General features: G+C 48.7%; 6 protein-coding genes and 1 non-coding gene across 8 annotated transcripts; 5 read left to right on the top strand and 2 right to left on the bottom strand.

The window, feature by feature from the left end:
* Positions 1–19,953: 19,953 nt before the first annotated feature.
* On the top strand, positions 19,954–24,707 carry LOC123403845 (serine/threonine-protein kinase STY46-like). Its single transcript, XM_045097767.1, has 16 exons — positions 19,954–20,567; positions 20,676–20,790; positions 20,965–21,047; positions 21,136–21,258; positions 21,645–21,699; positions 22,095–22,205; positions 22,311–22,361; positions 22,565–22,743; positions 22,824–22,931; positions 23,073–23,146; positions 23,242–23,417; positions 23,525–23,620; positions 23,704–23,784; positions 23,903–23,956; positions 24,062–24,196; positions 24,397–24,707. Exons 1-16 carry the CDS (start codon positions 20,350–20,352, stop codon positions 24,466–24,468), a joined length of 1,731 nt encoding a protein of 576 aa, XP_044953702.1. The 5' UTR covers positions 19,954–20,349; the 3' UTR covers positions 24,469–24,707.
* A 567-nt stretch (positions 24,708–25,274) lies between these two features.
* LOC123403846 (serine carboxypeptidase-like 51) lies at positions 25,275–28,516 on the top strand. The gene is made up of 11 exons (XM_045097768.1): positions 25,275–25,422; positions 25,503–25,603; positions 25,722–25,829; positions 25,935–26,222; positions 26,313–26,380; positions 26,457–26,562; positions 26,670–26,945; positions 27,064–27,114; positions 27,716–27,768; positions 27,854–27,986; positions 28,078–28,516. Exons 1-11 carry the CDS (start codon positions 25,275–25,277, stop codon positions 28,144–28,146), a joined length of 1,401 nt encoding a protein of 466 aa, XP_044953703.1. The 3' UTR covers positions 28,147–28,516.
* A 517-nt stretch (positions 28,517–29,033) lies between these two features.
* LOC123404970 (phospholipase D delta-like) lies at positions 29,034–31,352 on the top strand. Its single transcript, XM_045098861.1, has 2 exons — positions 29,034–30,020; positions 31,227–31,352. The coding sequence occupies exons 1-2, from the start codon at positions 29,034–29,036 to the stop codon at positions 31,350–31,352; spliced, it is 1,113 nt and encodes a 370-aa protein (XP_044954796.1).
* Positions 31,353–31,953: 601 nt separating this feature from the next.
* Positions 31,954–33,758, top strand: LOC123404969 (phospholipase D delta-like). Its single transcript, XM_045098860.1, has 2 exons — positions 31,954–31,999; positions 32,108–33,758. The coding sequence occupies exons 1-2, from the start codon at positions 31,954–31,956 to the stop codon at positions 33,658–33,660; spliced, it is 1,599 nt and encodes a 532-aa protein (XP_044954795.1). The 3' UTR covers positions 33,661–33,758.
* Positions 33,759–34,685: 927 nt separating this feature from the next.
* TRNAA-AGC lies at positions 34,686–34,758 on the bottom strand. Its single transcript has one exon. It is a non-coding gene; the product is annotated as a tRNA-Ala (tRNA).
* A 108-nt stretch (positions 34,759–34,866) lies between these two features.
* On the top strand, positions 34,867–36,916 carry LOC123401121 (methyltransferase-like protein 23). 2 transcript variants are annotated; one of them, XM_045094847.1, is made up of 8 exons: positions 34,867–35,019; positions 35,362–35,466; positions 35,741–35,827; positions 35,929–35,979; positions 36,054–36,147; positions 36,238–36,322; positions 36,409–36,572; positions 36,675–36,916. In XM_045094847.1, the coding sequence occupies exons 1-7, from the start codon at positions 34,867–34,869 to the stop codon at positions 36,563–36,565; spliced, it is 732 nt and encodes a 243-aa protein (XP_044950782.1). In that variant the 3' UTR covers positions 36,566–36,572; positions 36,675–36,916. The 2 variants fall into 2 exon arrangements, with proteins under 2 accessions (XP_044950782.1, XP_044950781.1); XM_045094846.1 differs by having other exon boundaries at positions 36,666–36,916.
* Positions 36,917–37,418: 502 nt separating this feature from the next.
* On the bottom strand, positions 37,419–44,395 carry LOC123401122 (probable glucuronokinase 2). The gene is made up of 12 exons (XM_045094848.1): positions 43,855–44,395; positions 43,493–43,642; positions 43,189–43,377; positions 42,954–43,070; positions 42,701–42,861; positions 42,344–42,582; positions 39,625–39,673; positions 39,120–39,254; positions 38,979–39,077; positions 38,822–38,894; positions 37,977–38,099; positions 37,419–37,781 (listed from the first exon to the last, which is right to left on the bottom strand). The coding sequence occupies exons 1-11, from the start codon at positions 44,062–44,064 to the stop codon at positions 37,986–37,988; spliced, it is 1,536 nt and encodes a 511-aa protein (XP_044950783.1). The 5' UTR covers positions 44,065–44,395; the 3' UTR covers positions 37,419–37,781; positions 37,977–37,985.
* Between the last annotated feature and the right edge of the window lie 25,539 nt (positions 44,396–69,934).

Below are 69,934 nucleotides of genomic sequence, written 5' to 3'. Positions count from 1 at the left end.
CCATGCTAGCTAGACAAGTAGACTAGAATGAGCTTCCAAAGCAGACCTTGAGTTCGCACCAACTGCCAAAAAAAAAAAAAAAGCTAAGAAACTACACTAACTTAAAAGAAAAAGGATCAGGAGCATCTTTGCATTGAGGCAACCAAGTGCACGTAATCCCATGAAGATAACTGCGCTCAATTCTTCTGCAAGCGGAACTACCGCGGATATCTTCCAGATAACATATACTCTTCTTCCATGCTATATTGTCTGCTAGTTAACCCCTCTTTGATTCTTTCATCTCTAGGTAACGAGGAATCTACTACAATATTAACATTCGCCTCAAATCCTTTAGATGATTGAGCGACTTGCAATCTCAATTCTACCTGTCTCATGGTTGGCCGTTCTTCCCTTCTTAATTTTATGCATGCTACTGCAATTCCAGCTATTTCTTCAATTATGTTACCACCCTCATTCATAATTTGTGGATCTAATATTTGTGACAAATTGCCTTCTGCAAATAAGGTAGCAAAATGTTCCACAAGGATAATGTCTTCAATAGCCATATAGTCAAATGGCTTCTTTCTAGTCATCAGTTCTATAAGCATAACACCAAAGCTATAAACGTCACTTTTTTCCGTGAGACGCCCTGTGTGCAAATACACTGGGTCTAGATACCCTAGTGTGCCTTGCACCGTTGTTGTTAACCCTGATTGGTCCAATGGAATGTATCTTGAAGTTCCAAAGTCTGCTATCTTTGTTGTTAGAGTATCATCCATAAGTATGTTCGCAGGCTTGATATCTCCATGGATGATTGGTATTAAAGTTGCTGAGTGAAGATAGGCTAGAGACCTGGCTGTTTCTGTTGCTATTCGTAGCCTGTCATCCCATGATAATGATATCGGTCCTTGAACGTGAAGATGATCACGAAGAGTTCCATTAGATATGAACTCATAGACTAACAATGGGACTTTCGTTTCAAGGCAACAACCATATAGTTTTACCACATTCTTGTGGTTAATTTGTGATAGGATAGCAACCTCGTTAAGAAACTCATCAATATCCCTTTGAGTTGCCATCTTTGGTTTTTTAATAGCTACAGCATGGAGGTCTGGCAAAATCCCTTTGTACACGGTACCATGCCCACCACTACCAATTTCATGACGTTGATCAAAATTGTTTGTCGCCTTCTCCAGCTCTTCTAAGGTCATGATCACTTTCTCTGAAATATCTGCTCTTTGAGATGCCAATTGTCGCACCAATTGCCCACGGTTTCGCTGAAAATACTCCCCTTCCAATGGTTGGGCTCGTTGACGCTTAAATTTGTTGAAAACAAGGAATGCAATGAGAGCCAAAATTACAAGGCCAGTGCCAGTCCCACAAGCAACTCTAATAATGATGCTTCCTGGAAAAGAGAAGCATTGTCAATCATTTTCTACCGTATGTGTATAAAAACTATGAGTAAATTATCTCAGGAGGGGCTTTCATAATGATGGTTTGATATTAGCTAGGTGGATAAACAAAACAATGTAGGAGTATTGTATGTATATAGATAGACCAATTAATACATTTTTTGTGATAAATCTAACAATAAAAATTGAAATGACAAAATGAATAGGTACCGGGCGACTTGTCGCGGCTGCATGGCATCCCGACGGGCGCCGGGCTCGTCTCATGACCTGCTGCTGCTGTTCGTCCACCGAAACTGAGCACCGGCATCAGTAGTAGCGCCGCTGCCGCTATAGGTACCGCCGAGATGGTTATTTGCCCCATTGTCTTATGGAGTATGGAGTATGGAGTATGGACTATGGATGGATGGATGGATGCGATGAATGGTGAATCGAGCCCTTTTGCATGCTTTTATAGCTACCGGTAGATTCATGCCGGTGCCAGCTGTTCCGAGCACGTACGTACACGGAGTCACGGATCCACCAGTTTCACGTGGAGAAGATGCGGCCCAGCAGCTCGATGCGTGCCGAGTCGACCGAACCAACAGTGATGCGCAGAGTTCCCATGGCGCCGGAGCTCTGAGACGTACGCGTCTGCTGCAAATCCTGGGCGATTTTTCAGAGAGAAGGCGAGAGCTCGATTCCGTCTTCCCCGCGGAGAATAATGTTAGTATCTCTCCATTCTCCAGTCTGGCCAGCGCTCCAGATGCCCTCGCCTGGAAAGTAGCTGTTCCCGTGGAGGCTCTGCAAGTCAACCACCGTCACGTACGACGCCGTCCGGTCCGTACGTCCGTCTCCCGCGTCGTCCGTTTTCTCTCAAAGCCTGCGATCGGCGACCTTCCTCGGTTCCTTCAACCCTTTTGGGCCATTTCTAACTGATCCCTAAAACTTGTGAAGTATCCGGTCGAGTAAATCTTAGTGAAGTATTTATCCTTGTTTAAGAATTCATCCGATTAATCAGTTAACTTGTCGATTAGTCTCTACTCATATGGTCATTAAATAGCCGATAAACCAATAAATCGGTTGATTAGCTGTTTCAATGGCTGATTAACTTGCCGATTAGCCTATTAATCCCCTACTCACAATCCAACCGAGCAGCTCCTCAACAATGGTATTTATACTCCACTAAAAAGTTTGGTCGATTCTGCCCGATTTTTGAAAGTTAGCGAATTAAAACATAAATTTGCATACATTCAATTTATTTTGAACCAAATTTGCATGCATTTAACCATAAATTCAACATAGATAGAGCGTAAATAATATGCTTCCGGGGCAACTATTCATAGACCCAACCGTGTGTGATAGAGCGTAAATATCACTACAGAATAATGTGCTTTGGAAGCAACGATTTACTAGACACAACCATATGTGATAAATCGTAAATATCATTCTAAAAAAATAACACTCCGGTGTGATGGAGATACGCATAACCGTTCAATTTGTGTACATCCTGCTGTTCAAACGTGCGACCCATGGGAATGTGTTCTGCTCAATCAGAAAACAAATGACATGGCACAATAAAAGTCATTGCACATGTACAATTACAAGCTGGAAAAAAATTACCAACGCAAAGCATTCACCCTAATATTCACCGTACGTGTTCAAATTTTTGCCAACTTCAAACCGAAGTTGTGTATGTTGTAGAAAAATGGTTTCTATTATAAAAATATGTGGAAAGACTAAAAGTAACACAGATGAGTCACGCTAGATAATAAGCTGTATGTTGTGGGCAACCATAGGTTTGTCTAATTAAGAGAATCATCAAATCGAATAAACCAAAATGAATGCAGCTCAAGACATCAATAGTTCATTACACATGGTCTCATCAACATGTAGTTTAATTGATAAACACATATACTCAAGCATGAATATATACTAGTATGAATACACGTGCAATGCACGACTTAAAATTAGTGAGTGATATTGGCACAAAGCTTAAGCTAGTAGATAGATTAGGGTTTTAACCTTCGTAAGGGGCGGCACTTCATCTTCGTGTTTATTTTCCGGGCTTCGGTCGTCCTCAAGTTCGTTTGTAGAGATGAATTAGATGGAGCTCCGACGTACAATTGTACTAACTCCTTGGGACGGTGAGGTTAGAATTTTTTATCGTGCGTTAGTCGTGCATGAAGACATCCCGGTTATCATCAACAAGGTTAAGTTAGATGTGATACGAAAACGATGATAAACAGCGTGACAACGGCTCATTCTGGCTCATGTAAATTTTATTTTGTTTGTTGTATTTCCGATAGACCTGCATGATGATCGATCCGAGTCATTTAAAATAAATACTAATTAATTGATGACAAAAGAGCGGAACCAAAAAAATATATAGAAAGATGTAGCCACGTACCCCACTATTTTCCTGTCTCCTTGCACTTTTCTTCTCAGGCTATATCAAGAGGCTGGTACGTACCCTGTCACGAGCACACGATGCATGGGGCCCTCCTTTCAGGAAAGGAGAGCGTGATGGTTCTAGAGGACCGTGGAGTAAACTGATGCCACTGTTCACTGCGAATCCTGAGCATATCACCCGTTAGATTTAGGAAATCAACGGTTCCGATGAAAGCTTTGAGTTCGATTCAAAACTGGTATACTATATAGGAGTATAAATATAGATAATACACAGAAACTAGACAGATTCAATCCAACATCTCATCTTCATGCTTGATCGTTAAGATTCTCCAGGAACTTGGCGCGCGCGGGATGCGCCATCCTAAGAGAATACTTCTGCTTAAAGGAGCCAATGGATCGTCCTCTTGCATGCAACAGAACATTAGAATACGTGTTGTTAATCTTATGGTTGCGAAACGGGCATCCATAGACCCATTCTTCGAGACACACATGTTATGCTTTCCAGTCTTAAGCTCCTCAAGCGTTTGCCTTTTGAACCTCTAGACATCTTCATCCTCACTACCGACATCATCAGATAGCACCTATACATATTATAAAAAACGTGACTACAATATATTTAATAATGTGAATTCAGCAAGGCAAAGTTTACGAAACATAATATATCATGTGACAACGTGAACCCTAAATCCTCAAGTCATATTGATGAATGAAATGCATAAATTGAGAGCACACAACTTAGTGCAACATATTTAATTCATGTACGTCTTCAATGCATGAACTAAATGTTCTGTCACATGTTTTTGGTTTTTCGGGTTTACAGTACCAAATGGAGTCCAAATAAAACAAAACTTTTTAACAGATTTTTTTTAGACCAAAAGAAGATCTGGAAGCTTCGGGAGAAGGCAGGGGGCCAAACGAGGGTCTAAAGTAAGCATTAGCATGCATAGAGTTGTATCGGTGGTCGAGAAAACTTGAGAGAATATTAATTCTACCTTTAGCACCTCGTTAGGTTTTACGCCCTTACTTATCAAAAAAAGCTACAAATGATTCCCTACACTTATGGGTTATTAATTATCATAGTTGTCCTAATTATCAAAGGTTCCAATTAAGGAACATGGGTGGATGCCATACATGAGTCAGCGCATTGCAATGGTGGTTTGGCACTTGAACAAGACATGCTCTTACTACTTTTCAGTTCAATATACAATTCTTCTAAGGACGGCTCCATCCTATCATGTCATTCCGAAGGTTAGAATCTAGAAACTAATCAATTGTTGTGAGAGAACAGTGTATGGTATGCGTAAAGTATCATGTATGCTAATGATATTACTACATGGATTAAGAATCACGTAAAGTTGCATATAAAAAATGTATCTCCGTAAGAAGTTTCATCTCAAGCATACTATATATTAACCTAAAGGAATCAACAAATGAAGCTTCAAAATCATAAGAAAACAGTAGGAATTCAACAACATTCATTATTCCATAGAGGTTCTGGAATGGAGACCATGCAAAACCAAAAAAGGACAAGCAAACCATGGTAGCTTGTATGAAAATGATTACCATCAAGAAAGAACACTTTTATTGAAAATTTTCCTTTTGAAGGTACTGACATGCAATTTTTATTATTAATATAAAGAATATGCACTACTGAGTTATGGGAATTATGATACTGCAATAAAACTCTATAATTGAGTTGAAAATGACCAAAAGGAGAGCTCCTTGTTCCTACATGAGCTTACCTTTTAGAAATATCACAAGTTGCTTTATAAAAAGTTGAAGACAACTTTCCTTCTAAGAGTACAAAATAGCATATACTATCTTTTCGGTGTTTGGATTACAGGGTTTACCAACATATGCATTCGACATTACGGCTAGCACCAATGGTAGGAAGTTGGGGGCATTAGCTATGGCGTACAAGATTGCTTCGACACACACCTTTCGGCGATCCCATCGGCAACTACGAACCGGGCGGCAACGTGTTCAAGTATTGCGGCGTGCCGATGTTGTTGCCCAGCTCAAAGTACATGTCCTTATTTCCCCTTTTCTTTATTTTTCTTTGGTTTTCTTCTATTCCTTCGCTTTTTTTCTTCAACACATGTCTACATTTGTCATGCACACTAGTAAATTTTACATGTTTCATACATGTTTACAGTTTTCAAATACATGATTAAAATTTAAAAATATTGTTTTTATAAAAAACAAATGCTTGATGACTACTTTTTCTCATACACATTCTACATTTTGGTTATATATAAGAAATTTTTTTAATACATGTTTAACATTTTTTAATATATGATTAAAAAAATTATACACCATTAACATTTTAAAAATATTAGGTTGTTATATTTAGAAGTTTTAATACACGTTAAACATTTTTCGCATACATCAGGAACACTTTTTGTACACGGTTAACATTTTCTAAATAGATAATTCATATTTGTGTTTGAAGAATCCTTATTTGCATAGATCTTACATTTGTTGTATACATTTACAATATATTTTATGCATGTTTAACACTTTTGAAATATATGATTAACATTTTTTTATATATGATCAATATTACTAAAACATACGTTTTACTTTTCACCGTTCTTAATGTATATTCGAGAAGCAATACATAGCAGGAACAATCTTCTACATGTTTAACATTTTTAAACAGATGATTAACATTTTCTGAAAATTTGTACTTTTGGATGTCTGCTCTTTTTTCCATACACATTATAGATTTTCTGTATATATCAGGAACTGTTTTTACATATATGTTTAATATCTTACAAATAAGTAATTAACATTTTTATGAACTGATTTTGTTGTTGTTTATCTTTGTTCATACTCTTTGTACATTTATATACATCTTAAACATGTTTTCTATACACATTTAGTATTTTTTAAATGCATGATTAGCATTCTTTTAAAAAAGGTAGGTAAAGCATATTTTTGTGCTATATATGTTTACCATATTTGGAAGTATGAACAAAAGCTAAAAAAGAAAACAAACTCGCAGTGAGCGAGGTATAGCCGCGCCCTCAAGTATATGGTCCCAAATAAGGAAACCCATAAACACAAACCCACCAAGACCAGTAAGCAACGGGGCAACGAAATCATTAATTGAATAGTGCTCCTTTTAAAGATCACTCTCACCTTTTTAGATTGTAATAAATGGCGCATTGCATGTGCGGCACTTGTCATAACGTGGAAGTTTTCTTTTTTTTTTCGTAGATCTGTACTTTTAAAATGGTTTATCTCTTAAGTTGTGCATTCAGATCTCGAACCGTTTTGATCTTGAGTTTCTCACGTCGAGATCTTCAAAACTAGATTCCATGTTGATAGATTTTGACGAGCTTTTTTTCATGAAAAAACCGTGTCTCTCGTGATAGAAAAAAAAAACAGAAAACACGTTTTTTTCGTTTTAGACAGACGCGGTTGTGCCTCCCATGAAGGTAAAACCATACCTCTCACGGAAGCAATACCGTGCATCTCCTAAAAAAAAAACAGAAAACACGTTTTTTTGTTTCCGAGGGGCACGGTCGTGTCTCTCGCAAAAACAAAACCGTGCCTCTCGCAAAAACAAAATTGTGCCTCTTACGAAAGCAGAACCGTGCCTCTCACAAAATAAACCATTTCCAAGAGATACGGTCGTGCGTATCACGAAAACAATATCGTGTCTCTCATGAAAACAAAATTGTGCCTCTCATAAAAAACACGTTTTTCCGTTTTTTGAAAAGCACGGCTTTGCCGCTCAAAAAACAAAAAACATCCTTTTTCCGTTTTTGAAAGACACGGCGATGCCTCTCACAAAAGCAAAAAAAGTACCTCCAAACAAAAAACACGTTTTTTCATGAAAAAATTAAACTTTGTTTATCCACAAGATAAGAAAGACCGGTGAAAAATAAAAACACCAAAATAAAATAAAATAAACAATTAAAAAACCTAAAACACGTGTGGAAAAAAATCCAATGATGTTTTCACTCAGTCTTTCAAAGATCAAGGTTCTTATAATGATAGGATGTGTGTGCTCTCCCAAAAAAAAGCATCCTTTTTCCGTTTCCGAAAGGCACGGCGGTTCCTCTCGCAAAAGAAAAAAAAACCTAAAAACGTGTTTTCTTGAAAAAAATTAAACTGTTTTTCGTCCACAAGATAAGAAAGACCGATGAAAAATCAAAACATCAAAATAAATTAAAATAAACAATCTAAAAAACCGAAAACACGTGTAAAAAATAAAAAAATGAAATCGAATGATGTTCTGACTCAGTCTTTCAAAGATCAAGATTCTTATAGTGATAGAATGCGGTTGTATGCGCTCAACGGTACAAGAGGTATATGAGCAGGGGCCGAGACAGGAGCCCGGGTCGTGAGGCCCAACTTACTTATTGATCGTAGCAATTATTAAGGATATGAGGCCCAAATTCGCATAACTTTTGAAGGTGGTCCGGGGCTTGCTGTCGGTCTGCATCCGTCCCCTATGTATGAGGGACTTTAATGGTGCTATGTTAGAAAAAATCTGCCTCTGAAAGGAAAGTAATTCTTGTAGGGTACGCATCTGCGTCACCGATGACGTTCCCTCAACCGGCAGTACTAGCTCTGCATGCATATGCCCCGCGTATATGCCCCGCGTTACCCAGGTCAGGTGTGAGCAGCACGGGTTCCAACGTTGAAGGAGGAGGAGCGACGACCTCCCCCAGAAGACGGACCCGCGCAGAGCGGCCGGCGAGGCAGCCAGAGCCGCCACCAGATATGCATGCACCCGATCCAAACTCTCCCGATCGGCGTAGTACGTACCAGTCTCTCACTCGTGGCACGTGCCGAAGACGATCGAACGAAGCATGCATGCACGTCGGCAAGCAATCCGTCGATCACCCACTCACCATGGCTTTGTCAAGCTTACTAGTCAAGACTCAAATGCCACGCACTTCCGCAACGACAAAGCAGAAGCAAAGCTTGATTAGCTGGCTTTAGTGTTGAGGATCGTTTAGCGTATGCGTTCTACTTCTTCGCGTGTCAGGTCTGCACGATGAAGACTGCCTAGAAAAACAGCTACGATAAAAGTAGAGAACATCTAATCTATTACCTCTGTCTTAAAATATTAAACGTTTTTATACGTACATTTTAAGACAGAGAGAGTTCTGTGTGTAAGCTTTTAGTTACGGGGAAATACTCTATATCACAAGTCTCATCTCACGCTATCCATTATATGCTTTCAGTTTCTCTCTTTTGACAAACAATATGCTTTAAATCCCTGGCATAAACCCTGATTGTTGGTCAGCGGGCTAGTCTATCGTTCCGGCAGGTCGGTAAGTACATACTCAGGCCCAGCTTAGATTCTTGGTTTTCTTTAAAATACCTTCATAATAAATACAGACATACAACCATCGTTTTAATCCAGATAAAAATAACACAACGATCAATAATATACACCTGTAAAATAAATCCGGGTGTATAAAATTACACCAAATCTAATCTCAATGGTGCAGTGTTTCCTGGTGCCGGAACCCATCTCTTCGGTCCGACACATCTTATTGGTTGGATTCACTAAATAATGCATGGATGAAAGGCATACCCCATATTACCATGCATGGAGTAGAGCTAAAATCTCGTCGATGAAATACATAATACTAATATATGACATTTTTCATTACAACCAGCCTAAGTCACGCACGCATCCGCGACCCTAGTCCTCATGATGCCCTTCAAGTCAAACCGGCACACTAACTGTTGAGCTGTATGTAACGGTTTCGGTTGTGCATGCCTAGATTGTAGGATCCATGACGCCCACAAGGCCTGCGTGCCTCCTCTCTCGGGCCGTCTCTCCTCCTCTTGTATATAAGGGCATGCTATGTGTAATTGGTTCATCAGTGAATATTACACAATTCTACTTGGTATCAGTTACCAGGCGACGCCATGACCTCCCCTTCCTCCGACTCTGGCGCCCCCAGCTCGGCCGCATCCCCGAGCTCCCTCTCCTCCAACACGGCGCCGCCTCTGAGCACCACTCTGGTCGCCTCCGCCGCGACTTCGCCGCCCTCTCTCTCTCTCTCTGGTAAAAACCCCTTCACCTTCCAGGCCACCACCGGCACACCGATCTCCCAATTTGCCCCCCTTTTTACCACCTCCGCCCCGGCACCCTCTCCTCCTCCTCCTCGCCACCCGATCTTCAATGATCATATCACCAACCACATAAATTTCCTCCTCAACCTCGTCGACCACAACTATCACAAGTGGAAATCATTTTTTCTCATGGTGCTTGTTCGCTATGGCGTCTCTTTTCTGATCGAACACCCCCCACCGCCCAACGCCGACACCCAATACCGTGAGCTCGACGCCCATGATGCCCTCTAGATCTACGCCACTCTCGCAGATCCCCTCATCGATCATGTCGTCGGCGCCACCACCACCTATGTCGTCTGGACCAAGATCAAGGATTACTTCCTTGCCAATCGTGCCGCTCGCTTCATGCTCCTCAACCGCCAGTACCGCAATCTAAAGCAGGGCGACCTCTCCGTCACTGAGTACGCGCGCCGTCTCAAGCTCCTCACCAACGGCCTCGTCGACATCGACTACGCCGTCATCAAGGTGGACCTGACAACTCAGTTCCTCCACGGCCTGGACAAGCGCGTGGACACCATCCGCGTCGTCCTTGGAGATCAAGGCCTGCCATTCGACACGGTGCTCTCCCGCATCGTCCTGGTCGAAGAGTCCATGACGCACCGCACCGCCGAAGAAAGTGCTTCTTCCTTCTCCCTCCATGGTGCGGGCTCCTCCTCCAGCACCGCCTCCGGCTCGGGCGGGCGCTCCCAAGGCGACCGCGTACTAGACCGCGGCTCTGACCGTCCACCTGCGAATCACCCGCATCCTCCACAACAACAACGCGGTTGTGGCGACGGTGGTGGCCGTGGCCGTGGACGTGGCCGTCACAACTCTGGCGGTCGTGGCCAGCCATCCCACCCTCCGGCCGCCCCGTTCACGGGCTACTTCGCCCTATACGGCATGGCGATCGCTCCTGCCCGTCCTGGTTGGTTTCCACCCAACTCCGCCAGCGTTCTCGGACCGCGCCCCGGCTCACACGTTCACGCCTACCCAATGTTCCAACCGGCGCCGTCACCACCATCCCCCTACTTCCCTGCGCAGCCACCATCATGGGATCACCTCGCCATGTTGAATGCCGCGTACAGCAACGGCGGTGTCCCTGCCACCCCTTCCCTCGACTAGTACTTCGATAGTGGAGCTTCTTCCCACGTTACAGGCACATCAGGTAACCTTACCTTGTCTAGTTCTTCATTACAGCATGTACCATCTAACATCTTGGTCAGCAATGGTCAATCCCTCCCCGTCACAGCCACCGGCACGGCGCACCTAACTCCACTCAAATTAAGCTAAAATGACAAATGGGACCACCGGAGAGCAAAAAAAAGGAAACGAGAAGGAAGCTCCTATATTTAGCTCACGACACTAGCTAGCTTCCCACGGCTGTTTAGGATTACCCCACTTTGTTAGTTTAACATATATATCATGCTACGAATAGCATTTGGAAATCAAATCTTGATGCTTCTATATGTGTGTGTTTCTGTCAACATATCCACAACATTATACATATGGGCATGATTGTTGATGTAGTAGTGTCTAGGTTGAATGTGCCTCGCTAACCCTTTGGGGGTGAACCGAGGCTCTCCGGGACAAGCTCTTCGAGAAGGTTGTGACCTGGTTCAAAAGATACTAATGCGTAAAGCTGTATTTAACGATGTATATGAGTTTATTGTCGATTAAGCAAAGACAATAAAACAGATCCAAGATATTTGTACGAGCACCATAATTCCATGTGTTCCTCCATGCCCGTGGTGAGGAAGTTACATACTTCATCTGTCTCAGTTTATAAGTCATCTTACGAAAACCAAATAATTCCATAACACTAAGACGTTGTGCATTAACTTTTATTTTTTTTTGTTTTTTTTACATGAATAAATGAACCAACCAATAAGAGACGTGTGGCGTGTATGTTTTTATTGACTTGAGAGGAAAACGAGATAAATTAAGAGGAAAACGAGACTAACTAGCACAACATGCAGTGATCAATTCATTGCATGCAATGGTATTAATTAGCAAATTAACATTAATTTATCTTATTTTCCTCTTTGTCTTGGTTGCGGTGCAGAACCTAATATGACTTATAAACCGATACGGAGGGAGTAAGACTTAAGTTAAAGTGTAATTTCAAGGTTCAGATAGCCATACAATGAGTGCCCGTGATTCCTAAGCATTGCAAGACGTGGAAATATAACACTTTCCCACCAAGGTGCACTATCTTCGGGTCATGATGTTCTCGTTGAAAAAAAGGGTCCAAATGTCCTCATTTTCTATTTGACTAGCTACAATCTACAAATATGTCAGTGCAAAGTTAGTACCTTTGAAACACATAAATCCATATACGCAAAAAAGCATGCAAAGACCTAGTCAAAACAAGTAGAGGAGCAAGGGCCCCTCATTCAGCTAGAGGTCCTGAAGTTCAATGCGAACAGGCGCGTGGGTGGGTCTGCGGACGTTTGAGGATGTCTGGACGGCAATCAAAGAGGTACAACGGTGAATGCAGATGAAAGAAAGGAGGAGGATGGACGAAGTGGAAGAAGATGAAAACGGGAGGGCAAGGGGGTTTAGTGGGCATGTGATGTTGGAGTCCGACGTGGCTGATGTCTGGATTCCAAAGCCCCCCCCCCCCACCCACCCCTACCCCACCACGATTTTGTTTCTAGTTTGCGGGAAAGTGGACGTCCAGACCGATCTATAGACGGATGTGGTATTGCTTTGGATGACAAAACATGTCTAGACAGCTCGGTTTAGATAGATGCGGGTTGTTTGAGAGTCGGCGTTGGAGATGCCCTAACTTCTATAGCAAGCAAAAACAGGGTAATCGGCAAGCAGTCTCAATAAATGTTGGTACACAATTTCAAAGAGACATGTGTTTACAGGATAAATATCCTACTGTATTCATTGTTTATGGAAATGGGAATATATTCAACATCAATTGATGTAGACAACCATAATTTTTACTAAGATTTAGTGTTAAATACTAATATCTAGCTCTTTCTAGAGTACACATTCGTTATATTGTGTTATAGGCAACTTTAAATGTTTATATGCACAATTTTCTAACACAAACCAAATCGATTCAATTCAATGCCAGCCCAACCCGATCCTAATTAAAGAGTAGAGGCACTGTGAATTTCATTCCTATCCTCTCTGTTTGAAACTACACTACTTCATAAAATTCAATTCCGTTTCCTCAAATTCATTTTAAAGCGGTTTCATACAGAAGTTGTAACTTTTTTAAAAAAGAGTGTTTGGCTTCCATCTAGCTCTAGCTTTAAGAATGAGAAATTTTATGAAAAAGATATATCTAATTGAATGAGTGGGAAGAAACGAATGGGTATTGGCAGTGGTGGATAATTTTCTGTCAACTTCATCTTCTATATTTCTTCGAAACACCTCCTAAAGAGCTACACAAAAAAACATGAAGTTATATCCCAGATTATTTTTGTGAAACGATAAATAATAAAACTACCACGTTTGACTTGCCTTTTTTAAAAAACGGAGCTGAATTTTAAGAAACGAAGTAGCCCAAATAGGCTCTCCTGAAGCCAACTACTTTAAACATAGAGACCTGGAATATGCTTTCATTTTTTATTCGCCTTTTGGCAAAGGATATGCTTCCTTGAACGGCCAAATCCTTGGCGTAAACCCTACAAAAAGTAATCAGCGGCGGGGTTGCTTTCTCGGGTCAATGATAAACAAGTGGTAAGTAGTGGTGCAGTGTTTGCCCTGTGCTGGCTTCGCTAATCTAACTGAAACCCTCTCTTCTCATCCCGACACGCCTTCTTGGGTGGATTAATCAACCGAATAATGCATGGATGAAAAGCATATCCCGTGGAGCTAATCCCGTCGATGCGTCGTACGTGACGCGGCGGATCGGCACCGACTACCAGGTCACCCACCCACGCACGCGCGCATGCCTTGTCTTCAAAGTCAAACCACACTTGCTCGAAAGGCTACTAAAATGGCACTAGCAGTAGCAGGAGCCAAAAATGGCAACACCGGGACAGGGAAGCTCTTATTTTAGCGGTCAATTACTGGTGGCGCTTGGATTGTTTAGGATATCTGATCCTTTGGATTACTTTAGCATATCACATGCTAACGATCGAACGCCATGGACGGCAGGCGTGGATTCAAAAATTTGCGTTTGAATGATGGGAGGTGTGTCTCGGACTCTTGGTTGCATGAACCTGGACCGGGATGAAGCTAGCCGATTCTGCAGGGCTCCTGCTAAATACTCTCTCCGTCCGATTTTTTTTTTCGAAACACAGTACCTAAGGTACCGATCTCATTAAAAAAGAACGTAGAGAGTTGTCCTCAAGGTTCTTCCTCAAACAGCTCCGACTTCAAAAGTCAAGAGAGGCACGGCGATCCCTCGAACACGCCGGATGACACCGACTACCAGAATCCAACAGCAAATCCTACTTCGTTTGAAGGGGGCATTGTTGCCACACAAGAAGCCACGCAGAACATCCACATTGCCGACGAGCCCCAGCCGACCGCAATGTCGCGAGCGTCTACCTCCTGGAGAGTGCAAACGAGATCCAAAGCTCTTCAAGACGACGCCCCAAGGAGGAAGCGACGATGTTGACGCCGTCGTCCGACCCAACCGGACCTAAGGTTTTCATCCGAAGAACTGGATCCAAGGGTGTGTAGGAAAACAACTCCTAAACGGTGCCTCCAAGGAGGTGAGACGACATCCACAGACACAGACACCGTCGGCCGGCAAGCTCTTGCCAGGCAAGCTTTCACCCGGAGCACCTCCCAACACCACAACCCCACGCACAGCACCTCCGCTAGCACGCACGCCTCCCACCAAGCCATCGCGCCATGACCACGGACGGGAGTACCGCCGCCAGCCGACCCCGGGCACCATTCCTCACCACCAGCCACCGCCACCACCTCCCCCACCAGCCGCACACAACCCTCAAGCCCCAAGAGCAGGCAGCAGAACCAGCACCAGCACCCGAAGCCGGCCACGCGCACGGATCCAGGCGCGCCGGCCAGATCCACCGCCGAGGGGAGCGGCCGCACGCGTCGCGACCCAACGTCGGCGAGCAGGCACATCAGCACCACGCCGCCTCCCTATACCCCTTGCACGCGCCCCACCCTCCTCTACCGAGCTCAGCGGCAGCCGCCACCCGGACGACCACAGCCCGCCGGCCACCTCATGTCCACCGCCGTCCAAAAATATTTGTCATAGAAATAGAAATAGATGTATCTAGTTGTATTTTAGTTCTCTCTCTCTCTCTCTCTCTCTCTCTCTCTATATATATATATATATATATATATATATATATATATATATATATATATATATATATATATATATATTTATTTATTTATTTATTTATTTTTTGTGCACAAATAATTTCGGACGGAGGGTGTAGTAGCATCACTGTGTTTTCTCTTCCAGTAGCTAGCTGTAGACATAATGACGAATCATTTGGATACTCAATTTGGTTCTAGGGAGCACATGCTCCTGAATCAATTATCATTTATATACTCTTATAACTAAGTGCTTTATTCCTTGCAAAAACAAAAAGAATTTCGCTACAAATCAAATGTTGGATTTTTTTTAGCATGGCAAATCAAACTCTTTTGTGGCAAATTCAGTTATGTCGAGAATGGCAAAAAGGAAGATCTTTAAGCCAAATTTAGTTGTGACGAGGATGTCGAGAATGGTATTCAATTTTGCCATGGTTAAACAACATCAAATTTTTAACATTAAGAAAATTAGTCATTGCCCCCAAAAAGATAAAATGGTTTATGCTAATCCAGTATTAGTTAATAGAATGGGATAGCTGAGCCATGAGCCATACTTACACATAAATTCGCGTAGAAAGTGAAAACATCTCCTAAAATCAAAGTTATTCTTTGGTTGGTGTCAAAAAATAGTGTATTGACCAAAGACAAGCTACTAAAGAGGGGTTGAGCTTGCCCATTTTGTTATGATGATGAAATCGTGGACCATTTATTTTCCCATGCTCTGCCAATAGATTGATTTGAAGTTTGATGTAATGTGTACATTGTTTGGTTGTTGCTTTATATATAAAGCGGGGTGAAAGTTCATTTCGAGAGAGGGAACAATCTCTATTGGGATTCATGTTGTTTCGTGAATGATTTGGAGTAGTACAAATGACATATGTTTAGAGATAAGAGGATCAATGATCCTTTTGCATTGATCAGTTTGCTTAGTTACTGAATTAATGATTGGTCAACTTGACAGCTTTGCAACTAAAGAAAGAAAGTCTAGAGGTGCTGGAGTGGAGAACAAGACTGGTAGGGCTAATAACAAGTGAGATCCCTCCACGACAAAGGGAGGCCAAATTCACTATTTTGATCATTTTCCATTAGTTTAGCACGATTTGACCCTATGTGCATTTTTTGAAATTGGACCTTTTTCTATCGTCATTCTCTTTGGCGGTAGGGTAACACATTCTACCGTAAAGGCCTTTGGCGGTAACATAATTAGGCTGGTCATAGTGGGAGTACCTTAAGTAGTATCATAATCTTGGGACTAGTAAACATGCTGATGTGGCAGACAATTAAAGAAAAGAGAAAGGGTTAAAGTAACATAGGTAGCTACCGTAACATGTTAAATGCTATGCTACTATGTGTCTTGCATGTCAATAAATGAGATCAGCTATGATACTAGTTTATGATACTACGCACTATAAGATACCATAGTATCATATGCATGATACTACTATATGATACTTCCCACTATAACCAGCCTTAGAAGGAAATAAGGCGCATGTCAGTAATTAGCCTATTAATTGGGGTGTTTTGGGAACCATCTCCATCAATGTATGCGAGGAAGTCGCTCGTTTAGCGGACTGGATTACTAATGCGTCAGTTTTGCGATTAATTAGGCGCTTCTACAGCTCATCGGCTCGGTTTTTCCTACCAATAGAAAAACATCTAGATCCCAAAGCCATGTGAGATACGCCCAATATACTGTGATGGAGGAAGTACTACCCTTATGTTATTATTCACTATAAAGGTAGTAACTTAAATTAGTAACATATGTATATTACTATTCCATGTTACTCCCATTATGGGTACTAGCAAAAGGACCCGTGCGTTGCAACGGGAGAAAAACAATTATAATCTCCAATGATGCTGATCATATTATGTCTTTAAAATTTTAGGACATTTCTTGAAAGGCATGAACATTTTTTGAATTAGCAAACATTTTTTTCAATTGCACTTAAAAAATAACACACAAACTTTTTTTCAAAATCATGGACTTTTATTGTTTTCACCAACATTGTTCTCAAAATTATGAACATTTTATGAATATGTGAATATTTTTACAAAAATCCTGAGCATTTTTTGAATTCACAAACATTTTATATTTTCTTCAAACTTTTATTTCAAAATTCTCAGTTTCTTAAAAATAAGAAAAGTTGTTTAAAGTTCTAAATTATTTAAAGTAGAAAAACAAAATGGAACTGAAAAGAAAAATAAAAAAACTAAACTAAAGAAACAGGCGCCCACGCATGGGCCGGCCCAAACAGGTGTGCTGCATCTTTTTCCAACGGCGAAAGCGTAATATAGGAGGTGCCTACATGGGCCGGCCCAGTCCAGAGATTTTCCTGTTTGAAACGTTTTTTATGACTTATAGGTGGCATTGGTGGGTAATTTTAGTCAACTTTAAGGGCAATTTGGATGACGTATGGAAGAAGCACTATTTGCTTTATTAGTAGGTAAGAGGTAAGATATTAAGTACTACCTCCGTCACAGTTCAAAAGGCACGCACGTGTTCCTAGGTCGTTAATTTAACTTATATAAAATCTATTGTTTAATATAAAAATTATATCATTAGAAAATAGAACATCTAAAGTTTTTAATGATATATTTTTTGTAATATATGCTTATCATTAAGTTTGTCAAATTGACTATCTAGATAGACGTGCCGGATTTATAAACTGAGATGGAGGGAGTACCGTCTTCTATACCTACTAATAAAAAAAATAGGTATTCTTAGTCCATCAAATTGTTTTGCATAAACATCCTTAAGGTTTTAACCAATAAACCCGTGGCCCTGTTTTGATTGGAAAAAAAGATTCAATGGCATTTTACATAAAGCCTCACAAATTTTAAAATAATGAATCCGCAATCCTATATCAAAATAGATGTGAGTACTCTTATTCGAACCAGCCACCCTTCCGTTCAATCCCTCGGGGAGCACCACTTGCACTAGCTTGTAAGACTGATAGTCTGAAAGATTTGCTCTAAAAATAGCATCACCTCTCCGCGTCTTAAATTTTCATGCAGTTGCTTTCAACCGTGTCCACTTTCCAATGTCACGACAATTATGCCAGCAACCTGCTGCCTTTACACGTGCTTCACATCATGCGTAATTTCATATTTGCAAATAAAAAAGCATGCAATTTACAAACCAGATCGGACACATACCAGCCATTTGTGGTCAATGCCACATCTTCTATTAACTTAAGGTAGTGTGTGTGACTGCTTTATTTAATTAATAAATACAACATAAAACTACATCTTTATTATAAAGAGTCAAATCCTACTTAATTGGATATAAGAGTGTGAGTCGTACCTAGAGATGGCAAAAATTTGTCATGCAGATACACCTTAATCTCCACCCTGATTCTAACACAATCTCAAGTCTTTGTTTTAATGATTAAGCAGAGTCAGTTTGCACGCCATTATGTGTAAGCTACTTTTCGTACAATTAAGCTCTTTGAAAGTCAGCTTTGCATAATGTATTTTTAGTCCCAAGAACATTCAACCGACAACATGTGCATCTACAAGACCACCTTTAAAGCCTCGGAGTTGGCTGCCCAAATCCGGCGATCATCCACACCCGCACTGCCACCACGTGTATCCTGACGCTCCGGCCATTGCCGAAGGGCGCCACCACTAGAACATGGAGAGAGGGTTGCCACCTCACCGTGCATGCTCTTCACTGTCTATGTACCGAACGGGGTTCAGGGTCGAATCCGTCGAACTGCTGGAGCAGCTCTTCCTTGGGCATAGGTACGTCCACACTATGTAGCCAAGGACGATTTGAGTCTCACCATCCGTCGCCCCCGGGGCTGTCGTCCCAGCATCCATCATGGCGCAACGAGGCAACCACCCCGGGCATGCCATGACAGGAGCCCACCACCGCATGAAGCGGCCCCGAACTGCCCAGACCTCCATGACGTCCTCACCACACCGCCACCACCGGCTTGCCACTAGATGGCCACGCCGCCGCCCAAGACCGCTGTCCAGAGCAAGCCGCCTCGCCGCCAAGTTCCATATCGGTCACGCCTCCTCCCGGGATGAGGTCCGGCCCACCTCCTGCATTGCAAGTAGGGAGGGGATCCCCTGCCACTACCGCCGTCCATCGGGCTTAATTAGCCCGACGCGTCCTCCGCGACGAGGGAGGGAGGAGCCCGACGGCTAGGGTTTGAGGGTACCCGAGTCGCCTCGGGTAGGGGGATGCGAGTGTATCCCTGTAGTTTCAGTAGTATAAAGAGAGGTGGAACAGGAAAAGAGACGGTGCATGCACAAAGTCTCGCAACGAAGGTGTCTTTTTTCTAAGAGTTTATGTTTGGGCCAAGCCCAAATAATGCAACAAATACAAATATAATATAATTTTTCAAAAATAAAAACATTTGTTAAAAATGATTCTTTTTAGAGAAATTTACGTGTGATATAAACGTTACCTAATTTAAAAAAGTGTTTCAATTTTTATCTAAACATTTTTTATTAAAAATAACAAATTTTTGTTTAACCTTATTATCAATGTTTATTAAAATTTGATTAAAAAACGATGTGCAATGTTCTTTCTTTTTACCCAGTGGAACGCACGGTCATTTGTATTAATATGTTTAGAAAAATGTACATAGTTTTTTGAACTGTGTACTATACGTACCTAGATTTATTTAGTTTTATTATTTCCGGTTTCGTCCTCGGTCTGTCCGGACCGAAGGAAACGACGGGGCTGTCAGTGCGCATCCTCCACTCGCCGCATCACATCTGACTTTTGTCCTCCTCATTATTTTACCAATCTGGTCACGGGCCTCCGAATCTGGCCCCATATAATTCACTCCTTAACTAACCCGATCCGTGCAAAGACAGACATAAATCAAAATCAGGGGGCGCACACGATCTGCTACTACTGCTTTTCTTCCCCAACACGAATCGAACCTCTCGCAACTTCTTTCCTCCTCCTCCGAACGCAAATCAAAATCAATCCGGCCCCAAAAGAAGCAGAACACATCGCCGGATTCGCGACGCCATCATCTCCGCTGTCCTTCTTCCTCCTCTCCGATCCTTCCAGTTGGCCTGGCCGCCCGTGTGCCGACCGATCGACCGCTGTAAAGCGCTCGCCTTTTTTCTTCCTCGCCGCCTCTTCACGTGCGGGGCCGCCACCGCCTCCCATGCAAGCAGCGCAGCGGCGGTAGGAGCGCGGATATCCCGTCCCGTCACGCCCGCCGACGCTCCTGGTTGGTTGGATCGGTAGCCAATGGCCGTGGAGGAGCCCCCGTCGCCGGCCGCCGACTCGTCCGCGCCGCGGCGGCGGCAGCCGGAGGTCGGCGCGGGCGGGCGGCGCGCGGACAAGCAGGGCCGGCGCCTCGAGGTGTACAACGAGGTGCTCGCCCGCCTCCGCGCCGCCGCCGGCGCCGAGATCTCGCCGGCCTTCCAGGACGCGCTCTGGGCGCACTTCCACCGCCTCCCCGCCCGGTGAGCCCTCTCCCCCGCGCCCCCCGCCGCCCCATCGGCACTGCCGGTCTCCGCACGCTGTCCTGCTGACGCCGTTCGTCGTGCGCGCGACGTCTGTTCTGTGTGCAGGTACGCGCTGGATGTGAACGCGGAGAGGGCGGAGGACGTGGTCACCCACCAGCGCCTGCTCGAGGAGGCGCGCGACCCGCAGCGCCGGCCAGCCCTGTCCGTGCGCGTCGTCCAGGTAACGTCTTTCCGACAGAGCGCTGAATCTTGCAAAAAGTAAAACACTGAATTTGTGCGGCTTATGTCATGAATCTTCTGACAAATTCAGTGTCCATACATTGTGTTCTGCATGTCCCTGTCCATGATTACTGAATTACTGAGTCAACTGCTCTGTTTCATGTTTGATCTTCAGGTATCCAGGATTATTGATGATATGGACGATTCCTTTGATCCTGAGGTGGAGATGCTTGCTTCCAATAACTTGCCTAGCCAAATGTACGTACAACCTCTGAATATCTGTCAGACAATTCCTTATCTGCTCATGTATGCTAATTGTGCCGTGATTTGCGCAAATATTATTCAGGGTTCACCCTCCTCCTGCATTCGGCTCCTCCTCCAATCTAGAGGCGCTAGCACTCGAAGCAAATGAGTCTGATGTCGGTAGCACCAATAACGACGATGATAACAGCGTTCATCTCGTCTCCAGGTATATAATTTCTTTTTCAGTTCAAGTGCTTTCTTGCTTTTGATTACGATATTTCTTACAGTAATATGATTGTGTTTCACAATGTTGCTATTCCATTTAAAGAGGTTAGCCATAATATAACCTGCTTATGAGATTTTATTATTTGTCAAACCATAGGAAGTGGTATTTGGTGCCGCTTTGCCGTTGTAGAAGTAGAAAAACACCCCCACAATCTAAATAATTAATAGTGTTTAGTTGCAAATCTGTTCCTAAATTTGTATAAGATATTTGTTTTAGATCACTTACTGTCCTCGAACGATATTGTGAATTTGTTTGCGGGGATAAATCGGTGCCTTTATATATTTCTGTGTAGTTGATTAGTTATCTCTATGTTCTGAACATTGCAGGCCAATGCATGAGATAGCATTTGCATCAACTGATAAGCCAAAGCTACTTAGTCAGGTAAACAAACGTACCAGGACAAGGCATAATCCCCATCTAAGTAGGCCTCTGCTGCCATGGCATTGCAATTTTATTTACAGAGTCGGTCAACCTGCTCTTAGCAGCAAATGAAATTCAGTATATGCAGAAGCTGGCAAGTAGTCAGTAAGAAATGAAACGGAAAAATAAATGAATAGAAGAAGAATTTAAATAAAATAAAATATAAGAAACAAGCTATCAAGATGCATTGACAGCAGAAATCTACAGGCTTTACTGAAATCACCTTTTCTCTAACACGCATCAAAATTAATGCCATTGTACTGAAGTCACTTGAACTTTACTGTCTAGTATTTTCAGACCATGTCCTCTACTCAGCATCTGGTTGGATTCTTATGCTGACACTTGTACATTTACAGCTTACTTGTTTGCTTGGTGAGCTCGGTCTTGACATCCAAGAAGCACACGCGTTTTCAACAATTGATGGCTACTCACTGGATGTATTCGTTGTCACTGGTTGGCGTCTTGTGGTATGCAATAGCTAGCTGATTCCACCGCATTAGAGTGCGTCCTCTTCCTTGCTACTATTTCAGTAATTTTGTTGTTGATATATTCTCTTTTACTGCCACTCATAGGGCACTAAACAGCTGCAAGAAAAGATAATGGAGAAATTTCGCAGTGTTGAGGTATAGGCTTCTGTCTGACCTTCTTTTGTGAAGTTTAGTTTCAGTAAATTTGCTAACTTACCTGAATAATACAAAATGCAATCTCCTAAGTGTTCTCGTTTGATGATGCAAAAGAAAAGTTTATGCAGACATGCATTGTGGTTTTCTCAGATAACACGCATATGTTATGTAATACGGAGTACTAAATTGGGTTGTGTGTGCAGGCACATGCTTGTACAGTATCTAGCGCATCATCACCTTCATTGGAAGGCCTGCAAGGTGGAGAGAGTAGGCACACATCTACCAGTGTGGAAATACCATCGGATGGAGCAGATGTTTGGGAAATAGACCTGAAGCTGCTCAAGTTTGGGAGCAAGGTTGCATCTGGATCAAACGGCGACCTGTAAGTTCCTGTTTGTGAAGTGAAAACAGTTGAACCTTACAAAACCTGGCCGAGCGTCATTTTATTCTTTGGTTTATTAGGTACCGTGGATCATACTGCATCCAGGATGTGGCCATTAAAGTAGTGAGACCTGAGCGCATCAGTGCAGATATGTACCGAGATTTTGCGCAGGAAGTGTACATTATGAGGTTAGCTTAAAATTTCAGTCTCCATATACAGGCTCCATCTCCCATTTGGTTTGCCAGTATTCAAATGCCTGACTGAGTTACTGGCAATTATACCTGTGCCCATATAGAGTTATAGACTTACTGCTTATTACATACCCGCAGAAAGGTTCGTCATAAGAATGTTGTGCAGTTTATCGGTGCCTGCACAAGACAGCCCAACCTGTATATTATAACAGGTAGATTACAATGGGATTATTAATGCTTATAGTTTTTATCATGCAGATGATGCTAATGGTGTTTGACACTTTCTCTCCCTTTTGGTATATTCTAGATTTCATGTCAGGAGGGAGTGTATACGATTACCTCCATAAAAAGGGCAGTTCCTTCAAGCTCCCAGAAATACTAAGAGTGGCAACAGACATCTCTAAAGGGATGAGCTACCTGCATCAGAATAACATAATTCACCGAGATCTCAAGACTGCAAATCTTCTCATGGATGAAAACAAGGTTGGTCTGTGTTATAAATCATGCTATGCATTTTTGCAGATAGTTTTACTACTAATATCTTCACTTAATAGTTAAAACCCTGTAACTATAAAGAGCATCATTTTCAGGTTGTGAAGGTTGCGGATTTCGGTGTCGCACGTGTGAAAGATACTTCCGGAGTGATGACTGCGGAGACTGGAACTTACCGTTGGATGGCGCCTGAGGTGCGCCATCATGTTTATACATGTCATAAGAAAACGGTAAAAAAATTTGTCTATTCTAACACGTGTGTACTATCTAACTTCAGGTCATAGAGCATAAGCCGTACGATCACAAGGCAGATGTTTTTAGCTTTGGCATTGTTCTATGGGAACTTCTAACCGGCAAGGTAACTGCAATTGTTGTTGTTGTTGACCAACATTTTTTTCACTTTCTTTTTAAGTAGTACTGTATATCTGTATATGTCTATTCCCAGAGTTAAATTGATATCTGTTTTATTTGTCCAGATTCCTTATGATTATCTAACCCCACTGCAAGCAGCAATAGGTGTTGTTCAGAAGGTATGCCTTACAGATGCTTGTTGGAACCACCTATTTTTTTTGTCGAAAACTCGCTAGCATTTTCTAGAGATGCTAACCCTCCTCCCGATGCCGCATTTTGTGCAGGGCATCAGGCCGACGATTCCGAAGGATACCAATCCCAAGCTAGGAGAGCTACTTCAGAAATGTTGGCACAAAGATTCGGCCGAGAGGCCCGACTTCTCCCAGATCTTGGACATCCTTCAGAGACTCTCCAAAGAGGTCAGCCTCGCCTCCCGTTGTTTTTCCATCGGAATCCATCAACATGCTTCAGCGAATATCGCGTAATTTTCCATTTAACTGCACCAAAAGGCAGTTTTTCTGTCGGAATTCACCGCGTACTTCCTGCTAAGCGGAGGGGTTACTTATAATTTATTATGATCCGGCTATGTTGATATCTGATTTGGAAGTAACAATGACAGGTGGGAGCCGACGGCGAGGGCCGGCAGAAGACGAAGTCGGGCTTTCTTTCGGCGCTGAAGAGAAGCCACTGAAGGCAGCGGCAGCAGCAGCAACAAGCTTCCTCTGCGTTGATGCCCAAGCATAGGTGATTGATTCTGGAATTGTTGATCGATGCCCAGGCAACTGTAGTGTACACTGATAGTAATAATTTTCTCACATACGTAGTAGCTGTTTGACCTATTTCGCTTCCTCTTTTTTTTTTCTCTTGTCATGTATCAACAGTCCTTTTTGTTCTAGTGGTGCTGTTGAATGAAACCGTTAAGAGCATCTTTAGTCGTATGATCATCGTTGGTAAAATTGTCACATAGACGATTTTGATGAGATGACACATAATAAAAGAAGAGAGAGAATGAAATCGTATGAACTTGAAACAATGGTTCAGGCACAAGCTCCGAGGCAAGCGTAGTCATTTCTTCAATATTTAATGGGCCCGCTTAGTTATTTTATACACGGTTAACATACACCCCATTGAAAAGCTTGTATAATGTGCTGTTGGCTGCTAACGTGGACACTTATACCAACGATTAAACATACAGACTGTTGAAGATGCTCTAAGAACACAGATTGCGCTGGAAAAATTAATATCCGGTGACGAATTCAGCCCGTTTTGACCAAGCCGCCCTAGAGCGGGATGAAATTGCCGGCGTAATTGTGGTCGACCCGACGGCGTTACGACTGATGCTGGTAGATAGCAGCCCGCCGCATTAGAATTCCCGATGAAGCATTTGTTTATGCGCAGCCACCGTCAATGGCGCGCGGCACCTATTTAGACGCGTAACGCTTGTTAATTAGTAACCGCACCAACACAGTTCGTGCAAGTGTGTGCGACACTTTGAAGATGGACAGGCACTGGCGTCCTGTTACTCTCTTGTCCGTCGTGATCCTCTGCTGCCTCTCGCTGCTCAGCGCCGGCCTCGCCGCGTCCGTGGTCACCGCCGGCGCCCCCGACGGCAGCGAGCTCTGGGGATACGTCGAAGTCCGGCCAAGTAATCCACGTGCTCCCTTCTGGTAATCGTTCGTTGGCGCGAGAGTCTGAAGCTCCTTTGGTTTTTGGTGCTTGCTGCAGAGGCTCACCTGTTCTGGTGGTACTACAAGAGCCCCTCTGCGCAGAGGGTGTCCACGCCGTCCAGCCCGTGGCCGACCGTGCTCTGGCTGCAGGGCGGCCCGGTACGTACGCGATCGTCTTCTCTTCTCTTCTCACTTACGTACCTATGCCGGAGCCATGGCTGCCCACCGTACCGGCCGGCGAAAGCTCACCGTCGATGTATGTCTGTCTGCCGAGCAGGGAGCGTCCGGCGTCGGCATCGGCAACTTCCTGGAGGTCGGGCCGCTGGACGTCGACCTCAACCCCCGCAACTCCACCTGGCTGCACAAGGCCGACCTCATCTTCGTGGTCAGCCTCCTCCTCCACGACTATTATTCTTCCTGACCGCCACCGGCATTGCCGATTCATCGTGTTCCCTGCGTTGATGGCTCCATGCATGCATGGCAATGGCAGGACAACCCCGTGGGCGTCGGGTACAGCTACGCGGAGGACGCCAGCGCGCTGGTGACCAGCGACTGGGAGGCGGCCGCGGACGCCACGGCGCTCCTCAAGGCGCTCGCCGAGGAGGTGCCCGCCCTGCGGGACGGGAGCCCGCTGTTCCTCGTCGCCGAGTCCTACGGCGGCAAGTACGCCGTCACGCTCGGCGTCTCCGCCGTCCGGGCCATCCATGCCGGCGAGCTCAACCTCACGCTCGCCGGGGTCGCGCTCGGCGACAGCTTCATCTCGCCCGAGGATTTCGCGGTGAGCAAAACATGGTTTCTTGGATTTCTTTCCGGATTCATAGACAGACATAGCCGTGCGTGGTTGGAAATAATAATGGCGCTCGTGCAGCTCTCCTACGCGCCGCTGCTGCTGGACGTGTCGAGGCTCGACGACAACGCCGGCGACGCCGCCAAAGGGTAAGTAAACATTCGACCTACCATGCGTGATTCCTCCCTTCCTGCTGCCTTCTTGAAAGGAAACATATATTGTCAGCAAGGCGGCGTCGGTGAAGGAGCAGATCGCGGCGGGGCAGTTTGCCGCCGCGTGGAGCTCGTGGGCGGACTTGCTGGGGTTTATCGACTCCAAAAGCGCCGGCGTTGTAAGTCCGAACTAGCTTTCAACTAACTTAATGTAGCTTTCAACTAGCTTAATGTAGGTTTCAACTTCTTTCGAGACCTTAGGGGGTCTTGTTTTCCCTCTTTGCAGGACACCTACAACTTCTTGCTTGACACCGGCATGGATCCGGTGTCAACGACCTCTTCATCGTCGATGGCAGCGACGACCAATGCCCAGACAGTGAAGTACTCGACGTACCTCAGTAGAAAGGAGGCTACATCTGGTCCCAATACCATCGATGGCATCATGAACGGGGTCATCAAGGAAAAGCTTAAAATCATCCCCAACAACCTTACGTGGCACGGGATGTCGGAGCTGGTCTACAATGCCCTAGTCAATGGCATCATGAAGCCTAGGATCGACGAGGCAAGTGAGCTTGGTTCCTGTCCGACCGACATATATTTGTTTAATTTATTTTTTTGTTCTTAAAGTGCGATGAAATGGACGTTGTTTGACTAATTGATTACTCTCTGCGGTACCACAGGTTGATGAGTTGTTATCTTACGGCGTGAATGTAACGGTGTACAATGGCCAGGTGATTGTTGCTCTTCATTTTCCCTTACCATCTCTAGCGAATAATGCCCGTAAAAACCTTGATGTTCTTCTTTTTCTTACGAATTATTAGTCGAAATGATAGTACATATATTCTTATTGATTGTCTATGCATTTTATTCACGAGAGTAATGAAAGCACATTTAGTTAGAGTACGAATAAAATGATCGTGAAATTTTCTTAAAATATTTGAATCTTTTTATTTAGATATAGAAATGGTGTCACCATACAATTTACAAATGGAAATGTACCAACTAGTAACCAAGACACGGAAAACGATTGAATTTCATCTTCAGTGCAAAGCATATGGTTGATTGTTACGAATGGCCACCATCAATTTGATGGAGGTACCAGATTAGAAAATGGAAGCATTTTGAGTAAGCAACTGTCTTGAATTTGGGATGAACGTTTTTCTGACTAAAGGGTTGTCATGGACTTTCACCTTTCGGTTTAGAGACAACCACTCCTGCGGTCCACATTCTACACCCGGATATTTCCAAATGAACAACATTTCATAAAATGGGCGTGATTTATGTGAGGCTCTATTTGTAGTACTAAAATCCAGTGAATCTTTTCTTGTGAAGCTCGATGTGATCTGCTCGACAATTGGCGCAGAAGCATGGGTGCAGAAGCTCAAGTGAGGCCTTCAATTCCTTTGTCACACTTCTCCTTGCAGTTTCAATACGCAGCACGCACCTCTGATCATAGTTATGCATTTTCAGATGGGACGGGCTGAAGAACTTCACAAGCCTGCCAAGACAACCTCTCTACTGTGGTTCCTCCAAGGTCACCCAGGCCTTCGTCAGATCCTACAAGAACTTGCATTTCTACTGGATCCTTCGAGCTGGACACTTTGTAAGCTCATGAACATATATGCATCCCTCCTTGGTGTCTTGTATGAGGCTCTTGAACTGAAGTTGGTATTGCTGCATGTCTAATATTGCAGGTGCCTGCTGACCAGCCTTGCATTGCACTGAGCATGATCAGTAGCATAACCCAGTCTCCAGCAAGTTAGATCGATACATTCACTCTAGTTGCATTGTATGTTTTCGTGGGGTAGCTCTACTGTACCATCTCGAGAAGATAACTGGTGATCATGGTTTAGTGAGAACTCATGGTCCGACCTTTGCTGATTGGATTTGGCAAAAACGGTGTTGGCGCGCAATTTCCTTCTTGGAGATGGTGTTATGGCAGAGTTGTATTCCTAGTGTTGTCATGGTTTGGTTGATGTGTCTGCTTGGCGTATGTAATCGTTTATGTTTCATTGTTTAGTTTTAATAATTTTGTTGCGTCAATCCTTGATGTTTTTAATAGCTCTTGATATCGTGTTGTTGCGGAGAGCCCGGTGTAACTGGCATCTCCTTGGTATTGATATGCTTTCTTTATCACAAATGAATCATCGCTCCGATGCTAAAATCCAATCCCCTCTGCCTTCCGTCGAATTGTCATCACTTTTGAGAAAATCGTTAACTGATAACTGTTCGATTGGCTGTAAAGAAGGGGATTAATAATCTAATGTATCGGTTAATCGATGAATTGGCTACTCGCCGCATTCGGTGATCCTACGAGTAAGGATTTATTAGCAAGTTACCTCCGGTTTTCTTCGGGGTGAGTGAGCAAGTTAACTCACTAAATTGACGGAGAAGGAAAATGAGTGGGAGGTTGAGTAGAGGAGCAGCACAAGTATCAACCTCGAGCCAAGCCAAGAATCACATCCGGGCCTCCACACATGCATATGCATGCGTGCCGGGGGGCCACGCTGTTTCCTCCTTTGGCCCCACCTGTCAGTCTCGCGAAACGCCTGCTATTTGTCTCATAATAAAGGTGGCGGCAGCAGAACGGCACGGCCCGGAGATCGGACGCGCGCGAACGTACGCCGACAGATCGACGAACCGGCCGGCCATGTCGTCCATGGCTGACGACGGCGAGCGGCTCGAGCTCCTCCACGGCGACCTCGACCTGACCATCCACGAGGCTTGCGGGCTCCCCAACATGGACGTCCTCTCCACCATCCTCCGCCGGCTCTGCATCCGGCCCCGCCGCCTCCCCAGCCGCAACGTCGACGCCGACACCGACGCCGACAGCCCCCTCCCCCGCCGCCGCCGCCGCCGCCAAAAGCCCCGCGGCCGCCACAGCATCGTCCCGACCTCCGACCCCTACGCCGTCGTCGCGGTGTCGCGGCCGGACGGCCCGGACACCACGCTCGCGCGCACCTACGTCGTCCGCAACTCCGAGGCCCCGGACTGGTCGGCGCGCATACGCATCCCCCTCGCGCACGAGGCCTCCCGCCTCGTCTTCCAGGTCAGGGACTCGGACCCCTTCGGCTCCGACCTCATCGGCGCCGCCTCCCTCCCGGCCGCCGACCTCCTCCACGGCGGGCCCATCGTGGACGCCTGGCTCCAGCTGCTCCGCCCGGACGGCCGCGGCCCGCCCAAACCCAACTCCGCCATCCGCGTCTCCCTCACCTTCACCCAAGCACCCCCTTCGTCCTCCCGGCGGCGCCACTTCGGCGGCGTGCCGGCGTACTTCCCGGCGCGGCGGGGGTGCGAGCTGAAGCTGTACCAGGACGCGCACGTGCCCATGGGAGCGCCGTGCTCGTACGAGCGCGGGCGGTGCTGGGAGGACGTGTGCATGGCGGTGCTGGGGGCGCAGAAGCTGGTGTACGTGGCGGGGTGGGCGGTGGGCGCGAGGGTGAGGCTGCTGCGGGAGGAGATGTCGCCGGAGATGGCGGAGAAGGCGGCGGAGGTGAGGGCGCTGGCCGGCGTCGAGGTGGAGAAGATGGCGTTCGGGGATATGCTCAAGTACAAGTCGCAGGAGGGCGTCCGCGTCTGCCTCCTCGTCTCCGACCACCACGACACCCCCCTGCACCCCAGCTTCTTCCTAAACACGGTAAGATCAGGCTGCTAGCTAGCTATTTGTTCGTAACTTGTCGACTCCAATGGAATTTCATCAAAATTTAGCAAATTTCAGCGATTTCAGTACGTGCCAACATATTTGCAGTTTGGTCAGGTTACCTCGGTGATAAATGAAATTGGGGCCAAATTAAAGCGTAATTCAAACTTCCGTCAAATTTTCTCAAACCTTGATAGAACTTTTGCACGTATAATTATTTTGTGTCCAAAAAAATACATGATTGGGTAAAACCAATTGAATACTCTCGCATTTCGATTGGAACCAGATATTCCCCCACACAATAAAAGAATTTGAACCAGAAAATCTGTCCACTAATATCGTACCTCGGTCTTTATATTAAGGCAGGGTTGAGTTATCATCATGGTGATTTACTGTTTGCGCCTCTTTTTTTTTTTTTTACTTTTTGGTTTATATTTGTCATATTTTTCTACATAAGGTTATAAAACAAGATAATATCATGTGGAAATCAAGCTTCGGTTAGAACAGGTAAAAGCCACGTGCTAAACTATGGTTTGAAGTTTTGAGAATATTTTAGAAAAATAAAACATCTTAACACTGCGATATTCTATTAGCATATGAACTTCCAAGTTGAAACAAGAATTTGTTAACGAGGTGCAAAAAATAGCATTGAATAGTGCTGGACAGCAAACTTCACTATTCATTGCTGAATTTGTTTATATCATAGCTCATAAATGGTTTTTTTGGACTTAGATTTCACATGTCAATATAGCATCACCCTCTTAACATAATGCCTTTTTAGAGTTTTTTTAACTTCCAAACGTAGTTTTCACAAAGTTTTCATTGAAATTTTGTTTTCACATGATATTCTCTAATAAAACAAAGCACTCGACATCACAATTCAACAACTGAATCTAAATAGCACGGAAAAGAACATATAAAATTTATTGATAAATGCTCGCGCGGATAAAGTTATGAATTGAAGTTTTCATATATCGACAAAATACATACGGAGTGCATGACTCTCTTTAATATGATGTTGAAACTCCTAGTATCAATATGAATTCTAAAGTGGTAATATGAAAAATTCCACGACACAAAAAAACTTCATGTGAGAGCTCAACATCTATAATTTTAGGCTCGTATGCACCACTAAACGTGTGAATGAAGAAGAAGATGTATAGTATATTCTTGACTTGTGTTTTTTATTTATTCTTTAATCAGGGAGGCATGATGCAAACTAGTGGTGAAGACACGAAGAAGTTTTTCAAACACTCGTCTGTGATTTGTATACTCTCGCATCGCTACCCTAGAAGCAAAGTTGAGATGGCTAAACAAAAGGCAAGCTGAGATGGCACATTTTCTCTTATGTTTATATTTTTTTTTATATTTGTGTAATTTATTATTAAATATTCGATGTTTCTTGGATATGAATACAAACTTAGTTAAAATGTGCAAAATGACTTGGAAAATCTTTATATATTTTCAGCATACTCATTTTCGCTCATTTCCATCATCTTTATGTTTAATGCATTAATTGTCCATGAGTCCTCCGATGAATTAAAGTCTATCTGTTATGGTTTGTTTAGCATCCTATAATATCTGGATAGAATATCTTAGACTATATGTGTTTGTTTGTCTTAGAAGTAGATAAATTTTAAAATGTATAATGTTGTTCTACTTTCGATTAAAATAGAAAATTAAATTTCAAAAGAGGGTAAAAGTGAGTCTATTTTTCAATGGTGAGAAAGAGGTATGGGTTCACATATACAATAGTAGCAGCTCTCAAGAGCTTAGATGATATTATATACTCCCTCCATTCCTAAATATAAGATGTATTAGTTTTTTAAAAATGCAAGCTTTCTATGTGCATGTTTTTCTTGAGTTGTGTGCCCTTTTGTGTACTCCCGTCGTTCCGAATTATAAGACGGACATCTTTTTTCTAAATCAAATGTACGTAGACATATTTGAAGTTGTTAGTTCATTCATTTTAGTTCGTATATAATCTGTATTAAAATATTCAAAATATCTTATAATTCAAAACAGAGGAGGTGGTTTTTTAGTTTGAGAAAATGTCCAGAAAAGTAAACATTTTTTTCGAAAAGGAAGTACCATCGTATCTGAATCAGTGCGATGCCTGTCCAGCGTGCAGGTGGTGGGCACGCCGTACGCGCACAACCAGAAGTGCATCCTCGTCGACACGCCGGCGTCCGAGGCCACCCGCCGTATCACGGCCTTCCTGGGCGGCCTGGACCTCGCCGACGGCCGCTACGACACCCCAGCCCACCGGCTCTTCGGGGATCTCGACACCGTCTTCCCGGGCGACATCCACAACCCCACGCTCGGCGACGCCGCCGTGCACCACGGGCCCCGTCTGCCGTGGCACGACATGCACTGCCGACTCGACGGCGCCGCCGCGTACGACGTCCTCAAGAACTTCGAGCAGCGGTGGCGGCGGGCGACGGCCAAGCACTTGAAGGCTTCCAAGCACGGGAAGGACGATGCTCTGCTCAAGCTCCAGCGCATCCCCTGGATCCTCAGCCAGGACGTCGCCCATGGCGAAGGCCACGCCCTCCGCGTCTTGCCGGAAGGTGACCCCCGGTGCTGGCACGCGCAGGTGTTCCGGTCGGTGGACGCCGGGTCGGTGAAGGGGTTCCCCCGCTCCTGGGAGACGGAGGAGATGGAGGCGCGGCACCTGCTCTGCGACAAGAGCCTGGCGGTGGAGCAGAGCATCCACGCGGCGTACGTGGCGGCGGTCCGCGCCGCCGACCGGTTCGTGTACCTCGAGACCGAGCGCTTCGTGGGCTCGTCGTACGCGTGGCCGAGGTCATTCCGGCACCCGGGCGCCGGCAACCTGGTGCCGATGGAGATCGCGCTGAAGGCGGCGAGCAAGATCAGGGCCGGCGAGGACTTCGCGGCGTACGTGGTGCTGCCGATGTGGCCGGCGGCGGAGGGGCCGCCCGGGTCGGCGCCGGCGCAGGAGGCCCTCTTCTGGCAGGGGAAGACGATGCAGGCGATGTACGAGGTCGTCGCGAAGGCGATCGCGGAGGCCGGCGGCAGAGCGCACCCGCAGGACTACCTCAACTTCTACTGCCTCGGCAACCGCGAGCTGGCACCGCCGGCGCCCCGGGGTCTGGACGGACGGGCGGCGGAGACGGGGACGAGCCCGGCGGCGCTGGCGCGGAGGCACGGGCGGTTCATGGTGTACGTGCACTCCAAGGGGATGGTCGTGGACGACGAGTACGTGCTCCTCGGCTCCGCCAACGTCAACCAGCGGTCCCTCTCCGGCTCACGCGACACCGAGATCGCCGTCGGCGCGCACCAGCCGCACCAGACCGGCCGGCGGCCGCGCGGGCAGGTGCACCAGTACAGGATGTCGCTGTGGGAGGAGCACCTGGGCCGGCTGGATGAGGTGCTCAAGGCGCCGGAGTCGCCGGAGTGCGTAAGGCGGGTGAACCAGGTGGCGCGGGAGAACTGGGAGAGGTACACGGACGAGGGGGAGGTGGTAGAGGAGATGCAGGGGCACCTGATGAGGTATCCGGTGGAGGTCGACGACGACGGCAGCGTGTGGCCGCTGACGGGGCACGAGTTCTTCCCCGACGTCGGCGGCAGGGTCCTCGGCTCCACCAACAAGTTCCCCGATCATCTCACCATGTAGCCTACCAACTGATGCCTTTTAGCTTGCTTACAAACAAATTAAGGGAAATAGAATTCCTAGCAACCTGCTGCACACTTACAAAGCTCTTGAGTTCTCAATAGCTAATAGCTACTCTATGTGAGTGCTCCCGCAACCGCGTCCCCCCCGCGGGCGACCGTCGGCGGCGAGCGCCCCCCCCCCCCCCCCCCCCCCTCCTCTCCTCTTCGCCCAGGGGCGGACCTAGAAACATTTTTAAGTGGGGGCAAAATACTTGAGTGGGGGCATATTTTGGTACATTTTCTATAATTTCTAGAGTTTTCGTATTTATTTTCTAAAAATACAACCAAATACTGCAGGATTTACAAAACTTGAGTGGGGGCCATGGCCCCCACTCAAATCAACGTGGGTTCGCCCCTGTCTTCGCCATAGTCGCTGGCACTCGTGGCCGGCCTAGCCCCGGTATCGCTGGTGGCGCTGGTCCCCTGACCTTCCCCTTTCGGTGGCTCTGCGTCACGGGGCGGAGCTGCACCAGGGTTGCTCCTAGACTGCGGCGGTTCGTATGGCGGTGGGGCTCCCTGACGCGGCGTGAGCCGACGGCTGGGTGGCGGAGTGATGCTGCGGCGCGACTTAGCGGCGGCCTTCCGGCCCATATCTAGGCCATGCGGGGCCCATCTGGGCTTTGGGCGGACCAACGATGGAGCGGGTCTGTGGTGGATCTTTCGGGAGGCGGGGGAGCGACGACGAGCGGTTGGGTGCTACCAGTGTCGTCGCCAGCCGGTTGCAGCATGTCCAATGTAAAAGACGTAAACGGTTCCTGTCAAGGTAAGGTGGCAGCCGTAAAATTTATTATGCGTACGTAAGGCCGTAAAATGATGTGATGTGTTACATGCTGGATTCATATGCCTTAGGATCGAGGTCCCGACAGAACTTCTCCAAATAAACAAGTGGAGAAAGGAAAAATAAATTGTATTTTCTGTTGCTTATTTTAATTTATGGAACAAACGAAAAAAGGGGGGGAGGGGAGATAAACGAAAAAAAGAATAACTTGGAGAAGTGGGGTATCGATCCCCATACCTCTCGCATGCTAAGCGAGCGCTCTACCATCTGAGCTACATCCCCATGATGTCCACATAGCAGCAGTAAGTACTTTAACATTATTACAAGATCTAGCAGCACGCTGCGTTTTTAACGGACCAACGGCCTACGTCTTGCCACCTCCAAAACGCGATGGACTCCACCGCTCCCTCTTCCACGTCCTCGTCGTCGTCGGAGGAGGAGCCCGGACGCGCCCCGCCACCGCGCATGACCACGGTCTCGCGCCACTACTTCGGCGGCGCCTCTGCCGAGAGCGACCACGACCTCCGCGTCGACATCGTCGAGGTTCGTCCGCCCCAGCTCGTCCCCCGCCCACTCTCTCTCTCTCTCTCTTACGCCCGCTTCAACGGCGGCGCTTCACCGGCACCGCTCACGTCCGGCGTCCCGCCACGATGCTCACTCTCTCTGCCGATCTGACGCTTCCGTTCATAATCATATATGCGAGCGACGGCAGTGTCGAAGGACGGACTCCGTGGTGGGTGCAGCCCAGCCGTTCGGCGAAATGCTGCTGCCACCAGGAGTCCAGGACTAGTGCACTGTGCACGGATGTCTTCCAGCGCTAGTGCTGTCTACGTTCAATCTGATTGCCTTGACAAGCTGTACGCTCAATTATCAACCGGTGTGCAGAATATAGAGGATGATTACGGGATGTTCGTCTGGCCATGCAGCGTCATCCTCGCGGAATACGTGTGGCAGCAGAGGCCGCGCTTCTCCCGCTCCAAAGTCGTCGAGGTACTTACCATCCTTAATGATTCTTTACGTAATATAAGTTCTTCCACTGCCTTAGCATAGAGCACTTCTCCATGTTCGAGCCTTCGAACAGTCCCTACTCTCTGTCAATGGAATTCACAACTATTTTTCCATTCTGCAAATAGAAGTTTCTCGGCATTATGAGTGTCGTTCTTATTTTTCTGTTCTACAAGTAAAAAAGATCTATTGTAATAATATGAGAGTCGCCATTATTAATTTTTCTTATGATTTTCTGATTCACGCCTGTGGCTTACAGCTTGGTGCAGGAACCTCGCTACCGGGTTTAGTAGCTGCAAAAGTTGGAGCAGATGTTACGCTGACAGACATTGCACATAATGCAGAAGTTAGCTCAACCCCACCCCGGCTAGACCTTCTTTTAGTTTTGAGTATTACTTGTTGATGACTCAATGCTTATAGCTTTCCGCTTTCGTTGGCAATGGGCAGGTACTGGACAATATCCGGCAAATATGCAGTCTCAATAATGCGAACTGTACGGTACGGTTTGATCTGAAGTTATTTGTTACAGGTTGCATCCTTGGAGACTAGCTGTACGGTACTTAACCATGCAGGTATTAGGACTTACTTGGGGAGATTGGGACGAACCTGTATTTGATTTGCACCCTGATATTATTCTCGGAGCCGATGTGCTTTATGATTCAGCAAGTAAGCTACTTATCTACTCCGCTTGACTTGCATTTTTTTCGCTTTGGCTGAGCTACGCAACTAACATGCCACTGCCTCTATTTTGGAAAGAATTTGATGATCTCTTCGCGACGGTTACCTTCCTCCTGGAAAATTCTCCTGGGGCAGTGTTCATCACGACATACCACAATCGCAGGTTCCAAGAAATTCTTCAGCCTTCTCCACTTGATTAAACTGCCGGGAGCTACTGCTCTAATATATCGGCCTGATTCTTTTGTGCAGTGGTCATCACTTGATCGAATTCTTGATGGTGAAGTGGGGTTTAAAATGTTTGAAGCTTCTGGATGGCTTCTCTTTCCTTCCCTCTTGCAAGGCTGATTCACTACAGGGAAATATTCAGCTCGTTGAGATCGCACTTGAGAAGGAAAAGCCTAAATGATCTTCAGGTAACTGGAGTACATTAGCTTTATGGTACTTATTAGATAGAAAATGCTGCATCTGGTGTTCAAGATGTTTCCCTTTTCTTTCATGTGTTCCAGCCTTTACAGGAGTTAAGGACATGACAATGGAACGTTTGGCCTTCACTACATTACTGTACATTAGGTAACTCCAGAGGCTCATGAAATCATCCACAAGGACTTCCTTCTGAAAGGATTTGTTTATTCGAAGGGAAACATTCTCGGGTTTTCGGGTTTTATCATTAACTGAACCAGGTAATAGCTTTGGCAAGCAAAAACAAAATCTTTGTGTAGGTCCAACTGATCATAATCACAGATGTGCATTGCTTGTACATTCATTGGTTGAAGCATTTTTTTAGCATAATAACTGTATTCATCAAATAACAGCCTAATCGCTTACAAAATGATGGAGAATAAAGTCAGGGACATTGGATTCCCATGATTCAGACAAACTAATACTAAAACAGTGTTTTGCTAAGCAATAAGCAACATATTCGCTTCTCGGCTGCAGTGAACGAAACTGATGCGGGCAAACTTCATTTGTTGAAGCATTGCCTTGTTTAAATTCATGAATCCACTTTCATCCATGCGTCTCGGGGTTGTTCCTCTCGAATAGTGCAATAATCTAATGTGATCCCTTGTATGCTTAAAACTGGAGGAGCTTTTGTTTCAATAGACAATGTGCTAGTAGTTGTCTGTGGAAGTATTGTGATTTCATGGCATACGTAGAACAAACAATTAAGGAGAACAGAAGGGGAGAAGAAAGGAAGTCGGAAACCAGGTAGAATTATAAGTGAATGAACTGTTCTGCCTCTGAATTCCCGACAGAAGAAATTAAGCGAACCTCATTCATTATTTGTATCAAATTAACATTCATTTCTTAAGCATTGTCTGCGCGGAGACCATCGTCAAGGATTCAAGCACATAAGCTCTCTATGAACTTCAAATGATTACAATTCAAAAGCTTGTTCACTGTTAAGTTTGGAACTATCAGAATAATGAGTCAAGTAAATTGTCAGAAAAGCCAACAGGCTCGGCTTCAATGTCATGCTGGTAAAGATGCAGTTATCTGGAGTTGGCTCTCAAATTCTATAGAAAATGAATGGCATCTGTGCGAGAATCAGGCCAATGGCCGAGAGACCTGAGCTCCAGTTCTGAATTGAAAATCAATACACAATTGGCCGGCATGAATTCCCTCTGCACAAAAAAAAAAAAAATCAGATGTGTATGTGTGTGCGACAAAGAACGATGTAAGAAAACAGTGTTTGTTATGAGCATTTCAATGGAATTGCTGAATTGGTAAGCATGCATCAACTCGAAGTGCGGAAATGCGCGTGTCCAAGATCATCGCTGTCTTGGAAAGCAAAAGGGTGTAACATTATCACTGACTACCTTTTGGTGTCAGCAGATTCCTCTCAAGTTCTTGTAGTCCTCAAAGCTAAGAAATTTATCCTTTACTTTGAGCCAGTCACCTGGTTTCTGCATAAAGATTCCTATGTATCCTTCTCTGTCAGCCTACAAGCGAAAAGAAAAAAACCATGTACTGGTCAGAATATGATGAATATCATCGCAAAAGTCAAGGAAGGAGCGGAAAGTCGAGGGATTGAGTGGGCGAAGCAATTGATTAAATTATCATGGGAGAGTACGCTTTTGCATCTTATGTTCTAAATCAAATTTCTCCTTAACTAATGAAAAATTCAAATCTCTTATGTGTTTCGGAAAAAAGGAATACAATACACAAAGCAAACTAATGTGCACAATCAAAATGTTGTCTGAATCTACAGACTCTTCAAAGGCAAGGTTTCGTCGTACACTTCTCGACAAAACATGACATACTTCAACAGAGGTAATAGAATAATATACAACATTACAAACGTGCAAGCTTATCCATGTTAAACTGTTTCTTTTACAAGAAAACATGTTAGACTGAAATTCAACAAGATATTCATGTCAAGGATGAACTCATGTTTTGGTGCTACTCAGTACTACTCACTTGGGAACAACAACATTGAGTTTACAAAAAAAAAAAAACTAACTTAAACATCCCTCAGATACGCATGGACCATAAAGGCTGCACCAGAAAACTATCTTCAGTAAGAGACAATGGGTACCAACTAACTAGAAAAATATAGGTGGTTCAGTTTATGCATGTAAGTGTCACTGTTGCTACCATATGCCGCAGACAAGGCACACTAGTAGCAAAGCATCAAACGTGTCCTTCTGATAGAGGTACTTACAGCGGTATTAATCAGATTGGGTTGTTTGATCAATCTATCATTAATCTCCAAAAGCTGACCTTTCACGCAACACCTATGGAAGTTTAACATAGACAACACTTCAGTGTAAAATATAATGGCATCAGGCATAATCAATTGTAAGATATAGCGGACCAACCTCACAACAAAAGTTTTATCATTTGTGCAGACTTTGCACAATGCTGAATTTTCTTGCAAATGTTGTGCATTCTGTAATAGGAAACAGACATCAATGATTCTGCCAATTAATCAATTAAACAGATAACATATGTCAGTTCACCCAGTTACCCTTTTGCGTTTCCCTGTGACTTTTATCTCACTGCGATCTGTCTTGCCAACATTGAAGTCAATAGAAGTTATTCCCCCTTCCTCTTTCAGTGCAACATGGGCTGGAGCTAAACCAACCACACACAGCCTAAATTTTGAAGGAACAGAAGAAACCAAAGAGAATAAAGTTTCTGCGTAATCATCAACGTCAATGTGCTAAGCAAAATAATAATTATTGGCACGTGTCTACTAGAGTTGCATTAGAAATAGGTAAGCGACACTAGAACAATGTATCTGTCGTAGACAAAGATCACTAGACTGATTTTATTTATGGATACATTGAGCAACTTCTTTTCTACTGCCTACAAACAACCCCAGCTTCAGATAGAACTAGTGAATATGCAAATTTCACCAGAAGACCATTTATTGTCGTAAATCATGAGAGGGACAACTTTGACCTGTTGAAAGCCTGCCTGTTTATAACTTCTCAAAAAAGAAAAAAGAAAGAAAAGGCCTACCCGTTTGGATGCCGGTACACATACTGATCATGTCCTGGGTTGAGATAATCTGCCAAGAAAACGAGAAGAGATGGGTTGGACGACTGAAAGTAGAGTTCACGGATCAAGTTCAAACATTTTTGTTAGTTTGACAATAGGTCATTGCAATACTTAACATCACAGCACCACATTTCATAGTGCACACACAGAGATAGTATAAGATTCTGTCGGATTTTCTTGAGATATTTCTAAAGATAAAAAAAATCATGAGTTAGGTGGGGATGAATAAATTCTTTGGTTAAAGAAAAATTAACAGCTGATGTTCTCACAACAACTTTATAAACCATGTAACCAGTCCACGCAGACAATCAATCAGTAAGCACTAGAGAAAGACTGGAGCTTCCGGCGCCAAAGAGAGGAAGCAAGCTCCACTTGGGAAGTAAGAATCTGAGATCGAATGCTAGTACGTACAGTACAACAGAAGACTAGATATATATAATCCTATAGAACGGAGCTGTAAGCTGAAAATCTTCTCGGTGCAATGGTAAGGAGGGCGTAGCAAAGCCGGGGCCTTTCTTTTTACCGGCGGCGAAGTAGCGCGCGAAGTTGGCCTCGACGGCGGAGGGCGGGGCCGCCGGGAGGCTCCCGGCGTCGGGCGCGATGAGGGCCCGCGTCTCCTCGTCGAACGAGGCGCCGTCCCGCGGCGCGTGCCCGTCCACCTGGGGCGCGCATGCCGCCGCGTCTTCTGCCGCCATCCGGGCTGTTAGCTTCTGGCTCCTCCGTCCGGCGGCCGCGGCGACGAGGTGGGGGAGATGGCGGGCGGCGGCGCGGTTTGTGCGCGCGTGGGAGGACGCTGGAGTGGGACTGTGGGAGTAGCGTAGTGGGCTTGGGTTTGTGCGCCGGGCGTTCGTGCCAGCACTCGTGGGCTGGGCCGTTCGTGTCGACCGGGCTTTATGGGACAACGAAGCCGCGTACAGGGCCACCTCAGCCCGTCTCCTGCGCTGTCCGTCTCACCGCCGGGGAGATTAAAGCAGAGCCGAGTGATTCTCAAAAACAAAAAAGAAGAAAAAACAGAGCCGAGCTGAAGCGGGAGGGAGGGTGTCCACCCTGAGGACCCGATTCACTAAAAATGATCGAAGAGATTTGTCCAGTTAATAAACAAAAAACCGTTACAACACGTCCGCAAAAACAATAACCCACACAAAAACGCACACACACCGCTAAGGAGAAGAGCGTTGTCGAGGTTGCAATCCGGTGTCATCGTCATCACACCTTCGCGAGGGTCGACTCCGACTCCACCATCAACGACCATCGATGTACCCTCCACCACAGACAAGCGCAGAGGCATGCTCCGGCCAATGCCAAACAGTCTACCACACGCCCCGACGCCGAGGCAGCTCCGACTCTGTCTACGAGCATTGCAATAGAAAACGTGTTGGACCTGCACCGAGCCAATGCCAGAACCGACCATCCGTTTTGCGTCATCGTCGTCGCAAGGCTCCTCCTCAGTAGCTCCGACTTCAGAAGACAAGAGAGGCATGGCGACCCCTCGAACACGCCGGATGAGACCGACTATCAGAACACGGCTACAAATCCTACTCCGCTTGAAGCGGTCATCGTCGCTGCACAGAGCATCCACATCATCGGACGGGCACCTGTCGACCGCAATGTCGCGAGCGTCCAGCCCATGGAGCGTGCGAACGAGATCCAAAGCTCTTCAAGACGACGCCCTAAAGAGGGAAGCAACGACGCCGACGCCGTCGTCCGACCCAACCGGGTCTTAGGTTTTCACCCGAAGAACTGGATCCGAGGGTGTGCAGGAAGAGAACTCCTCGACGACGCCTCCAAAGAGGTGAGACGACGTCCATAGACGGCGACGCCGTCGGCCGACAAGCTTTCGCTTGGAGCACCGTCCAACACCACAACCCCACGCACATCATCTCTGCTAGCACGCACACCTCCCACGAAGCCATCGCGCCATGACCATGCAGAAGCCACCACAAACCTCGTCGCCGGCCAGAAGAACCAGCGAGCTAAAACTAACCAATCCCGGCTAGATCCAGCAGCCACCCGTGTCAAGCCACCGATGAAGAGCCACAACCGGTGCGACGCACACCACCAGACCAGAACCACTTGGTAAGGAGCACGGGCTGCCACCCAAAGCTCCAGATCCAGCCGCACGACGATGCCGCCACCAGATCCACCCGAAGCTGCCAGATGAGCTCCAGCTTCAGATCCGCTCGACACGGCCACAGGACCAGAAGGAAAGGGCCGCCAAGTAGTCGCACGAGCCGCTGCCCCGCTGGAGAAGGTCACCAGCGAGGAAGTTGGGGTGTTCCTGCCGCCAGCCCGCCGAACTCGTGCCGCATGACCACCAGGGGCGCGCCGCCTACGCGGCAACTGTACTAGGTTTGTTGTGTGCGGAACTTTCTGATCAAGGAACAAGATTGATTGGTTCTGATAAGGAACCTTTTATTTTGATGCATCAAGATGATGACACATCAGTGTTACACTTACACCACACACACACACACACACAAAAGTATGGAACATCATGAAAAACTCCTGTGATCCTGTGATGACTTGAACGAATAAGAGAAAATGAACTCCTGTGATCCTGCTATGCTCTCATCTATTACCTCCATCCCAAATTAGCTGCTTCAGATTAGATTCTAAAACAATTAATTCAGGACGGAGGGCGTATATTTGAATACATGAGATCCTTTTGGCTAAGGGTGACTTGATAAGCTTGCCAACTCCTCCTTTGTCAGCGCTGACGGGGCGACTTCAATCTGCTCCACCACGAAGCCGGCCTCCTGGCACGCCGACTTCAGGAGCTCCGCCTGCGCGTCACCGTCTGGGCAGAGGGCCACCACCGCGCCCCCGCTGCCCGTGAACTTCGATGCGGCGCCGACGCTCCTCGCTACCTCGACCATCTTTATGTTCAACTCGCCGAGCGCATCGTCCCCAAACATTTTCCTGCCATCAATCGTGCACGGCTATTTAGCGAACTTGTACCGCTGGGCAGATAAATTTCATACATATACGGCATGGGGCTAACAAGGTTGTTTCGAAGCCTTGTGGGCTTCAGTCTCACCTCCGCAGATCAAAGTTCCTGTTCATAAGCTTTGCGAGCTCGGTATAATTCTTCTGCAGTAACACATTGTGGCCATCATACGCTAGCTGCGCGACTTCTTTCATGGATGATATTATGAACTCGTCGCCGTCGAGCCACCTTTGCCTGACGCTGCTGTGTACCTAATCAGTTAGACAAGGTTTAAACGTGGACATCAACAAGATTGTTCAAGAAACAAAAAAAGCAGGGGAATTCGAACCCAGACTAAACAAACCTTGCCAGAGTCGCTCGGGTTCTCGGCGTAGATGAGGAACAGAGGGGGGAGCAGGTTGATGTCTAGTGGTGTGTATATGCCATGGCCCAATTTATCCATATGCTCCTGGCTAAAATCCTGAGAAGTAAAACAGAAAACTGAAAAATTAGCATGATGACTGCGAAGATTCAGGTGACTAAATTTCATCGTCATCATCATGACTAAATTTCAGGTGTATATAGTTGCTACACCTTACCATGTAAACAAGGCCGCCGTAGACCTGCGCGACGCGGTCCTGAAGCCCGGCGACGATGCCGAGCTCCTTCTCGGCGTTGAGGATGAGGTTGGGCCTGACCTCGACCCTGATCCTATCCCTGACGCCGTAGAAATCGACGAGGCAGCTCAGCGCGGCGCAGACGATGGCGCTGGAGCCGGAGAGCCCGGCCTGTTGGCAGCAGAGGAAACGAACATGGCCGTCAGCCCCAACTCGATCTCAACGGCCAGCATTAGAAAAGCCTGAATCTTTTAGAGATCTACTGTATAAGGGATGGGGGCGTGACCTGGCGGGGAATGTTGGTGTCGTACGACAGGGTGAAGTTCTTGTCCTCCAGGGCGATGCCGTTGTCCTTGCAGTGGTTGTGGAAGATCCTGCAGATGGCCAGCAGCAGCCGGACGCCGCCGTAGTAGCCGCCGCCGTCGAGACGATCCACCTGCGCACGGATCGATCATCGATGGAACAGAGAGAGATTGGTCGATCTGGAAGAACGGGGATTGGTCCTGGTGTTTCTGGTCATCGTCGGCGTGCCGCGGTGGCGGCGCAATGGAGGATTGAATTGCGCTTGCTAGATCTGTCCGTTCATGCACCGGCGTTGACGTATCCATCCATTGCGAGGGGGGAGGGATGGGGGGCGGCGGTGCTTACCAGGGCGTGTAGGGAGGGGAAGGCGACGAGGTCGTGGCGCGGGTGGGGCTGGACGAGGAGGTCGACGGAGGGGCGGAGGCGGACGGTGGCCCAGAGGCCGGCGACGGCGAAGGAGACGGCCCGGCCGCCGTACACGTCGCTGGGGTTGCCCAGGAGGCCCACGCGCGCGTACGCCCTGCGCTCCATCTCCTTCTCCGTCTCCGTCACCATCACGGACGCCGCTCGCCGCCTCCGCCGATGAGGATGATCCGGCTGGGATGGTGGACTTAACCACTGATGGCCGGATAACAACGTCAGCTAAGCGGATGGCGGCGCCGTCACTCGTTTCCTTTTTCGAAGCAGGCGTTGTTACTCTCGCCGCTGGGTGGATTCTGGCAGGCTGCTATAATGTCTTCCCTTGATTGCAATTTGCTGCTAGTAGAATTGCAATCAATTTCCCTTGATTGCAATTTGCTGCTATAATGTCTTCCCTTGATTGCAATTCTGGCAGGCTGCTATAATGTCTTCCTTTTTTGGTCGTGGTCACACGTGACACGCCACCGCTTTTCGGAAGCTATCGCCAAACGAGAGTGCTGTAGCCGCTGGAGTTTGGCAGACTGCTCCGTGTCCGGATCTACAGTCTTATTCGTTCAACAGCAATGATTTTATTTATTTTTGACAAGCCATTTTAGACGTCCGTAAAGTTGCTTATTAGTGATGGAGACCCGTCAAGTTTGAATGAGAAGATGATCCGTTATTTTTTTAATGGTTATTTTGGTGGTGTCGGAGGCACGTGACGGGCGTTGGTGTGAAGCTTAGCTATGTTTTACTAGTGCCGAAGGCATGTGATGGACGTTTGTGTGAAGCTTAGTTGTGTTCTGTTATCTTTTTTATTTTATCATGTCGGTCTTTATGTAATTTGTATTTTATATTTTATGATATGATTGAGACCGTGCAAAAAAAGCATCCAACGTCCATTTTACTAGGAGAAATACACTTTGGTTCGATTGTAGATACACCTTATATAAAAATAAGAGTTAAAAAGTCAAAGTTGTTTAGAAGTATTTTAGATTAGACTTGACTTTCTTTTGCATTGATATATAAAAAAACATTGATCTTAGGGCAAAAAAGATAAAATTTATTTATACTATTGAAAATCACTATTCATATTATTTTGGTCGAAAATTTGTCAAGTCAGAAGGTGATTTTATTTTTGTAATTTTTTTGTCACAAATACAATGAAATGTTAAGTTTATTTCAAAATTATTTTTAGAATTTTAGAATTTATGTTGAATTAACAAAAAAATCCATATAGCGTGTAGATACATCACGGAACCAAATGTTCCCGTCCCATTCTAGGAGTATTTAATATGGTGGTCCTCTTCAGACGGAAGGAGTCATGTGCTCTAATGTAAATAACTATAAATGCCCATGGAGCTCGCTTTCGACGAGGCGACGCCCATGATGATCGACGTCCCCGTCCACCATGCGGATTCGGACGAAGATTCTGATGACGAGGCGCTCCCTACCGTCGTCGTCGCTGCCATGGAGAACCTCAGCGTTCTCTTCAGCGATCTTCGCCTCAACGACGGCCCCCGCTACTTCGGCGAGGACTACGACGTTGAGGCGCTCTGCGCCAGCTTCAGCAGGCTCTCTATCGCTGAGACGCCTGCCCACGACGTTTACCCCAGTAACGTCCTCATCTTCGACGGCCCTCCACCGTCGATGGGGTTCTTTACCCCATACCACGTCGCTGCCGTCTCCAACGCCGTGGAGGTGATGGTTATCGGTGCCGGCACCAGCACGGCTCCCGGCAAGGCCTCCGCGGGTGCTGGCGAGCCCGCTGCGGCCGCCGCCGACACTCTTCGGGATGCCATCGCCGGCCTGAAGACACCGGTCACCGTTTCTGCCGACCCTGCAGACGCTCGGGCCTCACTAAAGGAGGCTCGCAAGCGTATCTTGGAGGAGGGCATCGCCGTGGCCTCGACAAAACGTCGGTTGGAGGCTACACATCGTGAGTATAACTCCGCATACAGCCTTACTCCGATTTCCGAGGCCCCCGGCCGGCTTGGATCGGTCCGCAGCCGCGGACGGTTCGTCGCCGAGGTTCTAGGCGGGGACCTGCCCACCTACGAGACTCCTACGGCCAACATGCGGGCGGCGCAGGCGGCCATGGAGGAGATGGCCAGCCTGGAAGGCGAGGAGCGCGCCTTCCAGGAGAAGCGCGTCAAGGATCTCCTTGACGCCGCTACCGAGCAGCACGCTCGGTTCGACCCTGGCCAGGCTCATTCAGAGTCCCCGGGACCGAACTCGGGGGCTTGCCGCAACCCTAGCGGCCAACACCACGCCGAAGGATCTTCCTCGCATCGCCCTTCCGGCTGGAGGGGCAAGGGAAGCCAAGGCCGGCGCTCGCAGCACCAGAGCAAGCACACTTCGGGCCTACGTCGCGGAGGCGACGAGGGCGACTCGGAGTACGGGGATCTTCCTGTTGGAGAACGTCGCATGGGAAACAAAAATTTTCCTACGCGCACGAAGACCTATCATGGTGATGTCCATCTACGAGAGGGGATGAGTGATCCACGTACCCTTGTAGATCGTAAAGCAGAAGCGTTAGTGAACGCGGTTGATGTAGTGGAACGTCCTCACGTCCCTCGATCCGCCCCGCGAACAATCCCGCGATCAGTCCCACGATCTAGTACCGAACGGACGGCACCTCCGCGTTCAGCACACGTACAGCTCGACGATGATCTCGGCCTTCTTGATCCAGCAAGAGAGACGGAGAGGTAGAATAGTTCTCCGGCAGCGTGACGGCGCTCCGGAGGTTGGTGATGACCTTGTCTCAGCAGGGCTCCGCCCGAGCTCCGCAGAAACGCGATCTAGAGGAAAAACCGTGGAGGTATGTGGTCGGGCTGCCGTGGAAAGGTCGTCTCAAATCAGCCCTAAAACCTCCGTATATATAGGTGGGAGGGAGGGGACCTTGCCTTGGGGCTCAAGGAGCCCCAAGGGGGTCGGCCGAGTCCAAGGGGGGAGGACTCCCCCCCCAAACCGAGTTGGACTTGGTTTGGTGGGAGGGAGTCCCCCTTCCTTCCCACCTCCTCCCTTTTTTTTTCTTTTCTCTTGATTTTCTCTTCTTGGCGCATAGAGCCCTTTTGGGCTGTCCCACCAGCCCACTAAGGGCTGGTGTGCCACCCTCAAGGCCTATGGGCTTCCCCGGGGTGGGTTGCCCCCCCTGGTGAACTCCCGGAACCCATTCGTCATTCCCGGTACATTCCCGGTAACTCCGAAAACCTTCCGGTAATCAAATGAGGTCATCCTATATATCAATCTTCGTTTCCGGACTATTCCGGAAACCCTCGTGACGTCCGTGATCTCATCCGGGACTCCGAACAACATTCGGTAACCAACCATATAACTCAAATACGCATAAAACAACGTCGAACCTTAAGTGTGCAGACCCTGCGGGTTCGAGAACTATGTAGACATGACCCGAGAGACTCCTCGGTCAATATCCAATAGCGGGACCTGGATGCCCATATTGGATCCTACATATTCTACGAAGATCTTATCGTTTGAACCTCAGTGCCAAGGATTCATATAATCCCGTATGTCATTCCCTTTGTCCTTCGGTATGTTACTTGCCCGAGATTCGATCATCAGTATCCGTATACCTATTTCAATCTCGTTTACGGGCAAGTCTCTTTACTCGTTCCGTAATACAAGATCCCGCAACTTACACTAAGTTACATTGCTTGCAAGGCTTGTGTGTGATGTTGTATTACCGAGTGGGCCCCGAGATACCTCTCCGTTCACACGGAGTGACAAATCCCAGTCTTGATCCATACTAACTCAACTAACACCTTCGGAGATACCTGTAGAGCATCTTTATAGTCACCCAGTTACGTTGCGACGTTTGATACACACAAAGCATTCCTACGGTGTCAGTGAGTTACATGATCTCATGGTCATAGGAATAAATACTTGACACGCAGAAAACAGTAGCAACAAAATGACACGATCAACATGCTACGTCTATTAGTTTGGGTCTAGTCCATCACGTGATTCTCCTAATGACGTGATCCAGTTATCAAGCAACAACACCTTGTTCATAATCAGAAGACACTGACTATCTTTGATCAACTGGCTAGCCAACTAGAGGCTTGCTAGGGACGGTGTTTTGTCTATGTATCCACACATGTAAATGAGTCTTCATTCAATACAATTATAGCATGGATAATAAACGATTATCTTGATACAGGAATTATAATAATAACTATATTTATTATTGCCTCTAGGGCATAATTCCAACAGTCTCCCACTTGCACTACAGTCAATAATCTAGCCCTCACATCACCATGTGAATTACATTGTAATAAATCTAACACCCATACAGTTCTGGTGTTGATCATGCTTTGGCCGTGGAAGAGGTTTAGTCAGTGGGTCCGCTACATTCAGATCCGTGTGCACTTTGCATATATTCACGTCCTCTCGCTCGACGTAGTCGCGGACGAGGTTGAAGCGTCGTTTGATGTGTCTGGTCTTCTTGTGAAACCGTGGTTCCTTTGCTAAGGCAATGGCACCAGTGTTGTCACAGAACAAGGTTATTGGATTCAGTGCGCTTGGCACCACTCCAAGATCCGTCATGAACTGCTTCATCCAGACACCCTCCTTAGCCGCCTCCGAGGCAACCATGTACTCCGCTTCACATGTAGAATCTGCTACGACGCTTTGCTTGGAACTGCACCAGCTTACTGCACCCCCATTAAGAATAAATACGTATCCGGTTTGCGACTTAGAGTCGTCCGGATCTGTGTCAAAGCTTGCATCGACGTAACCTTTTATGGCGAGCTCTTCGTCACCTCCATACACGAGAAACATCTCCTTAGTCCTTTTCAGGTACTTCAGGATATTCTTGACCGCTGTCCAGTGATCCACTCCTGGATTACTCTGGAACCTACCTGCCATACTTATGGCCAGGCTAACATCCGGTCTAGTGCACAACATCGCATACATGATAGAACCTATGGCTGAAGCATAGGGGACGGAGCGCATATGCTCTCTATCTTCATCAGTTGCTGGGCACTGAGTCTTACGCAATCTCGTACCTTGTAGAACTGGCAAGAACCCTTTCTTGGACTGTTCCATTTTGAACCTCTTCAAAACTTTATCAAGGTATGTGCTTTGTGAAAGTCCTATCAGGCGTTTTGATCTATCCCTATAGATCTTAATGCCTAGAATGTAAGCAGCTTCTCCTAGGTCCTTCATAGATAAACTTTTATTCAAGTAATCCTTTATGCTCTCTAAAAACTCTACGTTGTTTCCAATCAGTAATATGTCATCCACATATAATATTAGAAACGCCACAGAGCTCCCACTCACTTTCTTGTAAATACAAGATTCTCCAACCACTTGTATAAACCCAAATGCTTTGATCACCTCATCAAAGCGTTTATTCCAACTCCGAGATGCCTGCACCAGTCCATAAATGGATCGCTGGAGCTTGCACACCTTGTTAGCATTCTTAGGATCGACAAAACCTTCGGGTTGTATCATATACAACTCTTCCTTAAGGAAACCGTTAAGGAACGCCGTTTTGACATCCATCTGCCAGATTTCATAATCGAAAAATGCAGCTATTGCTAACATGATTCTGACGGACTTAAGCATCGCTACGGGTGAGAAAGTCTCATCGTAGTCAACTCCTTGGACTGGTGAAAAACCTTTGCCACAAGTCGAGCTTTATAAACGGTCACATTACCGTCAGCGTCCGTCTTCCTCTTAAAGATCCATTTGTTTCGAATGGCCTTGCGGCCCTCAGGCAGTACCTCCAAAGTCCACACTTTGTTCTCATACATGGATCCTATCTCGGACTTCATGGCTTCCAGCCATTTGTTGGAATCTGGGCCCACCATTGCTTCTTCATAATTCGCAGGTTCATTGTTGTCTAACAACATGATTGATAAGACGGGATTACCGTACCACTCTGGAGCAGCACGTGGTCTCGTCGACCTGCGTGGTTCGATAGAAACTTGAACCGGAGTTTCATGATCATCATCATTAACTTCCTCCTCAACCGGCGTCGCAATGACAGAGGTTTCCCCTTGCCCTGCGCCACCATCCAGAGGGATGAGAGGTTCGACAACCTCGTCAAGTTCTATCTTCCTCCCACTCAATTCTCTCGAGAGAAACTCCTTCTCGAGAAAAGCTCCGTTTTTAGCAACAAACACTTTGCCCTCGGATTTGAGATAGAAGGTGTACCCAACTGTCTCTTTTGGGTAGCCTATGAAGATGCACTTTTCCGCTTTGGGTTCCAGCTTTTCAGGCTGAAGCTTTTTGACATAAGCATCACATCCCCAAACTTTAAGAAACGACAACTTTGGCCTCTTGCCATACCACAGTTCGTATGGTGTCGTCTCAACGGATTTTGATGGTGCCCTATTTAAAGTGAATGCAGTTGTTTCTAATGCATAGCCCCAAAATGATGACGGCAAATCAGTAAGAGACATCATAGATCGCACCATCTCTAATAGAGTACGATTACGACGTTCGGACACACCATTACGCTGTGGTGTTCCAGGCGGTGTTAACTGTGAAACAATTCCACATTGTCTTAAGTGAGCACCAAACTCGAAACTCAGATATTCACCCCCACGATCAGACCGTAGGAACTTGATCTTCTTGTTACGATGATTTTCCACTTCACTCTGAAATTGCTTGAACTTTTCAAATGTTTCAGACTTGTGCTTCATCAAGTAGACATAACCATATCTACTTAAATCGTCAGTGAAGGTGAGAAAATAACGATATCCGCCGCGTGCCTCCACGCTCATCGGACCACACACATCGGTATGTATGATTTCCAACAAGTCACTTGGACGCTCCATTGTTCCTGAGAACGGAGTCTTAGTCATCTTGCCCATGAGGCATGGTTCGCACGTGTCAAGTGAATCAAAGTCATGTGACTCCAAAAGTCCATCAGCATGGAGTTTCTTCATGCGCTTTACACCAATATGATCTAAGCGGCAGTGCCACAAAAATATGGCGCTATCATTGTTAACTCTAACTCTTTTGGTCTCAATGTTATGTATATGCGTATCGTTATCAAGATTCAATATGAACAATCCTCTCACATTCGGTGCATGACCATAAAAGATGTTACTCATAGAAATAGAACAACCATTATTCTCTGACTTAAAAAAGTAACCGTCTCGCAATAAACAAGATCCAGATATAATGTTCATGCTCAACGCAGGCACTAAATAACAATGATTTAAGTTCATCACTAATCCTGACGGTAACTGAAGTGACACTGTGCCGACGGCGATTGCATCAACCTTGGAACCATTTCCTACGCGCATCGTCACTTCATCTTTCGCCAGCCTTCGCCTATTCCGCAGTTCCTGTTTCGAGTTGCAAATATGAGCAACAGAACCGGTATCGAATACCCAGACACTACTACGAGAGCCGGTTAAGTACACATCAATAACATGTATATCAAATATACCTGATTTTTCTTTGCCCGCCTTCTTATCTGCCAGATACTTGGGGCAATTGTGCTTCCAGTGACCCATACCTTGCAATAGTAACACTCCGTTTCCGGCTTAGGTCCAGCTTTGGGTTTCTTCGTCGGATTGGCAACAGGCTTGCCGCTCTTCTTCGAATTTCCCTTCTTTCCTTTGCCGTTTCTCTTGAAACTAGTGGTCTTATTCACCATCAACACTTGATGCTCTTTACGGAGTTCAGACTCTGCGACTTTCAGCATCGCAAACAACTCGCCGGGAGACCTGTTCATCCCTTGCATGTTGTAGTTCAACACAAAGCCTTTATAGCTTGGCGGCAGTGATTGAAGGATTCTGTCAGTGATAGCTTCTTGCGGGAGTTCAATCCCCAGCTCAGCTAGACGGTTTGAGTACCCAGACATTTGGAGCACATGTTCACTGACAGATGAGTTTTCCTCCATCTTGCAAGCATAGAATTTATCGGAGGTCTCATACCTCTCGATCCGGGCGTTCTTCTGAAAGATAAAATCCAACTCCTGGAACATCTCAAATGCTCCATGACGCTCAAAGCGACGTTGAAGTCCCGGTTCTAAGCCATACAAGACTGCACATTGAACTATTGAGTAGTCCTCCTTACGTGCTAACCAAGCGTTCTTAACATCCTGATCAGCCGTAACGGGTGGTTCATCTCCTAACGCAGCATTAAGGACATAATCCTTCTTCCCAGCTTGTAAGATTAGCTTAAGATTACGAGCCCAGTCTACAAAGTTGCTTCCATCATCTTTCAACTTAGCTTTCTCTAGGAACGTATTAAAATTCAGGATGACTGTCGCGTGAGCCATGATCTACAACACAAATATATTCAAAGTGGACTTAGACTATGTTCAAGATAATTAGAGTTTAACTTAATCAAATTATTCGCTAAACTCCCACTCAAAAAGTACATCTCTCTAGTCATTTGAGTGGTTCATGATCCACTTACACTAGCTCAAGTCCGATCATCACGTGAGTTGAGTATAGTTTCAGTGGTAAGCATCCCTATGCTAATCATATCATCTATATGATTCATGATTGACCTTTCGGTCTCATGTGTTCCGAGGCCATGTCTGCACATGCTAGGCTCGTCAAGCTTAACCCGAGTGTTCCGCGTGCGCTACTGTTTTGCACCCGTTGTATGTGAACGTTGAGTCTATCACACCCGATCATCACGTGGTGTCTCGAAACGACGAACTGTAGCAACAGTGCACAGTCGGGGAGAACACAATCTCTTCTTGAAATTTTAGTGAGAGATCACCTCATAATGCTACCGTCGTTCTAAGCAAAATAAGGTGCATAAAAGGATTAACATCACATGCAATTCATAAGTGACATGATATGGCCATCATCACGTGCTTCTTGATCTCCATCACCAAAGCACCGGCACGATCTTCTTGTCACCGGCGCCACACCATGATGTCCATCAACATGTTGCCATCGGGGTTGTCGTGCTACTCATGCTATTACTACTAAAGCTACATCCTAGAAAAATAGTAAACGCATCTGCAAGCACACACGTTAGTATAAAGACAACCCTATGGCTCCTGCCGGTTGCCGTACCATCGACGTGCAAGTCGATATTTCTATTACAACATGATCATCTCATACATCCAATATATCACATCACATCATTGGCCATATCACATCACAAGCATACCCTGCAAAAACAAGTTAGACGTCCTCTAATTTTGTTGTTGCTTGTCTTACGTGGTGACCATGGGTATCTAGTAGGATCGCATCTTACTTACGCAAACACCACAACGGAGATATATGAGTTGCTATTTAACCTCATCCAAGGACCTCCTCGGTCAAATCCGATTCAACTAAAGTTGGAGAAACCGACACTTGCCAGTCATCTTTGAGCAACGGAGTTACTCGTAACGATGAAACCAGTCTCTCGTAAGCGTACGAGTAATGTCGGTCCAAGCCGCTTCAATCCAACAATACCGCGGAATCAAGAAAAGACTAAGGAGGGCAGCAAAACGCACATCACCGCCCACAAAAACTTTTGTGTTCTACTCGAGAAGACATCTACGCATGAACCTAGCTCTGATACCACTGTTGGAGAACGTCGCATGGGAAACAAAAATTTTCCTACGCGCACGAAGACCTATCATGGTGATGTCCATCTACGAGAGGGGATGAGTGATCTACGTACCCTTGTAGATCATACAGCAGAAGAGTTAGTGAACGCGGTTGATGTAGTGGAACGTCCTCACGTCCCTCGATCCACCCCGCGAACAATCCCGCGATCAGTCCCACGATCTAGTACCGAACGGACGGCACCTCCGCGTTCAGCGCACGTACAGCTCGACGATGATCTCGGCCTTCTTGATCCAGCAAGAGAGACGGAGAGGTAGAATAGTTCTCCGGCAGCGTGACGGCGCTCCGGAGGTTGGTGATGACCTTGTCTCAGCAGGGCTCCGCCCGAGCTCCGCAGAAACGCGATCTAGAGGAAAAACCGTGGAGGTATGTGGTCGGGCTGCCGTGGAAAAGTCGTCTCAAATCAGCCCTAAAACCTCCGTATATATAGGTGGGAGGGAGGGGACCTTGCCTTGGGGCTCAAGGAGCCCCAAGGGGGTCGGCCGAGTCCAAGGGGGGAGGACTCCCCCCCCAAACCGAGTTGGACTTGGTTTGGTGGGAGGGAGTCCCCCTTCCTTCCCACCTCCTCCCTTTTTTTTTTCTTTTCTCTTGATTTTCTCTTCTTGGCGCATAGAGCCCTTTTGGGCTGTCCCACCAGCCCACTAAGGGCTGGTGTGCCACCCTCAAGGCCTATGGGCTTCCCCGGGGTGGGTTGCCCCCCCTGGTGAACTCCCGGAACCCATTCGTCATTCCCGGTAACTCCGAAAACCTTCCGGTAATCAAATGAGGTCATCCTATATATCAATCTTCATTTCCGGACTATTCCGGAAACCCTCGTGACGTCCGTGATCTCATCCGGGACTCCGAACAACATTCGGTAACCAACCATATAACTCAAATACGCATAAAACAACGTCGAACCTTAAGTGTGCAGACCCTGCGGGTTCGAGAACTATGTAGACATGACCCGAGAGACTCCTCGGTCAATATCCAATAGCGGGACCTGGATGCCCATATTGGATCCTACATATTCTACGAAGATCTTATCGTTTGAACCTCAGTGCCAAGGATTCATATAATCCCGTATGTCATTCCCTTTGTCCTTCGGTATGTTACTTGCCCGAGATTCGATCGTCAGTATCCGTATACCTATTTCAATCTCGTTTACCGGCAAGTCTCTTTACTCGTTCCGTAATACAAGATCCCGCAACTTACACTAAGTTACATTGCTTGCAAGGCTTGTGTGTGATGTTGTATTACCGAGTGGGCACCGAGATACCTCTCCGTTCACACGGAGTGACAAATCCCAGTCTTGATCCATACTAACTCAACTAACACCTTCGGAGATACCTGTAGAGCATCTTTATAGTCACCCAGTTACGTTGCGACGTTTGATACACACAAAGCATTCCTCCGGTGTCAGTGAGTTACATGATCTCATGGTCATAGGAATAAATACTTGACACGCAGAAAACAGTAGCAACAAAATGACACGATCAACATGCTACGTCTATTAGTTTGGGTCTAGTCCATCACGTGATTCTCCTAATGACGTGATCCAGTTATCAAGCAACAACACCTTGTTCATAATCAGAAGACACTGACTATCTTTGATCAACTGGCTAGCCAACTAGAGGCTTGCTAGGGGCGGTGTTTTGTCTATGTATCCACACATGTAAATGAGTCTTCGTTCTATACAATTATAGCATGGATAATAAACGATTATCTTGATACAGGAATTATAATAATAACTATATTTATTATTGCCTCTAGGGCATAATTCCAACACTTCCCCTGCGAAGAACTCACGCATCCGGCTGCCGAGGAGCCTCCCCTCTCGCCACCGGGGCTGGCGCCCCTGCCTCCCAGGACGAGCGGGACGCCCGCCGGCGTATCATCGCCCTGGCCCATTCGGCCCTCCTAGAGGAAGACGGACCCGTCGGTCCGGCTTGCTTCGGCCCCCGGATCCGAGGGGAGCCGTTCCCCCGAGGCTTCACCTTGCCTCGGGATATGCCAAAGTATAACGGCACGGCCAAGCCAGAAGACTGGCTGATCAACTACACCACGGCCGTAGGCATTGCCAGGGGCAACAAGCGCGTAGCGGCCTCCTACGTGCCACTCATGCTGGCCGGCTCGGCCCGGACCTGGCTTAACAGCCTCCCAGTCGGCAGCGTCAACTCCTGGGTGGACTTCGAGGAGGCGTTCGTCCGCAACTTCACCGGCACCTACAAGCGCCCTGGTCGGCCTCGCGAACTGGCCATGTGCGTCCAGAAGGCCGACGAACCCCTCCGCGACTACGTCACCCGGCGGACCGAGCTCCGCAACTCCTGTGAGGGGGTGCATGAGGTACAAGCCATACAGTACTTCATCGACGGATGCCGAGACGGCACCCTCCTCAACCACAAGCTCATGTGCGCCGAGCCCACCTCCTTGGCGGTGCTCATGGACAAGGCGGACAAGTACCCCATGGACGACTCTGCAATGCGCATCAAGGTAACCGCCTCGGACAAGGTTGTGCCTGCGCCGGCTACTCCCAAGCCTGCTGGGGACAACCGAGGCGGCCAGAACAACTACAAGCGCAAGGCGGATCAGATGGCCAACAACAAGCTAGTGGCCAACATGGAGGGCGAGGCGTCGGCTTCTCAAGCCGGCCCTCCACGAAAGCATCGCAATCAGGGCAACCCCAACTGGCTGCCCAAGCAGTCTCTCGAGCAGCTGCTCGACGCCCCCTACAAGATACATTCGGGGGCGGCGCCGTCTACCCATACCCTTCGACAGTGCAGCGTTGCACGCCGGCTGTCGTAAGGGGAGGGCCTGCCGGCTCCTGCGGGTGCGCAGGCGGCGCCCCGTGCACCGGCTCCCCATCACGCCCGCTTCTGCCGCCGCCGCCTCGCGACAACGGCCCACACCCTGACGACTACCCGCATCAAGACGGAGCGTTCGTCGTCTTCGCCAGTGAAGGCGACGACAAGCACAACCTACGCCAAAGGCGGCGCGAGGTAAACACCACTGTCGCCCCGGTTCCCCAGTACATGCATTGGTCTGACAAACCAATCACATGGAGCCGGGTGGACCACCCTGCGGTGATGCCCAACCCGGGGTCATACGCACTCGTCCTCGACCCCACCTTCGCCTCCAAGAGGCTCACCTGCCGATTCTCCCGGGTGCTGGTCGACGGCGGCAGCAGCATCAACATCCTCTACCTAGACACTCTCTGCAAGCTCGGGCTCAAGGAGACGGACGTCCTGCCAACCAGCACTGTCTTCCATGGCATCGTGCCTGGGCAGTCGTGCTCGCCCATCGGCAAGATCCAGCTGGACGTCCTCTTCGGCGACAAGGCCCACTTCCGCCGAGAGTCCATATGGTTCGAGGTGGTGGACCTCAGCAGCCCGTATCACGCGCTGCTGGGGAGACCGGCTTTGGCCAAATTCATGGCTATCCCGCACTACGCCTACCTGAAAATGAAGATGCCGGGTCCCAAGGGCATCATCACTGTTGTTGGCGACTACAAGAAGTCGCTCGAGTGTGCCCAAGATAGCAGCCGCCTCGCCGACGCCTTGGTGATTGCCGAGGAGAAGCGACAGATCGACCGGCTCGTGGCCCAGGCTACCGAGCAGCCGACGATTCCTTCTCCTCCGTCCCAATCGGCCGGCGAGGGATCTTTCAAGCTGGCTAAATAGACCAAGCAGGTCCCACTCGACCCTGCCAACCCAAAGCAGTGCATCACCATCAGGGCTGGCCTCAGCCCCAAATAGGAAGGCGAGCTCCTCGACTCCCTCCGTTAGAATCGGGACATCTTTGCATGGTCCCCCAAGGACATGCCGGGTGTTCCGAGGAAGTATGCCGAGCACAAACTTCACGTGCGACCGGATGCAAAGCCGGTGAAACAACCTTTGCGCCGCATCGCCGAGGGGAAGCGGCGCACAATCGGAGAAGAGATCACCCGGCTCCTTGCAGCCGGCTTCATGATGGAGGTTTTCCACCCGGACTGGCTGGCGAACCCAGTCCTGGTGCTGAAGAAGAACAACACATGGCGAATGTGCATCGACTACACTAGCCTGAATAAGGCCTGTCCGAAAGACCCTTTTGCGTTGCCTAGGATAGATCAAGTGATCGACTCCACTGCAGGCTGCGAACTGCTGTCAGTTCTGGATGCTTATTCAGGCTACCATCAAATCAAGCTGGATCCAGCTGATCGCCTGAAGACCTCCTTCATCACGCCCTTCGGGGCCTGCTGCTACACCACCATGACGTTCAGTCTGAAGAACGCAGGTGCGACATTCCAACGCTGCATGCAGCAGTGCCTACTGCCATAGATTGGTAGAAACATCCATGTCTATGTGGATGACGTCGTCGTCAGGACGAAGCAGCACTTCAGCCTCCTCGATGACCTGCGAGAGACATTCGCCAATCTGCGCGAATACAAGATCCGGCTCAATCCGGAGAAGTGCGTCTTCGGGGTCCCACGCGGCAAACTCTTGGGGTTGTTCATATCCGCCCGCGGCATCGAAGCGAACCCTGAGAAGATCAGCACCATCGAGCGGATGGTGCGGCCGGCTCGGATCCCTGACGCCCAGAAGTTCGCCGGCTGCTTGGCGTCCCTCAGCCGGTTCGTCAGCCGGCTTGGCGAGAAGGCCCTTCCACTCTACCAGCTCATGAAGAAGAAGACGAAGTTCGAGTGGAACGACCAGGCGGACGAAGCCTTCCGCGAACTCAAGCGGATAATCTCGAGCCTGCCAATCTTGGCAGCCCCATCTGAAAGGGAACCCATACTCATATACATCACGGCGACCACTCGTGTGGTCAGCGTAGTGTTGGTAGTTCAGCGCAAAGAGGAAGGCAAGGCCCTGCCAGTGCAGCGCCCTGTCTACTACCTTAGTGAGGTCTTGTCCGCCTCTAAGCAGAACTACCCTCATTATCAAAAAATGTGTTATGGTGTTTACCTTGCTACAAAGAAATTAAAACAATACTTCCAAGAGCATGCCATCACTGTGGTAAGCACTGCTCCGCTCTCAGAGATCATGGGCAACCGTGATGCCACGGGCAGAATTGCCAAATGGTCCATCGCCATGGCGGACCACGATATTCGGTACGAGCCTCGCACCGCCATCAAATCACAGGTGGTGGCCGACTTCTTAGTCGACTGGGCCGAGACCCAGTTCGAGCCACCGCCTCCGGGCTTCACGCATTGGCGGATGCACTTCGACGGCTCGAAGATGCGGACAGGACTGGGAGCCAGCATCATCTTGACATCCCCGAAAGGGGACCAGCTCAAGTACGCTCTCCAGATCCATTTCGCCGCCTCCAACAACGTCGCCGAGTACGAAGCACTGGCTCACGGCCTCCGGCTTGCCAAGGAGATTGGCATCTGGCGGCTCATATGCTTCGGCGATTCAGACTTGGTGGTACAACAGGTCTCTGGCGAATGGGACGCCAGGGACGCCAACATGGCAAGCTACCGCTTCCTCATCCAGCAACTCAGCGGCCCCTTCGAGGGTTGTGAGTTCCACCATGTTCCCAGGGCGGAAAATGAGGCGGCAGATACGCTGGCAAAGATCGGCTCCACGAGGCAGGCCATCCCAGCCGGCGTCTCCCTCGAGCAACTCTACAAGCCGTCTCCTAAGTCGGCATCAATCTTCGTACCGGCCGACTCTACGGTACAAGCGCCGCCGGCTCCGCCAGTTATGACGGCTACGGACCCCAGGCCGGCTGCACTGACGGCACCGGCTCCAAATACGGCACCGACTGAGTCTACGGTGCAAGCACCGTCGGCTCCACCAACTACGCCGGCTTCGGATCCTAATCCGGCTCCATTGGTCCACCCGACTCCAGCAACGACAACCCCGGATGTGCCCGGGCTCGAATCCTCCGAGTGGGTGGACGTCATGGAGATAGACGATGAGCCGGCTACGGCAATAGCACCAGAGACGCCATCAAGCTCGGGGGCTGCAAAAGCCCCCAACAGTCAAGACAAAGCGGAGGCGACCCTTGTGTCGGCTCCATCATGGGCTCAGGCCATTCTGGCCTTCCTTGTTCGCGACGAACTTCCTCAGAACGAGGCGGAGGCGAGACAGACCCAGCGCAGGTCCGCCGCCTACGCCATCATCAATCATGAGCTGGTGCGACGCAGCACGACCGACGTGTTCCAACGCTGCGTCGAATCAGAAAAAGGGCAGGAGATCCTCAAAGACATCCACCAGGGGGAGTGTGGGCATCATGCCGCCTCCAGAACCGTGGTGGCCAAAGCATTCCGCCATGGATTCTACTGGCCCACGACCCTCGAGGAGGCTGTGGATCTGGTGGACAAATGTGAAGGTTGCCAACGCTTCAGCGCACAAAGCCATATGCCGCCCTCAGCGCTGAAAACCATTCCCTTATCATGGCCATTCGCCGTCTGGGGACTGGACATGGTTGGGCCCTTCAAGACGGCTCGTGGAGGAATGACGCATCTTATGGTAGCCGTCGACAAGTTCACCAAGTGGATCGAAGCCAGGCCTATCAAGAAGCTTGACGGCCCCACTGCTGTCAGGTTTATCACAGACATCTCTGTCCGATATGGCGTTCCCCACAGCATCATCACCGACAACGGCACCAACTTCGCCAAGGGCGCCCTGGCGCTCTACTGTTCCAAGGTAGGCATCCGACTTGACCTGGCCTCAGTGGCACACCCCCAGTCCAACGGCCAAGCGGAGAGGGCCAATGGCCTGATCCTAGCCGACATCAAGCCAAGGCTGGTGGCACCACTGGTCAGGTCAGCCGGCTGCTGGATCGAAGAACTGCCGGCTGTGCTATGGAGCCTCCGCACCACGCCCAACAGGTCGACCGGCTTCACTCCATTCTTTCTGGTATACGGGTCTGAGGCTATCATCCCCACGGATGTCGAATTCGACTCGCCTCGGGTCACCCTATACACAGAAACGGAGGCGAAGGAGGCCAGAGAAGACGGTGTGGATCTCCTCGAGGAAGCAAGGGACTTGGCTTTGAGCCGGACGACCATCTACCAACAGAAGCTGAGATACTACCACAGCAAAAACATCAGGCCTCTCTCTTTCAGGGAGGGAGATTTGGTCCTCAGAAGAATCCAGCGTACTGCCGTCCAGCACAAGCTCTCACCCCCCTGGGAGGGACCCTTCATCATCAGTAGGGCGTTACACAACAACGCTTACTACCTAATTGATGCCCAGAAGCCAAGGAAGCGCAAGAGGGACGACTCCGGCCAAGAAACGGAGCGCCCATGGAACGTGGAGTTGCTTCGCCCGTTCTATTGCTAAAAGGCAGAAGAAAAGCAAAGGAAAGAGCATACACATGTATCTTCCTCCCTCTTCAGGGAACAAAGAAGGCAATAAAAAGGACATGCTCCATGTTTCTTTTTATCAAGAGTTCTCACTCACGTGTACGGGCTACACAGCGTACCACCTCTTGCTAGCTTGCTTAAGCTCGGAGGCTACACAGCGCGACCCCTTGCTAGCTTTAAAACAAGCTCGGGGGCTCGCCAGCCGCTCGGACGGTCAAATCCTTGTAGTCGGGCACATAGTGTACTGGCTGAATCCCGGTCCATCGCTTGAACCTGCGGGCTGGCTCCGGTCGCTCGGTTCGCGATGTGACGTCGGGTCAGGTCGAATACATGCATAGTCCGGCTATACTTGGGACGACCGGCTCGGGCCGGCTCGATCGTATACACGATCTCCTTCAAGACTCAAAATGGCCTCTGACTGCCGGACACAACAAATATGGTGAAAAAAGCAGGCTCCATGCTTTCTCTTGCTAAAAGAGTTTTCATTCAGTGTACGGGCTACACCGCGTACCACCTCTTGCTGGCTTGCTTAAGCTCGGAGGCTACGCAGAAAAAAGCAGGCTCCATGCTTTCTCTTGCTAAAAGAGTTTTCACTCAGTGTACGGGCTACACCACGTACTACCTCTTGCTGGCTTGCTCAAGCTCAGAGGCTACGCAGTGCGGCCCCTTGCTAGCTTTAAACAAGCTCGGGGGCTCGCCAGCCGCTCGGACGGTCAATCCTTGTAGTCGGGCACGTAGTGTACCGACTGAATCCCGATCCATCGCTTGAACCTACGGGCTGGCTTCGGTTGCTCGGTTAGCGATGTGACGTCGGGTCAGGTCGAATACATGCACGGTCCGGCTATACTAGTGACGACCGGCTCGAAGTTGGTTCATTCTAGCCGGCCTCTGATTGGCTTATGTCTTGTTCTTTACGTATTGATGGCTTCGGATAAGAGAAGTCAACCAGGAATCAAAAGACGGATCATAAGACAACACGCTTGGTGACGAATATAATGCTGAATATATACATTCATAAAAAGCATTGGCCCACGGCCCACGTTCGTTACATCCCTCCGGGGGTAGAACAAAAAACACAAAAGGACGCCAGTTACGGGATAGCGGCCTCAGGGGTCGTCTCGGCTGCCGCTCCTGATGTGGTAGCATCGCCGCCTCCGGCTCCTCCCGAGGTGGATGCGCCATCTCCCCCGTTCTGGCCCCCGGCTCCGCTAATCCTGGAGTCGGCATACGCCCCACCGCTGGAGGCGGCTGCAGATTCCGCAGCCCAGACCGCCTCATCGGCGCTGCCATCGACGTCGTAGGGCTGAAGGCCGTGCAGATCCTCAGCGATCACGCCGCCGTTCTCGCCCCGCTCCAAGATGAAGTCATCCCAGGCGGCGTACTCGGCGATGGCGCTGGCTCTCACCCGGAGCTCCTCCTCCATGCCTTGCAGCTCCGCCTCTGAGCCATCGCGCTGGGCAGCCAGCTTGCCCAAGTTCAGGTTGCGATACCATGACTTGGCCAAGCGCAGGGCCATATAAGCCCCAGACCGCGCTGCGAAGGCTCACCAGGCGTCCACGCGCTCTCCACCCGCTGCGAGCCAGCGGGCAAGCCGGCTCATGGTCGTCGGCTCCACGCCCTCCGGCCACAGGGCCGCCACCATCGACGAACCCACAACCTGGAGCTTAGTCACAGACTCGCTCAGGACGTGCAGGCGGGCCCGAAGGCCCACGCTGATCTCCTCTACGCTCTAGCCGGAGGTAGTATCCACCTCCTGCCCGGCCGCGCGGCGCTCCTCACGGCTCACCTCAACGGCGGTGTCGACTGCGACCTGGGTCTCGGAGAAGAGATATGGGGTAAAGACAGCCGGGACGTAAGAACACAACAAGAGGAGGAGACGGCCAAGAAACCAAACGCAAAACAAGGAAAGGAAACCTACACTGGAAGGCACCGTCGGTCTCATGAAAGACCTCGAGGACCTCGCGCTCCCGCACCTCACTCGCATGAGTGAGGCGGGCGACTTCCTCTTGGAGGGTCGCGGCGGACTCGAGCGCCTTACCCAGCTGCGCTTGCTTCTGGGTCAGGGCTTCATCCTTCGCCCTCAAGGCGGTGTCCTTGAGGTTCGCCTCCTCAAGATGGAGCGACGCGAGGCGGTCCATGTCAGCAGAGTAGGAGGCCTCCTTCTCCTGCAGCATGGCCCGCAGCCGCTCCAGCTCGACCCGACCGGCCGCCTCGAGCTCCTTCTTCTCCGCCTGAAGAAGGTCCAGCTGCTCTTGGAGCCGACCGCCGGTTTCGCAAAGGGCATCACACTCCGCGCCGGCCTCGCCTAGCCGGACTTCAAGCTCGGCGATCCGGCTATCAACCCCCAGGTGCTGGTCTCGAAGCTCGTTGTACGCCTGTACCTGAGCATCGTATAGCGCCTGCCAAAGGCGAGAGAAAGGGAAAAGGATTAAGATTCGACCTGGTTAAAAGCATAACCAGCCCGATTCTCGGGGGCTACACCCAGTGGGTGCGCTTGCGCGCCCCCATTGAAGAAAATTATGCAGAAGAAAAAGGCCTCCAAGAGATTCGGACCGGTTGGCAATCAACCCGCCCGATTCTCGGGGGCTACACCCAGTGGGTGCGCTGTCGCGCCCCCACTAACGTCTAGAGAAGAGAAAAAAGCAAAGAAAAACCAAAATAGGCAAGGCCTACCTGGGTGCGGGCTTCCAGGCGCTCCATGTCGCCGCATACCATGCGGGCCGCCTGCTCCACCTTCGATCGGCCGCTGTCAAACAGCGTCACCAGCTCCGGCACGCCGGAAAGAACGGTGCCGGCGGGCATTCGCAGGCGGGCCGTCTTCGCCGCCTGCCATGACTTCATGGGCCGGCTCCTAGGCCGGCCCCCTGCCCTTGGCGCGACAGGGCCCTGCTGGGGGACAACGATGGCACCGGCTCCTGGTGCCGGCTCAACGGTCGGCTCGGGCGCCGCCCCAGCCGGAGCTACCTCCTCCACAGGAGGCGGATGAGCCGCATCCGGCGCATCCATGGTCACGCCTCGGGCGTCAGGGGCCGCGTCCGGTGCAGCCAGATCCAACACCGGTGCGTCAGGAGCTGCTTCGGTCCGGGGAGAAACCGGGATCGTCTCCAGGTCCACCTGCTCTGGGGCTGCCGGTTCAGACGGCTGGGCCCCTTCGGTCCTTGGATCCGGCCTGGAGGCGGCCTCGCTGGCTGGATCCTCCACACGAGCATGTGTGGAGGGGTCCTGTCTAGCCTTCACACGCTTCTCCGCCGGCCTCTCTACCCGGGTGGGGCAAGGCTGGCCCACGGCGGTCTTCCCTGCAGCCGTGTTCCACCGGCGCTTGGATTCTATCTCGAGCTCCCTGTCGGCAGCATCAGCTGCTGCCCAGCCGGCCCGCTCGGTTGTGGAGGCGGTGTCTTCATCCGCATCCTCCGCCTTCCTGTCAAGACAGGCTTCTCAGGAACAAAGTTCATCTCAAAATACGGAAGAGAGAAAAGGAGGAAACCATACCCGACAACTACCGGGACATGCTTCCGGCCACCGCCACGGCGCCTCTTGGCGCCATCTGCCCGCTGCCCGGCTGGAGGACCCTGCGCCGGTCGCTTAGAGGCCGGCCGGGAACCTGTGGCACCCTTGCCCTTCTTCCCGGCTGCCTTGTGAGTAGCGGTCACTCCGCCACCTTGACGCCGGCCGCGCGACGATAGTGGGCCGGTGACCTCCTCCACCTCGTCAGAGTCTCCTTCGAAGGCTGCATCAGAGCAGAATGAGGCTTCCTCGTTGTCATCCGTCCAGTCTGCTAGGGCGTGCCGCGGGTACTCACCAGACGGCTCGGTCCCTTCCGACTCCAGGGGATCTCCCGTGCCGGCACAGGAGTCTGAGCGGGGCTCCATCGCATCCTCATCGTCCATCTCGGAGGCGTCGGACGCCTCCACATCGGGAGCAGGCCGAGGGAGGGACCCCTGCAGGGTTTGGAACATCTACAAAAAAGCAATTCAACCAGGTTCAGCAAACGCCGCCAGCTCCAAAACAAAACGACATAAAAGAAGGGAGTGAGGCTACCATCGGAGGCGGATGAGCCCGGTTGAACGGGGACATCCCCCATGTCCATTCCCCGCCCTCATCCATGCAGGTGGTGGAGATCAGGTTCACCCTTCACGCTACAGTGCCTAGGGTGAACCTCTTGATGGACAGCCGGCACGGATCAAGCCGGCCGCTCATCTGGCAGACCAGATGCGGCTGCCTCTGCAGAGGCAGAATCCGGCGAACCACCTTGGTGGCGAGAAGGTCGCAGCCGAGGAGGCCGCTCTCCCTCAAGATATCGAGGTGGGCGCGAATGAGCGCCACCTCAGGATGCGGCTTGGGAGTCTTCGCATCCCAGTTCTGCCGCGTCGGAGGGGCGATGGCGAACGGGGGCATGTTGAGGGCGTCCTGGGTCGGGTCGGTGCTCCTCATGTAGAAGAACCCCTTCTGCCATTGCTTGATAGAATCTTGCAAAGGCATTTGGGGGAAGCCAGACTTCAGGCGGTGATGCACCAATGCGGCCCCGCACGGTGTCATGGGGCATGGCCCCTTGAACTTCTCCACCTCGGATTTCTCCATGGCGATGGATTGCTGCTTGAAGAAGAACAAGCTGCGTTACAGATCGACACGAGGCTCGATCCCCACGAAGCCCTCGCACAGGACCACGAAGGCGGCCATATGCAGTATGGCGTTCGGTGCCAGATGATGCGGCTGCAGGCTGAAGAAATGGAGCCACTCGGCGAAGAAAGAACTAGCCGGGAGCCCGAAACCCCGGTAGAAATGCTCGGCGAAGACCACGACCTCTCCCGCGACAGGTGCGGGAGAGGCCTCGGAGCGAGGAAGGCGCATCGACACTTGGGAGGCCGGGGCAGCAATCGATGATGACGGAGCGCATCGATGAGCTCCTCGTCGACATCGCTGCCCAGCCAGGCCCCCTGCAAGGACGCCTGCTGCGCCGACGCCCTCTTCGAAGAAGATCCACCCGCCATGGTTGCGGGTGGCGAAAGCTTGAGGCGGTCGACGGAGGTCGCGACGGTGAAGATGAAGAAGACGAAGGCACGAGCTCTTCTTTCTCGGGATGCAAGGAGGAAGAGAGCACGGAGCGGGGCGAGAAGAGGGGGAGAATGGCCTCCTCGAAACCCTCACGTCCCATTTAAACCCCCACGAAGCATTGTGGGGAGGGGATCCGGTGCGCGTCGGGCCCCATTAATCCCGTGTATTACGGGCGGTAACGCCCCCCTAAGCCCAACAGTCGCGGAGTAAATCCGCAGAAGATCTCCCGCGCGGAGGCCGAGGGGGCGTCGTGGAGGGACCCAAGGCCCACGCCCGGTCCCGTCAGCAGTAATCGCCATCATTACGCCAGGCGGGGCTTGGCACGTGGCGTTCTCCGGGCTAGTTAGGACTGGACCGAGGCATTGCTTCGAAGCTACCCGGCTCCGAAGCTGGCGTCCTTCACCACAAACAACCGCCAGAATATCAAGACAAATCAACAAGCCAGTGAGGACGCCCGCCAGCAGGCGGCGAACCTCGCCAGCTTCGGGGACTACTGGACTCCCAATGGACATGAAGATATGGAGATTCCCAAGGTCCAAGTCTTCTGGCCGGCTAGGCATCACCTGCCGGCTGGAAGACGAGACGGCCACCTTTCTGGCCGGCCAGGTAGCCCCTGCCGGCTGGAATGCAGGCGACCTCCCCTTCAGAGCCGGCCTGGTCCCACCAGCCGGACCGGGGAGGAGGCGGCCACCCTCAAGCCGGCTGACCAAGCAGGCTAGCCGGCTGAGGATCACTAGTCACATCAGATCGTAGGTCAGGAAAGGACCTCACGATTAAAGGTAGCTACGTGTCAGTGAAGGTACTAGATCAAGATGCCCGGCAGGTACAAACGTCGGCGGCCACGCCGCTGACCTACCCCGGCTCTGATCCATCACCTAGCCTAATGTCGGACCGTCCCACTCCCACTCCATTACTACACTCGGCGTGGGGAACAGTGGAGGCGGTCGTACAACCTGCCCATGAAGAATCTTGCGGGGCGACGCTTGACGTACAGCGCGTGCTAGGTGTCAACCTTACGCGGGAGCCCCATTGGCCAGCCGGCGGGTCCCACAGGTAAACGAGACCATCCAGCCGGCGGGCCCCTCATCGACAAGACAAGACCCTTGTGGGCCCCTGGCCAGCCGATGAAGCAGCCAGCCGGGTCCCACGCTTGTACCCTTTATCCATATTGTAAGCCGGCGGGTTCGTCTATAAAACCCCCCGGCCGCCCCCCATGCAGGGGGCCGATCACTGGACACTCATTCAACACTACACACTCACCAACCAACAGAGAGCGAGGTAGAGACGAGCCGGCTGTTCCCCTCTTCCTCCTCCCAACACAGCTCGAGGAGCAACAATGTATTCTGTTCCCATACATCAAACATACAAGCAGGATTAGGGGTATTATCTCTACGGAGAGCCCTGAACCTGGGTACATCGTGCGTCCCATGCGTGTATCAACCTCGTTCCCAGCGCCCACCTTTGTCCCTTCGGTTCTCACCGACTTTAGCACACCTATGGCATATGTTGTGAGTATTCACCGACAGGCCCTCTGAAGGAAGTAAAACCCTACGTCCTGCTCTGGTTATGTTGATGTGAGGGGGTATCGAGTACAAGGAGATATACCTCGAGATCGTACGAGTATGTTCTAAACCCTAAGGTGTGTAAGCGTGTCTCTGTGGACCTAAACCCTTGGCTTATATAAACGCCAATGATACCTACGTTTACATAAGGTTAGTTGGCGGCTAAGGATAGACATGTTGGATACAAGAACTCTCCTTGAAGTATACGCCAAGTCTTCAGTGGCTTCAGTCTTGCTTATGACAAGGCCCATGAATTCGGATGTCCTCTAGGCGGTTGGTTAAGTCACTACAGGAAACAGTAATTTTGCCTACTGTGAAATACTTTGCCGTCAGCTTATCACCGGGGCAGACGACAAAGATTATTTTGTCGTCTTGGAGCAGACAGCAAAGAAAGAAAGACGACGAAAGGGACGTAAAGCAGATGACAAAGAAAGACAGACGACAAAAGTGACGTAAAGCAGACGGCAAAGAAAACTTCACGGCAAAGAAAAATTTGCCGTCAACTAGTTGGGTAGCTGACGGCAAAAGGTTATCCACGGGCCTATCTAACGGGCATACATTTTGCCGTCTTGAATTCCGTCCAGCTGACGACAAAGAGGGCTACTTTGTCGTCTACTTTCTGCATACATGACGACAAAGAAAAAAAACCAGCGCCACACACCCACCCAAAATATCTCGCGACCCCCTCTCTCTCACACACACGAGCCCAGCCACGAGTGCATACGACCCGCGAGCCCTCCTCGGTTGCCGGCCCTTCCCCTGTCGCCACCCCTGCGCCCTCCGTGGCCGCTGCCTCCACCTTCGCCCTCCCCGGTCGCTGCCTCGGCCCTCTCCGGTCGCCACCTCCGTCCTCCACGGTCGCCACGGCCGCAACGGATGGACGCTGCGAGATGACTTAGGGATAACTCCGGTGAGGCTCCGTTCCCGCCCCACCGCGAGCCTCCCTACCGGTCGCAGCCCGCCGCACCCACGAATCGAGGCCGGCCGAGCCTTCAAGGTGAGATCAAGCATCTGAGATCGGTCTTTTCTTTCAAAGTGTGTGTTGCGTTTTGGAAATGTTGATATATATATATATATATATGTTGTGTTATGGAACTGTTGGGGATATTTTTTTTGTTCATTATGTATTCTTTGCCGTCTCCTGTTTCGGATACCCGACGGTAAATAATTACTCTTTGCTGTCAGGTAGCCCTGGGGTTGACGGCAAAGAGTTATATTTGCCGTCTGGTGCATGACGGGAAAGGTTAATTATGTGCCGTCTGGTGCCCATGAAGGCTCACGAGAAAGACACTAACTCCGTCCGTTTGACGACCGATTCCATGAGGTGCTTCTTTTTGCCGTCTTTTCCAGATTAGCTGGCGGCAAAGAATTCACACTGTCGGAAAAATATTTGTCGTGTGCCTGACTAAAAGCTGATGACAAAGAACCTCTTTCCCCACTCATAGTATATCGTCATGCTTTCCCGTTAGCTGGTAGACGGCAAAATCTTTGTCGTCCGTTTTTGCCTCACGACAAACTTACTGATTCCCGTAGTGAGTGGGTCCTAGCTCGGCCCGTGGACATTAAACCATACGGGCTAGTACCCCCAAGCCCGGGACACCCTGATATGTCCATTTTGCATCATGATTTCGTACGAATAATTACAATGTTCTTGACCATTATGATGCAATTCATATGTTTATCTCTTAATTTGCAAGAATTATGTGAAGAGGGAGATTACTCGCAGTTGAAATTCTATACCTCAAAAGGCTATAACAGAGTTGAATATTCTTGTGAGCTCCAAATGATCTAAAAAATTACACAGAATTATTTTGGGATATATAAAAATACTGGCAGAAGAATTACCAGGAGGGGGCCACCATGGAGTCACGAGCTCACGGGGGGTGCTTTACCCCCTTGGATGCACCTAGTGAGCTCGTGATGTTGGAAATATGCTCTAGACAAAATAATAAATTGGTTATTATTCTATTTCCTTATTCATGATAATCGTTTATTACCCAGACTAGCATTTTATTGATTGGAAACTCAAATACATGTGTGGATACATAGACAACACACTGTCCCTAGTGAGCCTCTATTTGACAAGCTTGTTGATCAAAGATGATCAAGGTTTCCTGGCCATAGACAAGTCTTGTCACTTGATAACCGGATCACATCATTAGGAGAATGATGTGATGGAAAAGACCCAAACTATGAACGTAGCATATGATCGTGTCAGTTTATTGCTACTATTTTCTATGACCATGAGATCATGCAACTCCTAGACACCGGAGGAATACCTTGTGTGTGTCAAATGTTGCAACATAACTGGGTGACTATAAAGGTGATCTACAGGTATCTCCGAAGGTGTTTGTTGGGTTGGCGTGAATCAAGACTAGGATTTGTCACTCTGTGTGACGGAGAGGTATCTCAGGGTCCACTCGATAATACAACATCACAACAAGCCTTGCAAGCAATGTGACTAAGGAGTTAGACATGGGATCTTGTATTACGGAATGAGTAAAGAGACTTATAGGTAACGAGATTGAACTAGGTATAGAGATACCGATGATTGAATCTCGGACAAGTTACATACCAAA

Source organism: Hordeum vulgare, chromosome 6H (assembly GCF_904849725.1).
Source record: "Hordeum vulgare subsp. vulgare chromosome 6H, MorexV3_pseudomolecules_assembly, whole genome shotgun sequence".
Lineage (NCBI taxonomy): Eukaryota > Viridiplantae > Streptophyta > Magnoliopsida > Poales > Poaceae > Hordeum > Hordeum vulgare.
The sequence above is the reverse complement of the archived record's forward strand: the minus strand, read 5'-3'. Positions and strand labels throughout refer to the sequence as shown.

Coding starts and splice junctions, on each gene's coding strand:
- LOC123403845 (XM_045097767.1), top strand. CDS start 20,350: ATGGCCGTGGAGGAGCCCCCGTCGCCGGCCGCCGACTCGTCCGCGCCG. Junction 20,791..20,964: donor TGTCCGTGCGCGTCGTCCAG/GTAACGTCTTTC, acceptor TTTGATCTTCAG/GTATCCAGGATTATTGATGA. Junction 23,621..23,703: donor ACCGTTGGATGGCGCCTGAG/GTGCGCCATCAT, acceptor ATCTAACTTCAG/GTCATAGAGCATAAGCCGTA.
- LOC123403846 (XM_045097768.1), top strand. CDS start 25,275: ATGGACAGGCACTGGCGTCCTGTTACTCTCTTGTCCGTCGTGATCCTC. Junction 25,604..25,721: donor TCTGGCTGCAGGGCGGCCCG/GTACGTACGCGA, acceptor TCTGCCGAGCAG/GGAGCGTCCGGCGTCGGCAT. Junction 27,769..27,853: donor GCATGGGTGCAGAAGCTCAA/GTGAGGCCTTCA, acceptor ATGCATTTTCAG/ATGGGACGGGCTGAAGAACT.
- LOC123404970 (XM_045098861.1), top strand. CDS start 29,034: ATGTCGTCCATGGCTGACGACGGCGAGCGGCTCGAGCTCCTCCACGGC. Junction 30,021..31,226: donor CCAGCTTCTTCCTAAACACG/GTAAGATCAGGC, acceptor TTCTTTAATCAG/GGAGGCATGATGCAAACTAG.
- LOC123404969 (XM_045098860.1), top strand. CDS start 31,954: ATGTACGTAGACATATTTGAAGTTGTTAGTTCATTCATTTTAGTTC. Junction 32,000..32,107: donor TAGTTCATTCATTTTAGTTC/GTATATAATCTG, acceptor TTTTTCGAAAAG/GAAGTACCATCGTATCTGAA.
- LOC123401121 (XM_045094847.1), top strand. CDS start 34,867: ATGGACTCCACCGCTCCCTCTTCCACGTCCTCGTCGTCGTCGGAGGAG. Junction 35,467..35,740: donor CCCGCTCCAAAGTCGTCGAG/GTACTTACCATC, acceptor TGTGGCTTACAG/CTTGGTGCAGGAACCTCGCT. Junction 35,828..35,928: donor ACATTGCACATAATGCAGAA/GTTAGCTCAACC, acceptor GGCAATGGGCAG/GTACTGGACAATATCCGGCA.
- LOC123401122 (XM_045094848.1), bottom strand. CDS start 44,064: ATGGTGACGGAGACGGAGAAGGAGATGGAGCGCAGGGCGTACGCGCGC. Junction 43,071..43,188: donor ACGGCGGCCTTGTTTACATG/GTAAGGTGTAGC, acceptor TTTACTTCTCAG/GATTTTAGCCAGGAGCATAT. Junction 38,895..38,978: donor GATAAAACTTTTGTTGTGAG/GTTGGTCCGCTA, acceptor AAACTTCCATAG/GTGTTGCGTGAAAGGTCAGC.